The sequence below is a fragment of the Equus quagga genome, chromosome 1, assembly GCF_021613505.1.
Source record: "Equus quagga isolate Etosha38 chromosome 1, UCLA_HA_Equagga_1.0, whole genome shotgun sequence".
NCBI classification, from domain to species: Eukaryota; Metazoa; Chordata; class Mammalia; order Perissodactyla; family Equidae; genus Equus; species Equus quagga.
Genome location: NC_060267.1, coordinates 14,542,759 through 14,603,706, shown reverse-complemented (window position 1 = coordinate 14,603,706; position 60,948 = coordinate 14,542,759). Strand labels below are relative to the sequence as shown.

Below are 60,948 nucleotides of genomic sequence, written 5' to 3'. Positions count from 1 at the left end.
GGAGGGCTAGGGCCCTCAGGTCCCTAAGATAGAGGAGGGATGTGTGATAGAGATTGACCTGGGAAAGGAAGTTTGGGGTTTGGCTAGCAAGCTGAGTGGCTGATGAAGGGAAAGGTGGGATGGAGCTCTAAGCTTTCACCTCTTGGGGATCTGTCCTTCCTTCAGGCCACACCCTCACACCCAGCCTGCCAGGGCTGGCCACACCCCCACAGCTGGCTGGGAGGAGATCTCAATCCTACCCCCCTCCACAGCCGATTGCTTACAGATGTTCTAGGAAAGGGGGGTTGAAAGGAGGGAGGGTGGATAGGAGGTGCAGGGAAGGAAAACTGAAGAAAGGAGGGGTAGATTCATGGAAGGGAGAGAGGCAGAAGTTGTGGTCAGGTGGGAGGGCCTGTGAAGATGAGGAAGAGTCAGAGGGAAAGAGTTGGAGAAGGAGAGAGGAAATTAAAGAGAGGGTCTCATTTCCAAATTAGTCTTCTTAAATCAGGGCTCTGATGATGTTCCTTCTCAGGTCAAAACCTTCCATGGCTCCAACCTGTTAACCAATAAAGATCTGTCTACTCTAAAGTGCCTAGAACTCTGCAAGGCACATGGTGAGTGCCATTGACCCAAGGCAGCATACATTTTTGAGTGCTAACTATGTACAAAGCTCTGTGGGCCATGCTTGGGGGAAGACAGAGGGGGAAGAAGGAGGGGGAATTGAGCTAGGATGGAGCCATAAATAAGGGCAAAGAGGTGGGCAGAGAGAGAGAGGCCTTAAAAAGAGAGAACACGCAGAGTGACTAGGGAGGGAGAGCCAGCAGTGAGGAGTGGAGAGTGAAAGAGAAGGGGGTAGAGGAAGCAGGAAGGGGGTCCTGGGAAGATGGGAGGAGAGAGGGAAGGGGAAAGGAAAGGAAGGAGAGAGAGAGGGAGAGGAATTCAGAGAGAGGGAGGCAGGGAATGGAGTTGCAGAGAGTGGGAGCTGGATGGAAATGGAGGGATGATTCTTTCCTCTTCCTGGGGCAGGAACTCCCCACTGGCCAATGAGAGGCAGTTTGGAGTGGGCAGGAAGCCTGCAGGCCACCTGGTCTGCTCCCCACCCTCTTCTCAGTTAGGAGCCAGCTTTCTACGTCCTCTGCCATTTTGGGGTTCTTGAATTGACTCTATTCCTCTAGTTGCCTGCCCTCCCCACCCTCACTTCTTGAGTACAGGTTTCTGTAGTCAACTTCCTCCCGACCCATCACACTGCAGGCCAGTCTCCTGTGTCCTTCTTCTCTGGGTTTCTGTCCCTGAAGTGGGTGGGCAGGGATGAAACACACTGGAGGTGCTTCCAGCTCTGGTCTGCTCTCTACTCTGTGTCCCCTCTCCTCTGCCAAACCAATCCAGGGCTAAGATGTTTGCGTCAGAAGTCCCTTTGGCCCCTTTCCGGCTCCTGAATCCCTGGGGTGGTATTTGGGGGTGGAAGGAGGGGTAAGGTCCGAGGTGGAAAGTCTGACGCTGAGTCCAGGCCCCCAGCCCCACTCAGACTGGCTGAGCTCATCTCTCCAAGCAACCACAGCTGGACATTTTCCATGTGATCACCTCAGGGAGGGGGGGCTGGTTCCAGAAACCCAGACAGAGTGACTGAGTTTTACAAGCAGCAGGCTTGGGGATGGAGCACCCTCAGGTACCCCCTTCCCACCTCTGCGGTGCTATGCAGGGAAAGCCCTGGGGGAAGAGCAGGGCAGAGGAGAACCAGGCCTGGAGAAGAGCCAAAGCTGGAATAGATTCTGGGCCCATGTTGGCCCAGGTTTCTTTATCCCTGCACGTGAATGTTCACCATTTGTGTTGGCCAGGCTGGAAAAAGATCCTCTGTGATGTGAATGTTTATGTGAGGTGAACACTTGTGTGTATGTGTATATGTGTGTGTGTGTGTGTGTATCAGTGTGCATGTATGCAGGGGTGGGGCATCTATGTCCTGAGTGGTCAGTAGGCCAAAGCTGGGAGGTGTGTGTGTGTGTGTGTGTGTGTGTGAGGCTGTGCCAACACCATCCCTTTTCTAACCCACGGTCTTCTCTTTCAGTCACAGATAACTGGAGGCCAGAGTAAGCAAGCCATAGAACAGAGAGAGAAAGGGGTCACTTTCCTCCCCAGTGGAAGAAATTGGGGTGAGGGGCTTCTGGGACTGGCTGGAGTGGGGTGATCACCCAGCAATGGATGCAGGGCTGCTGTCAGAGTAGCCCCTGGTCTGCTGCCATGAAGGCTGCTGAGCTGGAAGCCTTAGAGAGTGTCCAGTGTGGGTCTCCACACCCCTTTCCTCCCTCTGCCCCCTCCACCTCCCTGAGGCTGGGGCAGGCTGGAGGAGGTTGGTGGGGAGTGTTAGTGGGGAGCCAGGGAAGGGGGTGGGCAGGAAGCACTTGGCTGTTTGTTCCCTCTCTTTCCTGACTCCTTTGTGGCGGCAGACTGGCTTCCTTCCTCTCCTCAGCACCTTGGCTCCCAGCTCATTTCCGCTCTTATGCCCTAAGCGCAGCTCTCAGCCTGGCACAGTGAGTTTTTCCAAGCTGGGTCTTCTGGGAATGGGGACCCCTGGATGAGTGGGAATACGGGCTGAGGGATGCAGATAAGATGCCAGCATGTCCCTCCCTTAACCTGGTCATGGTCAGTAGCCCGGATTTGAGCGAACTGTGGGAGGGGCTCATTGGCTAGCCCATGGGAAGTCTTCTGAACAAAGCAGGGACCCAGGTGTTCAGTTACCTGGGGCCTGCCTCTCCTTCAGCCTGGGATATGGAAAGGGCAGGGCTGAAGAGACACCCCACCCCCACCCAGCCTAGCTTCCTTCTCTGTGTCCCTACTTGGCTGTCCTTGCCTCAGTCTGCCCCTGCCCCACCTCCCACCTCCATCCACTGCCCTACAAGTCAAGGAATGTAAGTTTCCTCTCTCACTCTCTCATTGATTAGTCATGGGCACCCCGATCCCCGCGGGAACCGTTACTCACCCTTGGGCCCCCCCTCACCAGCAGTCGTCTCCCCAGAACTGGCTGAATTCCTGTAGGAGGAGCTCACAGTGTTGGACTTGGGAGGGAGGTAGTGGGGGTTGTGGGTGGTGGGCAGTGTCCTAGAGATAGCCAAATCGGGAGCCCTTCCCTCTCCCCAACATGCATACACACATGGGGAGGTTATACTCATGTTCTAGCTACTTTAATGGCCACGGAGGTTTAGGCAGATGGAGTGGGGTTGAGGTAGGGGACTGTGTGCTGTGACTGTGAAGGGTCCAAAGCAACTGAGCATCTAGTCCCTTCACTGGTGCTGGCTTAGGGGCCAGGATGAGGGCCTGGGGCCCGCTCTTTGGACTTGGCTGAGTGCCCAGGCCTGGCCTCTGTCTCGCAGAATCAGACAGGGGCCTTTCCCAATAAGGAGCCTCCCAACTCTGGGTCCACTCTCCTGCTGCCCCCACTCCCTCTCCCCTCTAACAGCTCCTCTGCCCTAAAATGGCCACATTTTCCCTCCCTCCCGCCTTCCCTCCCCACACCCAGGTTTGGGCCCCAGGGGAGAGCAGGGGGCTGGATAAGGGTAAGACTGCACAGGGGCCAGATGGGCAGGTTTGGAGGAAGGTAACAGGATCCAGAAAGAGAAGGGAATCAGGCCACATGACCAGGTATGTATGAGAGTGGGGTGGAGGCACAGCTTCCTGGAGTTATGGTCTTTCCTATAATAATAATAATAATAGCTTATGCTATTATTATACATACTCTATTATATATGTATACATATACACACAATTATATGTATTGTAATTCATACTATGTATTCTAAGAGCTTTACATGTATTAACTCATTTAATTGGCACTCCCACTCTATGAGGGAGGTTCTGTTGACCTCTCCAGTAAGATGAGGAAACTGAGGCACAGAGAGGTTAAGTAACTTGCTCAGGATAAGTGGAAGAGCTGGGATTCAAACCCAAGCAATCTGGCTTCACTTTAGGAGAAACCGGCCCACTCACTTTGTCTATGGAACACTTGAGCCTCAGTGGCAGAGGCATAAGGAATGCCTCAGTGGCTTATGGGTGGTGATGTTCACAGAAGCTGCCCATCAGATGTGACCCACTATAGACTCTTGGGTGTTTACATGGATTCAGACTAAACACTTCTAGAGAGCCACTGATCCATTGTCTTAAAAAACAAAAAAATTTTAAACAATACTATTCTCGAGTGACATGCAAATGATATGCAGGTTAGCACAGAAGCCAAATAAGTGTGACTGGAGAGGGGGAGGGGATGCAAGCAGGGACTGAAATAAAGAGTTGGGTAAGAGCTGGGAGAATGAAGAAGCCACAGGGGGTGTGTGGAGGGACTTCCTTGAGCCCTTTTCCAGCCTCTGCTTATGTTCCAGGCAGTTAAAAATAGTGATTTATTCTACCCACTGAGGGGGAGAAAGGAAGAAGAGGATGAGAATTTTTCTAGCCCCAACAGCAGAAAGGGACCTCCAGGTATTTGCCTTGGAAGTTCCAGCTTGAGCAGGACTGCCCTTTTCTGGCTCTCAATTTCATCTTTCCTAAACCCAGGGAACTGAGTTGGATGATCCCTGAGGTTCCATCTCCAACACATTCAGATTCCTACATGGGAACTCAGTGGGGAAAACCAGCGTGGGGGCTGGAGTCCTTCGTGTGGGGGCCAGGACTAAACAAACACTTGGTAACTAGGATGAGCTCAGGGCTCTGGGGAGAGGCTCTGCAGGGGGTGATGGGAAGGAAGCCAGGCCAGGCAAGGCCAGACCCCAGAAAAGCGAACAGAGGACGGACTCATTCATTCATCTTACTGTATGCCTTCAGAAATTAAAACCCAGGAATCTGAGCTTCCCATCCACGGAGGCTGCAATGATAGCATGGGCTCTAGATGTCTAGGTAGGACAAACTCTCAGGTCCCTCCTCAGTTTTTTTTTTTTTTTTGAGGTATTATGGGAAAAATTAGCTAATAGTTACAGATCTAAGCATTTTACATATATTACCTCATTTAACCTCAAATAATCCTATATAGCAGCATTTTATATCTTTCAAATTGATTTCCCAACAAGCCTCTAAAGTTAACAAGGCCACTTGATTGATGAAGAACCTGAAAAAGTAGGAAAGGGGAAATTAGATTTCTAACAAGACTTTCTAACTGGTAAAGGTGAGACACCCTGGAAGGAGTTGGGGGAGCCTCACTTTCTAGGAAGATTTTTTCTGGCTCTGAGTTTCAGGATTGGCTTAACTGGAGGGAGGGTGAGGTGCACTTTCCAGCCCTTGGCAAATGGGGGAGGAAGATATGCACCAACTTCACCTGATGTGTTCCTGATTAGGAGGGAGAAAATGGCACCCTGATATCTGTGAGAATGTTTCCGAGCTGTCTTTAGAGTCAGAAACAATCATAGGGTTGGGATTACCTTAAATCTGCAAAAGGAACTTGAGAGGCCAGAGGCAGAATTCTGCCTGAACTAGCTGCCCTTTGTTTCCAACAAGTACTGGTCTAACAGCAGGAGAGAAGGGAATTAGATATATAGAGGGACTTCCCTATTGTTTGGGGCTGATAGGGGAATCTCGCCTCCTGCGGGTGATTGTAAAGTTAACACGTTCTTCCATCACCAGTCGGCAGGAGGTGGCGGTATGAATCCTGGTGGTGGAGAGGGGGGATGGTAGTGGAGATGGGATGGTTCGCTTGCATGACCTCTGACCAGCTAGAAGAGCCTGAGATTTCAGAGGAGGAGGAGGAAATTTGCCAGAAGGGCACTAGCGGGGAGGGTCCATGTTTTTGGGCTCCAGCCTGGGGTGAAGTCAGAGACATAAATCACACCTCCCAACTGCCCGTTTCCGTTTTGAGCTCAGTTCCCAGCCAAAAGCTCAGCTATCCTGCCAGAGGAGTGAGTGTGGGGATGGGGGAGGGACCAAAGAGCTGGAAGCCGGTATTTAGAAAGGAGAATTAGTTGGGAATGCGAATCTGGACTCATCAGGGTCATGAAATGGGCTCAGGGTCAGGGCTGGTTGGGCTGGGAGCCTGGAGATTTTCACAGAACTGGGTTGCAGATCTCTCATCCCATTTGGGATACACCCACAGCCACACCCAGTCTGCTGAATTCTCTTCTCCCACAAATAAAACCACTGGGGCATGCCTGGAGGTATAGACACCTGCAAAGACAACCATCCCTGCCCCCCATTCTTCCCTCATCCAGCTGTTGCTCACTTCTGCCAGAAAACCCCAGGTCTTCCGGGGAGCTGCACTAGGACAAAGGAGTGGGGGTTGAGAGAGATAAGAGTATCCCAGATCTTCCTTCAGATCCAGAAACATCCTCTTCTAGTGCTCTCAAAGGCCTGTGCTTTGTCGTCTCTTTTGCCCTTCCCCACTGGGGATAGGTCTGGATGATCTCCCCTCTCACTTTAAGAGAATCTTGGTGGTCTGTTTCTTCTTGGTGTACAGTGCCTTCTAACCACAGCGTTGGAGGAGGTGGAGCAGGAGGCAGCAGATTGAGTATGCATGTTGGGCAGGGTTGGTGTTTGAGGGCAGGAAGTTGAGAAAGCAACTCAGACAATGGCCTTTTCCGCTGGCTTGGGTCCAGGTTGCCCAGGTCCTGTCTGACCCTAAGAGCACCTCCTATTCCCTCCTTTGCTCAGCTTCCCCTCAGTGCTCATTTAGGGGGAAAGATAGGAGAGGCAGTGTCCCTCTGGAGGAAAGGCACCCCTTCCATCAGCCCTTTCCAGGTGACTGTTCTGGATTGACCACAGGGATTTGGGGGCATAAGTAACCTCACTAGCCTGGGACCATCCCTAGTGCTCTATCCCATGCATGGCCCTTCTGTGGTGTAGCTGTAAGCACTTTGACATCTAAGGGGAATCATGATGCTTTTAGTTTGGAAAAATTTTGCCCCATTCTGTTCTCTGAATTGTCTGTTTGCATCCCCATTAGACTGGAAGCTTTTATGGAACAAGGATTGTGTGTTTGTCACTTGGAACAGCCCCTAGACCAGCATTAGGAAAATAGTATATGCTTCCTGATATGCAAAGTGACAATATGATAATACTGGAGGAGAGGAGATCTTGGGGATGCTGGAATATATTTTTTCCAAGAAAAGGGGAGGGGGTAGGGCCACAGCTACCAGGGCCACTTAAATGGGGGAACATTGACATGGAGGCCTTCCCCCTTTCCCACCCATGAGAACCAGAAAAAGCATCCTTCCAATACATTCTCCATTCCAGTCACTGGGGTCTCAGTGATGCGGTACTGTCTCACTGACGTGCCCAGTTTATCTCTAGCTCGACTCCTGTGATTCCAGTGACTGGAACACATTGGCCTCTGTATCATTCATCAAGGCCCCCCCAGGCCCTGCGTAAGCTTCCCAGCTCATTCTAACTCTCAGTAATGTCCCACTCTTCTGAATTCCTCCTCTCATGGTCTGGACTACACAGTCTAGCACTTAATTATACGTATTTATAAAGTCCTTGTGCAACTTAGAAGTTGAATACATTTGGATGTACGTATGATAGAAGCAACTGTAAATATTTTATGAAAGCATATTCCATAGAATTTTTAATGCTAACGTTCATTCTTTGTTAATGTGCTTTTAATTTGCACAGGAAAGCGTATGTTATACTGCAAAGAAGACCTAGGTTTGAATGGTGCCTCTCTCACTTAATAGATATGTGACCTTGGCAAGTTACTAACTGTCCCTGAGTCTCAGTATCTTCATCTGTAAAATGCAGACAATACCTTCCTCATAGATTTGTTGGGAGAATTAAACTAATCTACTATGTGAACAAACACCTACCCCAGCGCTTGACTGCCAATCTGAGAGCCTTATTCATTCTGTCTGATGCATCTGAAATCTATTCCAAGGCTGATGTGCCCTCTGAATGAAATGTATTTTATAGATCAGGTCTCAGCACAGACACTACTTCCCCCACCCACTACCCCAGATTTCACTAGTCATAGCACTTACCACACTTATTCTATCTCCTTGTTTAATTGTCTCCCCCACTGGATTCAGTTCTGTGAGGTAAGGATCTTGTTTACTTCTGTTTTTCCATTTCCTAGCACATTGCCTAGATCAGTAAATATTTGAATAAAATGACCCTTTTAAAAAAGCAATGGTAAACATAACACAGTGATATTACAAAACTAATTTCTGAACTGCATGACAAATAATTTAAGATATTTTTCATAAGATAGTTTTCTAGCAAGATAGCACTTCTTGCTATCATGGTTTTTAATGTGCATCCAATTCCTGAAATGTATCTGCAGATGTGGTCCAATTACCTGTTAACCTCGGTCACCTGACCTGTCCCTACAGAACTTTATTTTGTAGGTGTGGCAGAGACCACTGTCTCCTAGCATCCAGCTCCCTCTTCCTTTTAGTACTATGACCCCTCCACCCTGCCACCCAAACACTGAGTTTTAGCGTGGTACATGGCTTCCAGCTAGATGCTCCTCTGCCCAGCGCCTCTGGTAGTAGGGGGTGGCCACATAACTAACTTCTGGTTAAGAGATTGTGAGTGAAGCAATGTGTGTAACTTCTAGGTCATGTCCTTAAAAACGTCCTTAAAAACGAAAGCTGATTGCCCTCCACTTCCTCTTTCTTCCTTCTGCTTGCTAGGAACTAGGCAGCTACTTTGGACCATTTCATGCAAGCCTTCTCTACCAGTCAAGGACTATCTACCCCATCTACCTCTATTAATTTATTTTAACCACTCTCTTTGTGGGTCTCTTTGATACAGCAGCACAGCCTACATTCTTTGAATAAAGATTAATATCACCAGGCAATCATGAAATCTCTTAGCCTACCCTGAAGAATGTTTTCAAGGAGTTCAAAAATAGAATTGAATGAAGTTTCAATGAAAATAGAAACTGCTGAAGTCTAGTTTATTTAATGGTTTTTTGAGAAAAACTAGGAAATTTGCTCTATTATGAGCATATTCAAATTTCTTACAGGTTTGTAAACATCCTACCTCTTCTATTTAGCCTAATATATTATTTATGATAACCTTGAAATCCCAGATGTATTATGTGGTAGCCAGCTTCCAAGATGGGCCAGTGATCCTCATCCCCTGGTATTCATGCCCTTTCTGTGTTCCCTTCCTACACTGAATCATGGCTGGCCTGTGTGAACAACACAATACCATGGAAGTGACATGTGTAACTTGCAAAGCTGAGTGATAAAGGACATTGCAGTTTCCACCTTGGTCTCGCTCTTGAATCACCTGCTCTGAGGGAAGCTAGCTGCTATTGTCATGGGGACACTCAAGTAACCCTATGGAGAGGCCCATGCGGAGAGGAACAGATGTCTTTCACCAAAAGCCAGCATGAACTTCCCGGAATTTTAGTTCACCCATGTGAGTGAGTCACCTTGCAGTACAACCCCAGTCAAGCTTTCAGATAATTGCAGCCCCCGTTGACATCTTAATGGCAACCTCATGAAGAGATACCAAGCCAGAGCCACCTTGCTAAGCTGCTTCTGAGTTCCTGACCCACAGAAGCTGTGCGAGAGCATAAATGTTTATTGTTGTTTTCAGTCACTACATTTTGGGGGTAATTTGTTACGCATCAATAGATAACTAATATAGACTATTAATTCCTTGAAAGTAGGATTCATGTCTTATACTTATTTTACTTCAAGTTACTGTACCAACCACCTCTCTGCCCCCTGCATACTAAAATATCCGGTGGAATATGAAAGGTGAAATGACATTCCCCTTGAAATTCAGCATAATGCAAGTGGATGAGGAAAAACAAGATGTTAATCAGTCTGACTAGTCTGACCATTCTTTCTTCCCTGATGGTATTTAAGATTCCCCAGAGTGAAGGTGAGGACAAGGGAGTAGAACTCAGGACTCTGGTGAGTATTGTCATTCTGGAATTTCCTAAAACTCTGTTCTCAATTCTTAAGTGGGATATTTGCTTAAGCCTGAGTCTACAGGGAAGCTTTAATAAATGGGGAGTTTCCAATATTCTGTGGAAACTCACCTGGGCAAAGGAAGTGAGACAATGCCTGGAGGGGGGAAGTAAAGGGACGCTTCTCTTCACAGAGTAAGGTCAGGCACAGGTCCTTTCCCAGGGACCAGGTGAACGCTGCACAGGCAGCCAGAACCAACAGTCAGCCCACTGAGAATCTGAACGGTCAGGAAGGGACCTGAAGGAAGAAGGGCAGCTCTGGGGGCATCAGAGATTAGAGACAGACCTGTGTTAGACCCAAACTCAATAGACAGCAATACAATGGATGTTACCCAAATGAGCATCACTCTCTTTTTGACACAGTAGCTGTAGATTCTCTTAGCAACAAGGTCGACTAGAGCCTCCAGCCTTATCAGTATACAGATAAGGAGGTCTGGATCTCTGACCTTCAAATCCCTGTGGTGGTGGGTGCCTAGTGTGGGAACAGAGGTAGTGGGGGTAGGGACATTGGGAACTCAGAACTTTCACTTCCCTCACTCCTCTAGTACATGGTTCCCTGAGCTTAGACATAGCTTATGCCTGGGGTCACGTCACGTGGGGTTCTGTGGGTGCAGGAGTGGTCACTTTTAACAAGGGAAAGTCAATCACTTCTCAAAATTGAATAGCACATGTTGCAGGAGGAAGATATTCAAGATACCATCCAGCCCAATGTCCTCGTCTTACAGATAAGGAAACTGAGGCCCAGGGAACAGAAATGACTTGCCCAAGGTCATATAGCTAAGGTGGGAGGGAAGCCAGTGTCCTTCTTCCAAGTCAGCATTTTCCACCATGCCATAGTGCCTTCACTCTACTCCTATCACATATTCCATTTTACCCTACTAACTCCCAACTTCAAGTTCTGAGTCATCTTCAGAAAGGTCCAAAGACTTCTTTTCCAATGGAAAGATGAAGAGCCTCTGCCACCGTTTTTAGGTAAAGTAGGGCATTACCTCCTTTCCCTGCCTCCCTTTCTCCTGTTGCTCTGGTGAGGAACTGAGTCTATTTCTCCATATGCAGGAGGGCTCTCAGAAGTCCCAGGCTCCTCTCAGTTTGTGGCAGAGGACACTGATGGGCACAACACCTTGGGATGCCCTCCACTTTGGCACGCTGATTGTACCCAACTGGTGGTCATGGCCTAGTGCCTATTGATGGGCAGGGTACCCACCCATACATGTCAGACAGCTGGCTGGGTACCTATGCTGCATCTTGCCTGGTCTGCTGGTCCTAGTTTGTGTCACTTTTAGATGTGTACACGTGTGGGAGCTTTAGGAGGGTGGTCCCTCCATGGATTTAAGATACTGGCATTTCCAGATGGGCAAGAAGGACACCTCACTGCTAACCTAGAATCTGTGTTCAACAGCACAGGACCTGGACTTCAGGAAAGTCATTCAGTGTCTCTGACATCCCCCTCGTCCCATCTTTCCCCAACCATAGAGTTCTTAAATTTTTTTTTTTTTATTGTGGTAACATTGGTCTATAACATTATGTAAATTTCAGGTGTATATCACTATGTTTCAATTTCTATGTCCCCCCACCATAGAGTTCTTTGTACCACCCCTTCCTAGCCTGACACCAGAAGCTGACATGTCAGTCTCAGGCCAAAGTTTCTAAGAAAGGGAAGGAAGAGAAACGGGGTGTATGTGGGTCAGGAGGAGTGGGGACTGGAAAGCAGCAAAGGCACCCTGCTCACTTTCTCCCACAGGCTTCAAAGCTACCTATTGCCCGATCATTTCCACTGCAGTCCCAGGCAGCCTTAGACTGCATCTCCACCTGCTGGACACCAAGGAGATTGACAGCTCCGTCTCAGCTCTTCTTTAGAACATAGAGACTAAAACTTCACTAATGGTCCATCTTTATTCCAAGGTTAAATTCTTCCTTTTCAGAATCTGTTGAGCCTACAATTTTCTCTCTTGGAAGATTGCCTTTTCAGGAGACTGGATTCTAGGGAGACCTGGCTACAATTTCCCCCACCTGCTGTCCTTTCCCTATCAAAAAATCTCTCAGGGGGCCAGCCAGGAGCATAGTGGTTAAGTTCATGCACTCTGCTTCAGTGGCCCAGGGTTCATGGGTTCAGATCCTGGGTGTGGACCTACACACTGCTCCTCAAGCTATGCTGTGGCAGCGTCCCACGTAAAGTAGAGCAAGATTAGCACAGAGGTTAGCCCAGGGCCAACCTTCCCCACCAAAAAAAAAAAAAAAAAAAACCCCACCAAAAAACCCCCCCAAAAACTTACACAAATCTCTCAGAGGCTGAATATGGAGCTTCGTCTCCTTGCTTCAGTTGCCCTACGTATAGTGTGGTTGAAATCCAGGCCCCTCCTCACAGCGGTTAACTGTGTCCACAGACAGAAAGCAGCAGGTAGGTGCAGTTATACTTGGGCATAGATCACAGCGTTCCTGTTAGCCTTAGGGGCAGGGAGAAGGAAATCCTAGATAAAGAATTGCCCTTATTTATCTCTCTGCTGCTTACCTGATTCAGATGTGGGAGAGATTGGGGTGTCCTCTACTGTTCTGTTCTCTCCATACTCACCTGCTGTTCTCCTCTTCCCATGCCCACCAGCAAAGACAACGCCATTAGGACCCATTAGCAATCAATCAGTCCATGTTGAAACTATAGGTGAGCTAACCCCTAGAGTCCCCAGGTTACACCTTCAGAAGTGAAGGTCATTTATAAGTAGAGACAGCTCTCAAACGAATCCTTTATTGGTGAAATGGGACAATGTCAATAAATACCCTCAAAATTGATCAGGATGTACAATAATATACATCCATAAAAGTTACAGGGCTAGGAAAACACCACAGCAGATCCAGAAATCGACTCTCCTTTCCCATCTGATATTGTGATCTACCCAGTTTAAGTAAAAAGCAGTCATTTTTAAATTTTTTTATCTTTTGGATGCCTGACTTTGACTTAAAAGATACCGTTTAAGTGTCTCTCAAATTTTTGTTTTAAAAGAAGAAATCAAGGAGTTAAGACAACGTATGGGGATAATGTTGTGTTGCATGTACTTCCTGTCATCAGGTATCCTCAGCTGGCTCATTACAGCTAAGATGCATTGAGTGCCTCACTGTTAACTCTTAAAAACTTTAGGGGCCGGCCCGGTGGCACAGCGGTTAAGTGCACACATTCTGCTTTGGTGGCCCAGGGTTTGGGGGTTCGGATCCCCGGGTGTGGACATGGCACCGCTTGGCAAGCCATGCTGTGGCAGGCGTCCCACATATCAAGTAGAGGAAGATGGGCACGGATGTTAGCTCAGGGCCAGTCTTCCTCAGCAAAAAGAGGAGGATTGGTGGCAGATGTTAGCTCAGGGCTAATCTTCCTCAAAAAAAAAAAAAAACAAAACTTTAAGGCATTTTCCCTTATTTATACCTTTCAATGATCTTATGATTCGATACCTTTATTATTCTCATGTTCTTAATCACTACCATGCTATACTCTTTACTTTGTAATCAGTGTGTGGATTTTTTTTAAGGACCTGGGTCCTTAAAAACTCAAATAGTGTAATTATCTTCCTTGTAAATTCTTAAAAAGCCTTTATTCAAAGTAATATGTGGTTTCAGGAACTTTATTGTACATAAGAATTACATGAGGTGTATTGTGAAAAATAGATTCCTGTATGCTGCTTCCAGATATTCTGATTCAGGAAATCTGGACCAAAGCCCAGGAATCTGCATTTTAAAATAATCACTCAAGTAATTATGATGTAGGTGATGTTTGGATTATGCTTTGAGAAACACTGCCTTTGACTATAAATGGCCTGAGGGTAGGGTTGTCATTAGAATATATCTTCATGTGTACGTCCTATTTCATTTGGCTGCATGTAGTGAGAGATGTGACATTGGGGTTTGTATCATCTTTGGCTAAGGGCTAAAACCCTGCTGATTCACTCTTCTCTTTTTTTCTGCACCAAGGAGAGGCAATCCTGGGGCCACCGTCTGTCTGTCAGAAGCCCTTGGAGAAGAGGCTGTGTTATATGTTAAGTGGCTTTTTCTTTTGCTAACCTGAAATATCTCTGTGCAGAGGTTTGGTGAAGGCTATACAATTTGACATATTGGCCCTGGTGAGTCTGCAGTCTTCGCTGGAGAGGGCTGCGAAGAAGCTCTTATTTTTCTCTACCTTTTGAAATGCACAGCACAGGGGGCGGGGTGAAGGGAGGAGAGCCGAGGGACTAAGCTGGAATCGGTAAACAAGCTTTGAAGCAAATGAAGAAAGCATATTAGCAGGGGAGGAATGAAGGGCTCCTGTAACACCACAGCGTTCTCTGAAGACGGCACCAGTCACTGCCGGGTGTCTCCTATTTTGAGGGAAACAACAAAAAAAACAGTATAGGCAAACTGACCCTTGGCTAACATCTGAAGGTTTGTCTGGAAATAGTGTTCTGAAAAGCAGTTTACATCAGAGAGGCAAGAGAATGAAGCACAAGTCTTGAAGGGAAAAAAAATAGGCCAAAAAATACAGCAAGCACCTCAAACAGCCCAGAGGAGGTTGCAGGGACCTGGGGAATCTCTGTTTAATCTCTGGCCCAGAGGACGCTTTTAATGCATTTTTATCACAAGCCTGGCTTTTGAGGTTGTGATGGGCCCTTCTAGCTCCTAGAATCAGTGATGGCTCTTTGAAGAACTTCTTTCCCCCTTAACTCCTGGGGACAGATTAACCAAAACCTCAAATTGGGAAATAAGGGAACTCCGAGGCTGCTCTGTGTGTTTTAAAAGACATTTGCTTCAATATGGTGAAGGCCAAACCCCTCCACTTTCTAGGTTACTTTCTTCCCCCACAGCTTCTCTTACCTCATCTGAATGGCCTCAGAGAATATTTTAAGGTTGACAGGAAAATTTTACAGAATGATCAAAAGTAAAGCAAGCCCTAGAAATGGTTGCGCAATCTTCCTCCTCTTTGCTTTAATAAATGCTTTTTTTCAACTGAAACTAAAAAACCAAAATTTTAGGGTTGGACCGAAGCTTGAAGGTCATCTAGTTCAATCTCCTCACTTCATAGCAGAGAGGAATGAGGCACAGAAAGTTGAACTGATGTTTCCAAGGTCACAGGGCTGGTCTTGGACTCAAGATAAGTCTGTACTGACTCCAAGTTCAACGTCACCTCTCTCAACTGCTTTCATAACCACTTTTCTCAAGTAGTTGTTGCCTGCCCCTGCCCACTTAGTACTCAAGTACTGTACCAACAAACTTTTGGCTTTTTTTTAAGGAGCAGGGGGAGGTTGGCATGTGGTACCTTTTTCTGTGAATTTTGAAAGTAACTCATTTCCTTAAAAAAAAAAAACTGACCTCAATCTTATAAAAGCAAACATTCAAAAACCCCAATATACCCTAGGGCAAACTCTCAATGCTCCAGGTCCTGATTACCCAGTTTCCTTTTTCCTTCCCCTGCTGACTATGCATTTGGATGTTTACATTAGTCAGTAGCTCTGCAAAAAGTCTGATACTCTCTATGTTGCGGAGATTGTGGCAGCTTCCGGATCCCTGCACTGTAGGCCTGGTGCTATGTTCCTAAACTCAGCATGCCAGTCGTCCTCAGAGGCTGTAGCTCCCTTGGTGGGTTAGCTTGGTAGTGTTCTGGGAGTCATTCCTAGAGGCCCCAGCTTTAGCCTGCTCTTCAAGCTATTCAAATGATTCTGTAAGCACTTGATAATTCTCTGTATTAAATTTTTTTCTTAAAATATTGAGATATCAAGAGCGGTTTCTGTTCCTGTTCTAAACCCTGATACGGGCATTTAGAAGATAATTACAACACAACTCAATAAATGCCATTAAAAATAGCATGAACAGAGGACAGTAGGAGCCTAAAGCAGAGAGCCTGGAAAAGTTACCCAATGAGATAACATTTGAGTTGCAACTTGAGGGTGGAATATGCTAAGCAGAAAAGCCTTGGGAAGGGGAGGGAACAAGTGCACTTTAGGAAACAAGATGTGCCAAGGTATGGTCGTTAAAGAGCACAATGTGTTAGAGAGATGGTGAGTTCACCATGGCTAGACTATGAACAGGGTGGGGAAAGAGGGGGCTGGAGCAATTGTAAAATACAGCGGGATTAAGAATACTGCCTTTGGGGGTAGCAGACCTGACTCGTTCTGGTTCCTCCATATAGTAACTAAGTAACTCTGGTCCAGATCTTGTACATTCTATAATCTTCAGTTTCCTTATCTACGAAATGGGGACCTAATATCTACTTACATGAAATTACATGTGATAATGCATATAAAGTACTTGGCACATACCAAGTGCTCAAAAAGCCTTTGCTATTACTATTCGGTAAACTGGGAACAGGTTACTAAATATCCTGAATGCTGTGCTAAGGGAGGTGGGGGATAAACTGAAATGGGGAAAACCTGGTGGCTGAAAGACTGCTTAGGAGGTTGCTGGAATCGTCTAGGCAGGGATGACTATCTGAAATAAGACAGTGGCAGCGGAGATAAAAAGAACTGGTTAGCTTCAGAAGTCATCTCAGGTATTGAAATGCCAGGACGTGGTGACTGAGGGTGAAGAATTCTGACAAGACAGACTGAAAAGCGACATCAGTAACCTAGGTTATGTATGAGGAAGAGCAGGCCTAGGTGAACCTACCGAAGCTCAAGGTTCTAAGCACCTCCAAGGCCTGTTTGAGGAAAGTGGCCTGGAGAAATTCTTTTGTGCCTAACATTGATATGGCTCCTACCACAAGCACAAGAAATAACCTGCTTCTCCTCGAAGGCCCAAGGGAGTAGGACTAAGATTGCTGGTCCTGCAAATGAGGAGGTTGAGTGGAGACAGAACCGAGTGGGCAGGCTGCGATGGATTGAGGAGGAAGCAGGAACTGGAGACCAAATATAGACAATTCTGACAAGAAATCTGGCACTGAAGGGAAGCAGCAAGCACGCAATAGCTCGAGAGGGAGTGTGGAGTGTTCTACGTATTGGTTTGCTCTATGTGTACACTCTTCGAGCACGCAGAAGCTGAAAGCTAAGACTACATTTCCCACATTCCCTTGCAGCTAGGGTTCAGATGTGATTTAATTGCTGTCAACCAGATGCACTACTCTATCACTTCGATTCTAAAGCCAGCAGGGATTACGACAGGTGCAGCGCATGCATTTAGGGATGCTGACGGTGGCAGAGGAGTGTGCTTCTTGAAGTGGCAGTGGCAGCTTCGTAACTGCAGTAGCAGCAGCAGCTCCCTGAGCAGTCTTTGGGAGTTATTTCTGTACATCCAGCCTAGTTTGTATCTTCAGCCTTCCCAACAATTCTGTGATTCATTTAATGCCCTATAACAAAGTCCCCACCTGTTTAGACTAGCTCAAATGGATGTTTTCTGCAACCAAATCCTGATCAATGTGGGGGACAGAGTACATGCTTTTTTAAATAATGAAAGGAACCTTAGCATTTTTGTAGCTTAAAGAGTTAAAGATTAAAGACAACCTATTGGGGCAGGCCGAATGATTTAAGTTTGCGTGCTCTGCTTCAGCGGCCCAGGGTTTCGCCAGTTGCGATCCTGGGTGCGGACATGGCACCAATCGTCAAGCCACACTGAGGTGGCATCCCACATAGCATAGCCAGAGGCACTCACAACTAGAATATACAACTACATACTAGGGGGCTTTGGGGAGAAGAAGAGAAAAAAATAAAGACAACCTATTTACTAAAGAAAAATATAAAGAAAAAAAGAATTAAAGACAAATAGAATTAAGGTAAAGAGAAAAGAGGGAATAACTTACAGAGGATATCGGAGGACAGAAGTTGGGTGTGTAGCCAGCCTTCAAAATGGACCCCAATGATTCTTGCCTCCTGGTATTCATGCTCCTAAGAAGTCCCCTCCCACGACGAAAAGGGCTCACCAGTATGTAAGCAAAAGCATACTGTGGAAATGATGGAGTGTGACTTCTGAAGCTAGATCACAAAAGAATTTACAGCCTCTACCTTGCTCTCAACTTACTCTGGGGAAAGGCAGTTTCATATTGTGAGGACACTCAAACAGGCTGTGGAGAATCCCATACGGGGAGGGACTGAGGCCTTCTGCTAACACCCAACACTGACTTGCCAAACATGTAAATGAGCCACCTTAGAAGCAAATCCTCCAGCCTCACTCAAGTCTTCAGAAAACTGCAGCCCTGGCTGACATCTTGACTGCAACCACGTGAAAGACCTCAAGCCAGGATTACCCAGTTGAGCCACTTCTGAATTCCTTACCCATAGAAACTGTGAGGGTAATAAATGCTTATTATTGTTTTAATTCACTATGCTTTGGGGAAATTTATTATGCATTGATAACACACTGGGATATAGTACAAGGATAAGGTTAGCCTTGGAGAGGAAGTATACCTCTGTGATAAAGGGAAACACATATGCCATAAGAGTTAAGTCCAGAGATGGAAAAAAGAGGAAGTTTGATGACAAATATTTTCTCTAGAGAGTAAGAGGCAAAGCCATCTGCTGAAAGTAGGGGTGTGAAGGAGGGACTATAAAGTTGAGGAGAACAATAAAAACGAGTGTAAAGGTCACCAGGTAAATCTGAAAAAGCGAAACAGGAATGAATGCCTGAGTTTAGAAATCATACATCTTCAGTGGAGTCAGCTGGCATATTTATAGAATTTTTCTATCATTCTGCTGAATAACCCAGAAGAAAGTGTGTAAGAGATGGTGGGTTTCACTCGACTTGCGAATTGGTGAAGCAGAAACAGTAGAACGACTGAGTTCAGTACTCAGAGAGGGGCCCCTCCGTGGCTGAGTGGTTAAGTTCACGCGCTCTGCTTCAGTGGCCCAGGTTTTCGCTGGTTCGGATCCTGGGCATGGACATGGCACTGCTTATCAAGCTATGCTGAGGTGGCATTCCCACATAGCACAACCAGAAGGACCTACAACTATGTACTGGGTGGCTTTGGGGAGAAGAAGAAAAGAAAAAAAAACATTGGCAACAGATGTCAGCTCAGGTGCCAATCTTAAAAAAAAAAATAATTCTCAGGGTGCTGGTTTAGGCCACCGAAGTGACTGACCATGAAGTCCAAGCTGGCAGACGTGGAAATGAGTTCAGGAGGAAACTCACATGCTGGGAGAAAGAGAGGTTGAGTACAAAATCAATATTTAAGGAAGTAGAATGTTTACAGAAGCCAAAAGCAGTAAATCAGAAACCGGAAGTCCCAGATTATGGTCACAGCTCACTACTAACAAGCTGTGTATCCCTGGCAAAGATAAAATTTTCAGGGCCTGTTCTCCCCCTACCCTGGGTTAAAATATGTAAAATGCTAAGTAAGAACAGTGGCTTGCCTACAGTAAGCACTCTGCAATGATTTTAGCAATTATTCTCAAGTGTTTTAAAATTATATAGTATTTAAAAGACATATATGAAAAACACCAGGAAACCCCCACCCAATTTATTCAACAGACTACTACTAATACACTGTGTTTTTTCCTGATCCCACCGCCCCCTCACCCCCGCTTTTCCCTAGAGGTAACCACTATCTTGAATATTGTGTTTATCATTCTCTTTCCTTTAAAAAAAAAAAGTCATATTCCATGCTTGTATAGGGCCTCTTTCTTCATATGTAAGATGAAGCTTTGGATTAGGTGTTCTCCGAGCTCCTTTCCAGCTCTAAAAGTAGATGAGATCTGATAGCTGAATATCAAAGTTACATCCCTAACGGAACCATATCAACGCTTATTTTTCAAGGGTTTTATAAAGCTAACACACTGACTCTTCCATCGAAATCTCCAACCCAACACAAGGATATCTCAATGGAGCTTCTAATCTCAAGATCAAGACTTTCCATTACTTTCAATTTGCACCTGTTACAAAGTTCTACTCTAGAGAAAACCAACACAAGGAGCTAAATAATCTAATTCCTGACCTTGTCCAATGAAAACCTGAAATCCAAGCCTCAGAAAATAGAACTGAAACAGATAAACTGGGAAAGCATACTTTATTTCAGTGACAATTATTTTAATACTAATTAAGAGGCATGGTTGGGTTCATATGCAGTTTTTCATACAATCTGGAATTATTTCTTCCATATACACATATGTAAAATAAAACAACTAAACTTGTCTTTATGTTTCCTCAAAGGCTCTTAGACTATTTTATTTTCATATAAAACAGTCTTCAAATAAGGCAAACACAAGTGCAAATCTGCTGACCATACGGTTGTTCTCTAGGGTGACTGTCCGGCTTAGGATGCTGTTCTTCCTAGCTATAAACAGTCTTAGATTTTATATTTGTCTCAACGCTCACTACCAGTTATAGGAGTTAAGAGAATTCGACATGCAGTGGGAGTGCTGTATAAAAGGTGAATGCCCTGTGCATACACAGGCTGCATTTATCAGATCTCAGTATGGCTGGAAAAGAAAGTCAGCTGAGACTGTTGGTGTGAGGTCACAGGTTGACGTGTCTTCAATGGCCTTGAAGAAGCCATGACTGTAAAGTAGGATGGGGATATGTTCTGAACCTTAGCAGTCCTAGGAAGACAGTGATCAAGAGAATGAGTGGTCACTGCAGTGTTTTCCTCATGGAATGTAGGGTTTTCCTTATTCTACCCATTGAATTGGCACAAGAAAATGAATATTTTCTTAAAGGTCTCTTCTTCGCAAGGTCAGTCCTGTTGCTATCATTTAAAATGTAGTAAGCAAGTCACCTTGATTTTTATAACCTGCCTCTGTGAAAATGGTAATAGTAAGCATAACGTTATCTCCTGTTTCTGCCTACTTTGGAGCTTGATAAGAATCGTGAAGAGTACAACTAAAGGACTTTAAGAATGCCAGTATAGCTATCTACATGTTATCTAAGAGACTAATGCAAGCAGGTACTGTTTTGCCTCACCAAGAAAGGGTATTGCAGCACATTATTTGAAATTACATCCAGAGACTCTCCTGGTTTAGCTCAGGTACAGCTACCAGGAGAGCTAAGCATCATTAATTACCTACATTTGTTTATTCCTGGTAAGAACATTTGCAAATCATAACGGCACTTCTAGAACTCCTACAGAGAAAGACAATCTTCCAAAAAAAATCCTTTCCTTGGGGTAGAGTATGGAAACCCTGGATAAGAGCAAAATGCAGGACTCAAAGACTGTCTGGGCTAAGTGTTTGGAACACTTCTGCATTTAACCTTTAACTATAACACTTGACTAACTGAAATTAAGGTAGAATATTCAACTGTTTACATTCCAAAGAGAGGGTATCCTCTGAAAAATAAGCTCTCAAAGAGAAGTAAGCTTCTCCTCCCAACTTCTGACAGAAGTAGTAGAGTTAAATAGTCACTTCTTTGTTCTAGTTTTTGGCAATCTCCAAAAATCTCCAGCAAACTAAATCCAGTCTAGTGAATCCCAGGCCCAATTAAAATCCTAAACAGTCTCTGAAAGCTCCTGGACCAAACTAGCTGCCTTAATCACTAGTTTCCTAAAGAAACAACAGGATTGTCTATTTTGTGAGCTAACGAAATTAACACAGGTTGGCATTCTCCTATAAGTGAGTGCTAGTCACACGCCAAAGGTCAGATGTTTTGTGATTAAGTTCTTATAGTTGTGAGCAAAGAAGCAGCCCCCTAAGGTGATAAAATAAGGTTTTTCAAGAATGATAGATGTTAGCCTATCTCATCCCTTTAGCTATTTTAAAAACACAAAGTAACTACTTTCTATTTTATTCTCTTGTTGAGCTGTATTCAAGCAGCTAATTCTTTGCAATGAGACTCACATTCTCGCTTGTTTTTCCTAAACTAGGTAGGAATTGTGGGTTACGAGCACAGACAGTTTTACTCTGTCATCACCCAAACAAATGAAATCAAAAGGGTTTTATACGTTCCAGTAATAAGACTATTTTTAAATTAAGTTGTTGTGAAGTGTTGATTGATAAACATAAGTGACCAGAATTACAAGCATAATGCATGTTTTTTCCCCTCCTTAATATATTACCACCCTCTCCAAAAGAAATGGTCTTGTTTTTCACTTAAGATCACACAGCTAGAAGCAGAAATACTATTGTACTGTGGCTTATCTTGAACCTGTTTTTAGAGATTGGAACTAAATAAACAGAGAGCTCTGCTTCATTAGGAGAGAATCCTGTTTTGCGTAAAACACTGGAAGGAGGCATTCCACACGAGCCCACTCCCTCTTATCTGCTCCTTACCAACAATGCTAGAGAGATCATTTTTGGAATTGTCAGTATGCTTCATCCAAGTCCCTATCTATACCAGATCCCAAATCCCACCCAATGCCAGACAGTTTTAAAACCAAACCAAACCTGAAAATAACGAAACAAAAAAGAAAACAAAAATAATCCAAACAAACAAAACACTGGTCTGGGGAGATTAAGAAGCCTCCTTGTAAGGGGCGACGAACTGTTAGGATAGTCAGAGACTGGGGTGTTTCAGAAATCTATCTTGTTATATACACATTCCAGGGCAGTCAACAGAGCCCTCACACATTCAAGCTTTGCAGTTTAATCAAATTTCACACACAAGTGGAAAATCGCTCTCTTCTCCACAGGTACACTGGTTCCTCCCCTCCATCCAACCTTCACTCCAACCTAGTCTGACAGTAGTACAATTTCTAGCTGGGATGTGGGAGAGAGAAAAGAAGCAAAGGAAACCTACCCTAGGTTGGAAACATTCAGGGAGCAAGATGTACTAAAGATTCTAAACAAGAATGGGGTATTTTGCTATGTAAATGCTATCAACATCTTGGAGATTCTGGATAAACAGATGCACTGATCAGAAAAGGCCATTCCTATAAATGCTAAAAAGAATTTGGTCCATGTGTGTCAGAGAACACAAATACACAGTTTCTTTTTCCAACCCAAGTTTCTAGCCTGCTTCAGTTGGATCCTTTAGGATAACTTTAAATGATGATGTTTCACTAATGTGGAATGGGATGTGATTTCTGATCTTGGGGCTGCAAGTATTTAACCAAACTATCAAGCTATCTACATCAATGGTTTATTTGAAACAGTTCTTCTGAGTATGAAGGTTCTTTCTTGCATCAAATGAGTGAGGACTCTAAGGGGGGGAGAAAAAAAGGTACTTGTCAGTTTGAAAGTCACAGGCAGTTTATCTTTCTATAATTAGATTAGGAGGAAAAAAAATGAAGAACTCACTGGTAGCAGGAAGAAGCAAGAGTCTTCCAGGGTCTGGCATCTGCAAGGAAACAGGGAAAAAAAAAAAAAAAAAAAAGAGTTCTTAGTTCCTTTCAATGACAAAAGCACCAACTACAACTGACAAAGGGCCACACGACCACAAGTCAATTAAAACCTCTCGGTCCGCTGGAGAAATCTGCTGCTGTTAGTGGCAGAACACCACGTGACTTCTGGCCTTTGGCTCTTCAGTGCCACTCAGCACACAGAAACTGATTAATTGAATTAAAAACATTCTACCGAGAGATCAATGTACATTTCTTGTGTCAACAGTTTCACAAGTGAGGAGAAAATCAGAATTGACTATCCAGGTAATTGACTCCTCCAGACAATTCTGGATAAATTCCAATTAACTTACATTGATCTTTTTCTCTTCTTATATACTCTACCTCATTAATTCAAGATTTTTGGAGCTGTTATAATGTATGCTAGGGGAACAAAAATATGATATTATCTGCTTTTGAGACACCTATCCAGTAAAAACTGAGCTGTTGATAAAAACAAATGGTATAAAGCATATTAAGAGAAAGGTGAACAAATTCTTTTCATGTATGTGCATTCAAAAAAATCTCCACCCACCCTTAAGTCCCTTAAGGGAGTAAGTCATGTCTTCTATTTTTTTTGTATCCTTCCAAAGAAACTAGAGAATTCTGCAACAACAGGCATTCAAAAAAATGACGCTTTGTTTTTATTAAGAAGATAAGGAGGTCTGTGGCTGTTTAAGGATTCTTACCTAACCTAGGATCTTTTTCCTGTTCCTCAAGGGTTATACAGAAAAACAAATTTTCAGCGTGTAAAGAATTTAACAGTATTGGGGCTGGCCCCGTGGCATAGTGGTTAAGTTCGCACGCTCTGCTTCGGCAGCCCAGGGTTTCACCGGTTTGGATCCTGGGCGCAGACCTGGCACTGCTCGTCAGGCCGTGTTGAGGCATCATCCCACGTGCCACAACTACAAAGACCCACAACTAAAATATACAACTATGTGCTGGGGGGATTTGGGGAGAAAAAGCAATTAAAAAAAAAAAAAGCTTGGCAACAGTTGTTACCTCAGGTGCCAATCTTAAAAAAAAAAAAGAATTTAACAGCAAAGAGTTAAGCTCCAAAGGAGAGAAGTGTCTAGTCTTAAGTGCAGAGAACTAAGTTTCTCCTAGACTTTCACCTTAGAGTAGCCATTTTCACTAGGTAGCTATCTATACTGTATGAGCACCAAGCATGCTGTGCAGTGTGTCAGAGAAGGATTCAAAGTTCACCATTTATCCAGGTCTGTGTGTACTTTCCTGACACACCCCAGTGCCGTTGCCTCTCTTTCCCTTCTGGGGCAAAATCCAATTTTCTGGCTTCCAGATTTATTTAACAATTTGATGTCAGAACCTACTAAGAAAAATGGCAGTATCTAGAAGCAACTGATAAATATTATGGTCCATAGCTAAGGAGTGTTTACTTTTAGAATCTCCTTTCTGCTTTTCACCAGAAGAAACATGTTTTGGTACAAAATGAACCCTAAGTCACAGAAGATCCATCTGCTTCACTGTCCAGAGAAAGTGAATGGACCGGAAGGCAACAGGGCAATTACTCATTCATTCAATAAACATTCACTGCAGGCCTACTATCTGCAAGGCAGTGCGGATATAATCCCAGTCCCAGCCTAATAATATCCCTTTTTCCAGGAGCAATGTGGCTGGGACACCACAGCCAACACAGCATTTGAAGCATCAAACTTGGCTCTGCTATGGGTACATATGGTAAACCTTAAGGAAGGGCTTCACCTGTGAAAAGTAAAAGATTTTGGTCTCTTCATATGGCTTGTGTGAGGTTCTGCTAAATCAAATATTCAGATAAGATCAACAGTACAAGGCTCTTAGAGACCCAAAACTTTTTAAGTGCTCATTAAAAAGAGGATGAAGTTTTTGATGAGTGTTAAACTGTACTGAATTGCAGAGCAGTGAAGCACAGCTGTCTGATTAATCTCAGTCCATTAAAGAGGCGTGAGAGATCTAGAATGCAACTTTGATAAAAAAAAAAAAAAAAAAGGAAAAAGGCAATGTGCACTAATGCTAGGGAAAGCAACTTGGCATCTTAACAGAATTCTAATTTAACCAGTAAATGCCTAGTCATTAGCTTGTGAAGCCATAAAAGAGGCTATATACTTAAAAAACACAGGCACACACAAAGCTTTAATTTGGTACCATAATCTAAAAGAAAATTGGACCCAAATTGCTTTATGTCCAGTTAAATCTTGCTACCATCTGAAGAGACAGTGAAATAAAACTGAAACACTTACTTGATGAGATAGATATTCAGTTACTGTGCATTTCCATCTATGGAGTAGAAATATTTCAAAATAAATACACCATGTCAATTGAAATTCACTCCATCCTCTATTCTTACTAAACACAAAGGAGTTATTCCTGGGGTATACTAAATTACAACATAAAAGTAGAATTTAAAATTAGTATTGAATTCTACTCAAGAGCATGGGAAAAGAAAACAGTCCTTTACCTATCAAGCCTTTTGGCATACGATTTGGTGATCTCATTTTTTGGGAAATGCAAGTATCCAAAAGGAAATGTTTTAAAGGGAATCCTCTAGCCACCTAAAAATTAGCTCAAACAGTAGCAAAGAGAGAAATCAAGGTAATTTGAATTTGGGGGTGACATTAGGAAAAGAAAGTTTGTATTAAATAAAAATCACAATATCTTGAGTATTTCCTATATGAGAATTCCTTTACCAGGGCGGTATGATATGAATTTAGTAGCTGTTCACTCAGCATGGCCTCTGATATCTAGGGAAGATATGTGAATACCATTCTTATGCTGGATCTTATGACTTATTAATTTCATTTTGTCTCTATCCATTTCCTTTTAGGTCCCTGAAATCCAACTTCTAATCCCAATTCCTTATTGATATTATGCTTTGAAAGTCAGGGATGACTTTCTTCTAGTCAAAAGCAATAGCCTTTTTATTAGTCCCTAAATTTCCCGATGGTATTTCATGTCAGTGGTCAACCATCTTGAAAATATTCTTTTGGCTTCTGTGATCCTGAACTTTCCTGTTCATAATTTCCTGCTACTAACCAGAGCCAGGACTAGGGTGAAGTGAGTGAGGTGCTTAGGGTGCAAAACTTCAGGAGACACTCACTCTCAGGGTTACATGAGTGCAAGGTGTTCAGATTGAACATGGTGTTGAATCATCAAAATCAATGGTATTTAGCACAATGAAAAGAGTAAAAGCACTTTGCCTCTATTTCACTTACTGTTTTTCCATGGCAGAACATATGGCAGAGACTTGGGAACGCGCATGCCTGAAGCCAGGTTGCTCTTATGTTCCATAACTATGTTGCTTGCAGGGCTGCAAAAAGAAAGACAGATTGACTATGTCAGCATATCTGTATTCTTCAGGCAGGCACATATAAGACAATCAAAATGTGTTTTTCCTAATTTGGAGGAAAACAACAACCTACATTCTGAAATGTAAACACATTTCCATCAAAACAGTCTTGCAATCAGAATGATTACCACTTCTCTGGAAAGCTCTCTGTTCAGTACAGGCATTATGATGGGTCTAACCATTTTCATTTTCCAGAAATTGAGATAAACAGCAATGCCATCTACTGTTCAGTTGTATGACAGGCTCATCAACTCACTCAATAAATGTAAGAGACAAAATAAAATGCCAAGACAACCAAACCAAAGGTAACAAATCTTATAGAACTGAGGTAAAATTACAATTGTGCGAATGCAATTCATCGTTAAGGATTTCTATCTCAGTGCACACACAAAATAAGGTACATTTACTAACTGACTTCAGGAACTAAGACATAAAAATTGATAAGCATTCTATCTGGGGAAAAAAATAAAGTCTAGCATTTCATTCCTTCATTTTCTAACCCAGAAATATTCTCGTTTGGGTTTGAAACTTGATCTTCTAAGGTGTGAAGATTTCTCATCTTCAAAGATGAGAGAAATCTTATAGATTTAAACTAGATACAAAATCAGTAGGAAGAAGATGTACATTTTTTTCCCTACCCAACAGGTACTCTGGATTGCCCACTATCAAATCAAGAACCTTTTTTTTTTAGAGAAAGATTAGCCCTGAGCCAACATCTGTTGCCAATCCTCCTCTTTTTGCTGAGGAAGACTGGCCCTGAGCTAACATCCGTGCCCATCTTCCTCTACTTTATACGTGGGACGCCTACAACAGTATGGTGCCATGTCTGCACCCGGGATCTGAACCAGCGAACCCCGGGCTGCTAAAGTGGAACGTGCGCACTTAACCGCTGCGCCACTGGGCTGGCCCCCAAATCAAGAACTTTTTTTTTTTTTTTAAAGATTTTATTTTTTTCCTTTTTCTCCCCAAAGCCCCCCGGTACATAGTTCTATATTCTTTGCTGTGGGTCCTTCTAGTTGTGGCATGTGGGACGCTGCCTCAGCGTGGTTTGATGAGCAGTGCCATGTCCGCGCCCAGGATTCGAACCAACAAAACACTGGGCCGCTTGCAGCGGAGCACGCGAACTTAACCACTTGGCCACGGGGCCAGCCCCATCAAATCAAGAACTTTTAAGATTACTTTTACCTTAGACACTAGATACCTAGAGTAAAAATCATCCATGTGGTATAGCTGGAGAATTTTTTCAAAGCATTAAAATAATGTGAACCTAACAAAAAACCCAACTAAGACATAAGAATGCCTGGCGCCACTGTCTCCCTTCTAGACTATAAGCTAGCATTTTTGTGTTCCCACAGTGGTTAACACAAAGCATGTGATCTTTTTATGAATCAAGGAATAAATAAGGAAAAAAACCCACCAAAACAATATCTAGACTAAGTTACCACCAAGTAACATCATCAAGAAAAGAGGCCAATTCATGCTTTGCTGGCTTCTTTTGGTAACACAGCACTTTGATTTTGGGAGGCGGTGCTGGGAACGAGACCTGTTCCTTTACCTGTTGTTGCCACAGTAGTTGGTTGTACCCCAGACAAATGGGGTGCTGGTCTGTTCCCACAAATCTGCCAAAGCAAAACATAGTTTGTGTTACTACTAGGTAAGACACTTGTTCGTGCTAGTTGAATTTGTAAGACAGGAAGTAATACATCCAAGTTTAGAGAAGTAAAAATTGATCAAGTACCTGCCTAAGTGACACAGTAGCAGGAATTTAATTGAAGGATATAAACACAAGCAACATAAATAATAATAAACATGTCTAGTAACAACCGAACACAGATGGTCCAACACAATTTATGGAAAAAAACAGATATAAGAAGTGCTTTTACCAATCAAGAGAGATAGGTTGTTCCATGTGTCTGCACAACAATACAAATGTGCTCATTTTGGGGCCCAATAAAAATAAGGCGTTTTGAACAATGTATTTGTTCATAGAAAAGGAAAATCTTCCTTTTGTCTAAAGCAAATGACTTGAGATTTAGACATTGTGAGGAAAAAGATGTAGAGGCCCTTCACCTTTATCCCAGTCTTCATCACAAGGAGGGCACTGCCATGTACTCTCAGCCAGAGTCTCTTGTCCAAGGTTCCTGGTTTGGTTGACTACAAGAGAGATTCTGACGTAAGAAGGGGACATTGCCGAGTTACATTTAAAGGGGTTAGTGGCTTAAAAGTTTGCACGGTAGCCTAATGGGTCTTTGTTTCTGAAAAATGGATGGTATGAAAGCTAAACAGAGAGGTCTTATCTCCTTGCTGACAGAAGACAAGAAATAGAAGCAGAAATAAAGATGTTTACCACGTCTATGGCAATAAAAGGATTTTTATTGTTGATGAATTATTAGTAAAATGAATCAGGTTGTTCAGAAGAGAAAGTAGTCTGACAAACACAACCTGACAACATCTGCCGGTGAGATAAAAATCTGAGAGGCCGGCCCCAAGGCTGACTGGTTAAGTTCATGTGCTCCGCTTCCGCAGCCCAGGGTTCCCTGGTTTGGATCCTGGGCGTGGACCTACGCATCACTCATCAAGCCATGCTGTGGCGGCATCCTACACAGAACTAGAATGACCTACAACTAGGATATACAACTACATACTTGGGCTTTGGGGACAAAACAAAAGAGGAAGATCGGCAACAGATGTTAGCTTAGGGCCAATCTTTCTCACCAAAAAGTGAAAAAAAAACCCAACCCCAAAAACCCACAAAACTCAAAGGCAGAAAAATATTGTTCTTCTGAAATGATGAAAGTCAAAAATCAAGGTGACAATGTAGCATAATGCAAATGTGAAGGAGCTAAACCTTAGGACTGAAACATTTTAGCTAGTCAGTCAGTCATACCAACATCTTGCTCAATACAACTTTTGTCATCACAGCTCGAGATATGATGACTGATTTCGGCCCGAGGAACCTGGTGGCGAGCATTGAAGGGACAAGTAGCCAATTTGTTTGCAACATCAGGATGATTCTGTGGAACGAAAATTAAGAAGTCTGTCAGTTCTTTGGATCTCTTAAAGTCCAAAGGAGGCAGCTCAGCCTTACTCTATAAATGGCTTCTCTAAAATCTCTTAATAACTTGTGGCTTCACTATAGTAGGTAAACTCATAGTAGAAAATTAAGAGGGATTATTTATCACTCATACAGACCATATAGACATTACTTCAAAATCATCAAAATGTTAAGTCTGTTTATTGTGACTGTAGAGACTGACAACAGATATTTTGGTGACATTGGCTTATATGGAAGTAAACAGTGAATTTAGGATTGGGTATTGGAACCATATCTTCTCCCCCCGTTTATTTCTCAGGGTTATAAGACTCAGGTAATGGTAGAGCTCTCTGGATGTCTTTGAAAGCTGGTATTCAGGATGAACAGTAACATTAAAGCCCACTCTTAGTCTGCACTGCAGTAGTGGCCCTGCTATTGTAAAACAATGAGTGCTAGAAAATAGCTGTGGGAAGGGAGCCTCAGAAGAGGCAAACCAATGATTTTTCAGATTAACACAGGAATGTTTATTTACAGTAATGATGCCTGAAATGAGGCTCTGAACAATTTGACCTTTATTTCACTAAGGAAAAGCCAAAATGATAGAGTCTACTTTGCTGACCAAGATCGTATTTTAAAACAAAACAAGAAAACAAAGTGTTGAATATCACCTACACCCTATGGTAAATATACCTGTAGTTAAGAAATTTATTTATTAGAAGAAGCAACAGATATATCACAAATGATACCCAAATAAAAACAATGTGAAGTGGGGAGAAGGCTGGAAAGAAATAGAGGATGGAGAAAATTGGGAGGGCAGTCATCTCCACAATTTTCATAAGGGATGTCAGGCATTCCAACGCAAAAATTTTGTGGCCCAAGATTGAGAGCATTAAAACAGGGGAGTCATGACAATGTCTTTCTACTGCCTGGCTCCTTTCCCAACCTTTATCCTTGGATATTTGAGAGGCTAGGGGAGAAAGTTGTGGTGGCATCTGCTGGTCCGTACTGTCCAGGTTCAACCTTAAGGGATCCTTGCTCTAGGGATTACAGAGAGCTAGAGAAATAATCAACAATGGCATTATAATTGTGTCTCCAGGACTGCAAAAGAAACACCCGTTAAAGGACGTTAATGCATACATGAATTGTATGCAGTTTGGATTAAATACCAAAATTGTTCTCCAAGCATAAATCCTGGCAGAACTCTGACCTCTGTATCTGACGTGTATTCTAACAAACCTTTCAAAGCACCTCAATGAATATACCGGCATTAAAGGAGTTTACATCAGCAAAGTGTAGAGAGTGATCAGAGAAAAAAACTCTGATGAGTTGTTTTTTTTCCCCCAAAGATGCTGTTGAAACCTGGAGAAAGTTACTTCTAGGAATAATCTTTTCTTGGGCTAACTGTTCAACTTCTCTAAAATTTATAAACAAAAAAATCAGAAGTGTACCATAGCACTCAATCCTTAATAGGATAATAAAAACAGCAAATTCACAAGTCAAGAGGGATTTCTCATTGCTAGCAAAAATTAGTGTTTCCTTTGTTTTATGAAGGGTGGGAAGACTCCAGAGAAGCTGTTTATAAAGTGCCAAAACAAGAAAAAACTTATTTACCCAAGAAATAAACTCCTTTCTATAAATGTTATTATTTAACACAAAGATAGAGTCCCAAAACAATTCTGGCATTCAATTAAAACATTTATGCTGAAATTATTTGATATTTACAAAATTTAGCTTTTTAAAAGAACTCAGGAGGGCATTACAGGGCAAATTGTGAAAATAATACCCTACCTTTCTGCACTTGACAAGATGATAAGGAAATCTGCAGGCCCTGATCTGGTGGTTTTTATCATAGGGGCATTGCAATAGCTTTTCAGGGTCCAGGGAATCGACTGAAAGAGAGAAAAACAGGATAACTATAAAGCTTAACAGGCCAAGGTAAAATTACAGTATTCCAGGTACACTGGAATTTTCAACAGAATCTATAAGAATAGAACAAGGCAATTTAACAACTTGGAATTTTTTAAAAAGGGTGACCAAACATTTGAAAATGAAAATGTAACTCTGAAAAGACAAAACTGTGCTATTATTGAACCTTAATAAGTCCAGCAAAACCAGCAATCATGGGATGGGGTCTTAGTTCATATTTGGTCGTACACGAACATTGTTTTTTTTTTTAAGATTTTATTTTTTTCCTTTTTCTCCCCAAAGCCCCCCAGTACATAGTTGTATATTCTTCGTTGTGGGTCCTTCTAGCTGTGGCATGTGGGATGCTGCCTCAGCGTGGTTTGATGAGCAGTGCCATGTCCGCGCCCAGGATTCGAACCAACGAAACACTGGGCCGCTTGCAGTGGAGCGTGCGAACTTAACCACTCAGCCACGGGGCCAGCCCCACGTTGTTCTTTTTATTGTTGGTTATACTTACTATAAAACAAAAAGTTAAATGAAGTGACAGCCTCTTTCTCTTTTGTAAAAGTGATAATTCAGGGTCATTCCAATCTCTAGCTGGTCCAACCAGAGATTCCCAATCAGTATGCTGAAGTCTGGAATGGATGGTGTGCCAATAAACTGATATGAGGGTCCACTGCACTCATGTGCTCCCTATCCTCTACTAGTCCTAGAGAAAGTTGAGGGTAGTTAATCCTCTTCACCAATATCCCTGTCTACTAGTATGCCATGACATGAAAAAAGTTGGTAAGTACTGCTCTATACCACTATATGTTCTATGAAAGCTTGAGAAACATTAGTTGATAGATGATTTCTTTCTCATCTGTCTGCTTTAACTTACTACTGTTAAGTAGTTCCTGATCTTGGTTACTCTAGGCACCTCTCAAATGAAACCAATTATCTTTGTCAGATAGGTGGTTTTACTTTCCATATTTTGGAACACAGATGAGAAAAAGGAGAACTCTTTAATCTAGTGATCAAATCAGCCAGATTAAAAAATAGAATAATCTGCAAAAACAGAACCTCCTAAGATTAAGACAACTACAGGCACATGGAGCTGCTATGTGAAAGAAAGCCCTAACCTATATCATGCTACTTAAAACTACTCTTAGAAGACTATACTTTCAGGGATCATTTCCATAGTTCGCTACTAGAGGAGTTTCTCTGAACATGTAAAACTACCCTTAGGCTTTACAAGATGCCCAGGCTGAGCCCCAAATTTTAACAAGCCTGGTTAAGCAAGGGAAATTAAACAGTTAAGCACATTCTGAGTATATTATGAGGACAAGAGGTAACCTAATAAAATGCTGTTGCCACCGCTGAAGGCTATGACGAAAGTGAAATAAGATAAACAATTCACATTTGATAAGAAGCTTATAAACCAAGAGACTGCTATGAAAATCAGAAGCCAGTGGGAAATTGAAACAGACAGTTTCACTGAAAGAGCGGTAAACATGGAATAAATTGCTAACCACGATCGTGATGCAAATGAGCCAGAAAGGTGACTTGAAGGACAGAATGACTAGGAAGGAGAAAAGTCCTAGAGGACAGGCAGGCTTGTTATGCCAACCAGGCTCATCCTGATCAGCAATTTTTTCACACTCCTAAAGCTTCAGGACATGCAGACGGAGTTTACAGATGAAATTCTTATTAGTTTCCCTGCATTTAATCCATCTCATCACTAACAAATGTTAGGCCATGTCAGCAGCTGACAGACTGGACGTATCTTATGATTCATACACATTATACTGCCCGTACAGTGGCATACATCAGAGTTGATAATGGTAGCTTCCTACCAGAATGCTTCATTTCTTGGTCTCTGGTAACACAGGTCAGCTCTAAAGTGACTTTCTCGATTTAAAAAATTTTACTTTATTTTTAATTAAAAAATTAATGGCGACAAAATATCTAACAAAATCTACCATCTTAACCATTTTTAAATGTATAGTTCAGTAGTGTTAAGTATATTCACATTGTTGTGCAGCCAATCTCCAGAACTTTTTCACCTTGCAAAACTGAAACTCTATACCCATAAAACAACTCCTCTGCCTAACCCACGGCAAGCACTACTCTAGTTTTCATTTCTATGAGTTTGACTATTCTAGAGATGGGACTTCATGTAAGCGAAATCATCCAGCATTTGTCTGTGAGGGACTTATTTCACTCAGCATAACGTCCTCAGGCTTCATCCATATCGTAGCATGTGACAGGATCTGCTGTATCTGTTTTGCTATTTGCTTTTTGTTTCCTTAACACATCTTGGAGCTCCTTCTATGTCAGTACACACAAGGAATATTTAATTGCTGCATATGGATGTACCATCGATTCTTAATCAGTCCCGTTGCTGATGGACAGTTAGGTTGTTTCCAGTGTTTTACTACTATACACAATGCCCTGACTACCAACCTCATGTATACTGCTCTGTGCACTGTATCAGTATTTCTCTCGGGCAGATGCTTAAGAGTGCTGCACTGAAGTATATGTGCATTTAAAGTTGTAATAATTACTATCAAATTACTCAGCAAAAATGCTGTCTGGCTTTCTGGGAATACAACTTAATTTGGAAAACAAAGCAGCCCGTTGACACGCTTCCTCCCGAATAGACTCAGTTATTCCTCACACTCAGATGGGGCCTAGAAGCCATGGTGCAAAATGGAGGAAACTTCATGAAAATAAGGAACTAGACTTGACAAAAGTGTGATCAGCTAAGAGGTAGAGCCCAAAGACAGAAGCTGGAGACCTCGAGGAATCTCTCAGATTAAGGTTAGAGTGTTAGGTCAATTTGGGAAAAAGGTCAAGTATTTTCTAAAGCAGAGTTTCTCAAACTTTACCATGATCCCCAGGTGTTAAATCACTTGGGGAATGTGTTAAAATGCAGATTCTGATTCAGTAGGTCTGAGATGGGGCCTGAGAGTGTGCATTTCTAACACACTCCCAGGTGATATTTTCCTAAGAAAAAAATTATAGCTGAAAAAAGTAACTAAAGAATGAGGGACATAAAGGGGACACGTTACTTTCCAATTTAATAGAGCGTAGTAAGTTTTCAAGAATAAATATAAATCTGTCTCACATGGGAATTTCAGATTTTAATAAAAATATTTTTTAAAAATTAAACAAATAGGGGAGGGAGCCCTAAAGAAGATCAAGGAAGCATCAGCCTTCAAGATCAATGATTCTCAAGCGTGGTCCTCAGATCAGCAGCATCACCTGGGGACATGTTAGAAATGCACATTCTTGGGTCCCAGACCTCCTAATCAGAAATTCTGCAGGTGGGGTCTAGCAACCTGTGTTTTAACAAGCCCCCCAGGTGATTCTGGTGCATACTAAAGTTTGAAAACCTCTGTTGGAGATATTTAATAAAAACTACTTCCATGTAGTTTCTACATGTTGGTGATAAAGATTCTGTTGGACTCTTCCTTGAAGGTAGAATGGGACTAAAATATCCTTTAGTTGGAACTTTTTATTTTTAGATTGGCAACAGCTGTTAGCTCAGGTGCCAATCTTTTTTTTTTTCTCTTCTTCTTATCCTCCTCCCCAAATCCCCCCAGTACATAGCTGTATATTCTAGTTGTGAGTGCCTCTGGCTATGCTATGTAGGACGCTGTCTCAGCATGGCCTGATGAGTGATGCCATGTCCGTGCCCAGGATCCGAACCAGCAAAACTCTGGGCTGCCAAAGCAGAATGTGTGAACTTAACCACTCGGTCACGGGGCCAGAACTTATCAAGCATAAAGAGATTCTGAACAAGACAGCAAAGTGGGAAACAAAGCAGACCCTGTCGACAAGTTTCATCCACTCATTGACTCAGATGTTCCTCAAACTTGATCAGGGCCTTGTGGTATCAAGTAGGGCACAACATATAAACAACATATAAGACTCCGGTTCTGACTCTGTCCCTAACTATGTAACCTTCTATTTTCTCAGTTGTAAAATCTGAGTGTTAAATGAAATGATTTTTCAGGTCTCTCTTGGTTCTACACTTGTATGATTCTAGGTGCTGGCTCCCTTTTGACTTCTTGGGCCATCTAAGGTTCCTGGATCACTTGAGAAATAAGAATCCTTCCCGGGACTTCTTTAATCCTAAAAACTCAACGTGCATCACCATCATTATGTATTCCATATTATCCCTCAAAAGAGAAAGAAAACAGAGGTTACTATCTCTGTGTCATTAACAGGAGATAGTGAAGTCCTGAAGAACTAAAAAGGCTTCATTAAAAAAAATATAGTTTAACACAGGTGTTCCAACTGCTTTTTCAAAGTTTGATGACTTCTCATACCTATTACATTTCAAGAGTCTTATTTCAAATTTGGGCACTTCTATACATTACTATCACATCGATCTTCTCAGCAGTTTAGGGAGAGATGTGAATCTTTCCCAACACACTAAAAGTCTTGTCAGACATATAAAACTATATTAAGTAATTTAACTTATTTTTTAAAAGCAACAAGAAGCACATACTGTAAGTTTTTTCCATGTTGGAAATGAAGAAGCTGAATCCAAGTGCTGGAAAAAAACAAACAAACAGTGGTTCAGGGAATCGGAAACAAAATGTACCAAAAAGTAGCCCTAAGAAGTGGAGTCAAACTGGAATTGACGCTAACCAAGTTAAATACAAGAAACACTTAGCCTCTCCTCCCCCAAATATTTCCTCCCCTTTAAAGCATTCTTCACTACTTCGAAGCATTTTAACATCATTGCCTAATTCACAGTCTTGGAATAAATTCTAGGGCTCACAAATAGTTAAGAAAAACCAAATATGACTACTAATTTAAACCGCATTCAAGGGACAAGATGTCAGTCTATTTTAAGCGCCATTACAACAGCCTGTTTACCATCTATTAGGGTGTGATGCTAATTAACGTTAGTGGGGGCAAGACCACAACAATACTGTTATTTACACTTCAGGATAAACACAGGAATAGGGCACTATTTTAAAGCTCTCCTCTCAAGTTCTGAAAAATACAGGACAGGCAGGCTGCCAGCCTTACTCTCCCCTGGGATCTGGAAATGCTGGAAGCCTATGTCAGACAGTATACACTTAATCCGTTCAATAAGCCCAGAGACATTCTAGTTTACCATGACTTTTCTTCAACATAATCAGGAAGTTCCAGTGATGCTTCACCTCCCCTCTCCCTCCAACCTCCTTTGCTAAAATAGGGAGAGTTGGTTATTTAAGTGTCTCCAGTTAATACTCATTCCCTCTATGCATTGAGGGAAAACTTCCGAATGTTAGGATTTAAGAAACTGTCCATTTTACGGATAAAACAGTCGTGAAAGAACAAGTCTGTACCAGATACGTGGACGATTAAAAGACAAGAAAAGTTTTTGTAGTTTGAATCCTCTTCTCCTAGAGATCCCGCCTATTGAACACTGTGATTAAACAAACTTGTCATTATGGGAAAGAATTAAAATTTATATAAAACCATCCCCATAGGAAATTTCTGAAAATTGGCTAGATTTACAGCTCTTGTCTCTAGAGCAAGCTCTCCTTTGGCCCCTCATACAATTCCACAGTCCTTCCCCCCATTCTATGACATAAGCAGCCTTGGAACCTATGATAGGAAATCAGTGATCAGCCGGAACTCCACTTTGGCAATTTGCTGCAGAGCCCACTTGTTAACAACGATCTTTAGTGAAACTGTCATAAAAAACATTTTCCACGTCTGGATTAAGAAAGTCTGATCTTCCTTTTGACGTGTTTTACTTATACCCAGTTACTTGATACTTTTTCAATAAAAAGAAAAGAGGTTTGGAGGGAGGAACCAAGTATTATGTCCCTTGATTTTAAGGCATTTAGAGGAGTGATCAGCGCCAGATTCAGCATCTTGTACGAAGCCGCCTTATCCTTTGGGGCCAAAAAGATTAATTACGGTAGATTAGGCGCGTTGGAATCCAGAGCCTCATCCCTCAGCCGTGTCCATTTAAGGGTCTTCCACAGCAACCTGTCAGCAGGTGATTCTTTACCTTTTCCCTAGTACCGGGGCGCGGTGAGACGGACAAACTACACGAAGCGGTCAAGTCTGGGGGCTAGACGTAGTCTGAAGCAACTGGTTAAACTCTTAACAGAGCTGGGGGCTCAGTAAAACAATCGTTTTTCTTCCTTTAAACAAAACAATCAGAGTAGATTTCAGCAAAGGGACTAAACAGGAGAGGATGGGAAGGTGGCTAATTTAACAGTACGTAGACAAAGGGGGCAGGGAGGCCCTCGCGGGGACGAAGCGGTGGCGGAACCACCGGTAGGCAAACAAGAGGCGCTGGGAACTCACGAGGCCGAAGGCCATCAGCAGAGAAGGGAAAAGAGAAGATACTAGGTGGTGAAGGTACCCCAGGGCACTAAACGGGGGCTGTTGGGAGGCCCCAACCCATGGCCGGTCCCCTCTCCTACCTCAGTCAGACGAGCTCTCCCGGCGGCAGCCTTCGCCCGACATCCGGGCCCTAGCAACGCTCACTTCCGGCCCCCGACGCGCGAGGGGGCGGGGCCCCCACTTCCTGTCACGGAGGTCCAGCTTCTGGCCAGAACGTGGGGTTGGGGCTTCGCCGTGCGTCTTCTGGGCTCTCCCTTCTCGGATCTTCGTCGTCCCTGAGCCCGTCTTCTTTTAGCCCGTCCTCCTCTGGCTCCCAGAACGCTAGTGGCCGCCTTGCGTGGGTGGAACTCGCTGTGCATTCCCTGGGCTTTGTGGCGGCCATGTTAGGGAAGGAGAACGGTTGCTCAGAAATGGGCCCTCGAGCGGGGAATGGGGCTGGATAGAGAGCCGGTGCTGGTTGGAAGGAAACCTTGTTTGTGGAAGTTGTCCACGTCGAAGGGTCTTCTGGATTTTGAGGGGAGGGAGGAGGAAAATTGTAAAGGAGATTGGGCAGAACAGTGAAAAAAAAAAAAAAACCCCAAAACATCAAGGACAGGAATGTGGTTGGTTTTGTGTAGCACACGTTGTAGAATCTCAAAACTCGAAAGTCAGTAATAGTACCTGAGAACGCGTGGTGGAATGGATGCCCTAGCTGGAGTAAAGGGAGTTTTAGAGTTGAGGTGAGATCTCAACATAAAGAGTTGGAGCGATAAAGAGGGCCTGAAAGTTACACCTTGATAGTGGAAAAACAAACATATATTGTTAGCCCTTGTTCTGGGAACTGTGAGACCAAAAAAAAAAAAGTGTAAGCAGTGGTTCTTGTCCTCAAGGTGCTTAGGAAAACAGGTCCCAAAGTGGATGAAAGGTTAAGTGGAAGTACGTCAGGTGCCAAAACGTGGTGGAGACTGTAAATTCATATAAGGAAGAAATCAGTGGGGCCCAAAGTGACCTGGGAAGGCTTTATGGAGAAAAGGGACTTGTGGCCTTTGAAGGTTAGACAGAAAAAAAGGAAGGTGTTGACACTACAGGTACATCTGGCAATACTATTTTTCAGAACCAAGAAGTAAAAGATGTGATATGACAAGTTTTTGTATTGTCTAAGGTGCAGGAGGCAGTCTGGGAGATCAGTCTGGGTGCTGAGATATTGGGGTTTTTAGAAGATATCAGTGGTTTATAGAGCCTAAATATGATTTCGGAGAACTTATCCTGACAGCAAGAATTGAATGTGGCTTAATGAAGAGGATCATGGGAGTGGGACATTTTATTTTTATGTGAATAATTTGTAAACATAAATTGTTCTCAGGTTGTTTTTTTTAAAAAAATTATCAGCCCTTGGGCTGAAGAGAATGTGCTTCACAGCTTTTGGTTCATATTAAGACCCTAAAAAGAAATGTGTTGATGGAAGCCGGGCCCAAGCCATTCTTGTTGTAGGCTAATGGTTCTTACTCTTGTCTGCACGTTAGAATCATCTGGGGAGCTTTTAAGGCATACTTTGCCAAATTCCCATCCCAGACCAATTAATCAGAAAGGGCTGGGCATAGTTATTTTTAAAAAGCTACCCAGATCATTTTAATGTGCAGTCAGGGTTGAGAGCCACTGACCTAGGCACTGTTTTGAATTTACAAGAGCTATTTTTTCACCTGGGTGGCCTGGATGATTCCTCTGAAGGGGGAGCAAGCTGTTAAAGGGCTTCTTGAAAGATAATTGCTAGGAATGAAAGCTTCATTGCAAGTTTAGCACAAAGCGTTTTAGAAAAAGCTGCTGTTTTGGCAAATCAGTTTCAGATTGTTGGGAATATCTTACACAAAGTAATCTTTATGAAATCCTAAACCTCTGAATTTATCACAACATCATTCTTGCAGATTGGTGGAGCCAGTGTGATTTGAAGCGAAATGTAATTTTTCATGTTTTAAATTGCAGTAATCTGGTGAAATTGTTGACACTGTGACTGTGACCCTTAAGTACTTTTCAGTCAGATACCTGCAGATTGAAATTTCTGAGGGAGAAACAGCTAAGGGCTTGAGAGGATGGGGAGTGGGTACCAAACCAGAATCCAAAATCAGGCTTCACTGCATTCAGTAATACCTTGTCAGGGTGACAGGAGCCCCAGCTGATAAAGCTATTCCATTTAGCATCAGTGAACAAGCCTACCAACTTTCAAAAAAAACAAACAAAAAATCTAACCTGTCTTTCAGTGGAGATTTTAAAATAAAAATGCACCACACATCTACTCTTTTTATTCTTAAATGCTTTTTTCATTTCTTTCCAACCCAGAAAGTTCTGCTTTATCTGAGATCCCTGCTGAGCTTTCTTTCAGACTGGTTTCTCAGCCAGGTGGAATGTATTTGAAAAGGAAAAAAAAAAACAATAAGAGACCAAGGCCTTTACACAGGGTCATTCTAGGAGCTAGCTGGGATTAATGCCCTAACCTAAATCTGATCCTTGCTGCTTGTATGTGTGGATTTGCTAGCATTTATCCCTAAATTATGGATTATATATTTAAAGTTAATAATTATTAGTTAAAAATACAGTCTGTGGACTAATGAGTAAAAAGACAAATCTGTGCTCTAGTGATTGAAAAAAAGATCTGTTAGTAAATGGGTTTTTATCAGCTTTTAGGATTGAAGGAAATCCAGTAGTCCTTGAGATTCTTTAAAGACTTTTAAGTGTTTCAGAAAGCTCATAAAACAAACTTTTGCCCATCAGAAGACTAAAATATTAAATTTCTTTGTTTTTGGCTTGAATTTTGTCAACTGAGTCCTGGTTCTCTCATCTAATTATGATTTCTGATTGGTAGTTAAGTGTATACTTAAAAATAGGAAAATTATTTGATAAATGCAGTTGCAAAATATTTCAAAATTAGAGATCTATGGGGAAACATAATAGATGTGCTTGTTGGTGAGGATAGATTGGGAATTAGGGCTTTACAGGAGGCTGATAACTTGGGGCTGGTTACAATTTTACAGGCGAAGTAGCAGAGAGAGGTGCTCCCACCAGGAGGCCAATGAAAATACATTTATGTTTAAAGAGGAGTCTAATGGGAGTTGGCCAAAAATAGCCAACATCCAGCTACAGGATGAATAAAAAAAATCAGTGGTGATTTTTTTTGGTCTATACTTTAAATTCATTCTGTGTCCTGATATGTAGATGTTGTATATCCATGTAATCCACATTGTGTGTAATAGTTACCAGTGTACTTGAGAAATCTATTCTCTATCTTTTTCCTTGACTTCTAGGTAGTTTCTTTCCCCAGGACTCAGCAACAAAAAGCCCCTCACACCCTTTCTGGTGCTGGCATCTAAGACGTAAATTTTAAGTCAAAGTTTGTAAACCATTTTTAGTATTACTTTGGTAAGGCGTAATGAACAGATAGGTAAGGAAATGGAAACTTCTTAAAAGTTTGTCAAAAAGACGGTAGAATGGCAGAATTATGCTAAGGAAATTTTACCTACTAAAAACTGTGTAAAGGACTAGTTTTGCACAGAACAGTTCTAAAATTCCAGTACTGCCATTCTTCTGATCTGTTATTTTGAGGAATGTCAAATATTTAAACCCAAGCGTTCTTTTCTCTGTGAAGCCTTCTTCTAACCTCTGCTAGGGATTAAGTTGTTACATCTTCTTGTGGCCTCCTCCCAGCCCCCTTCCCTCCCAGCGTTTAAACAGTGTGTCACACTAGTGGTTCTCAAAGTGTGGTCCCCAGTCCATCAGCATCACTTGGGTACTTGAGAAAATGCAAATTCTTGGGCCTACCACAGACCTACTGAATCAGAAACTCAGGGGTGAGATGCCCTACAATCTGTGTTTTAACAAACTCTCGAAGTGATTTGGATACCCACTAAAGTTTGAGACCTGTTGCCTTAACACTACAGTTGTCAACATTGTTCTCTTATGATGGACTATCGCCACTATAGTTCCTTACATGGTGCTGCAAATGTTATAGATACTTATTTGATTTGAGAGCACAGGTATATTTTGTCAGAAGCTGCAGCAACTGTGAGACATCATCTATCTTGTGAGAAAATATGTGAGAAGAGACTAAAATATTTGAGGTTTTTTTCTTTCCCTTTTTTATACCGCAGCTGCTTGGAAAGCCTGCGCAAAAAGGCCCATAAAGTATGGACCAACAATAGGATAAAGATGTGGAAGCAATGAGATACAGTTTGGTACGTATCTAGGACATGAGTAATGGACCTTAGCAATTTTTTCCCCCCACGGTTCATACTGTCAGTGTAAGGGTGGAAACCCTAAAACATGATTTTAGGAAAGAAACTTTACAGCTGAGAAGTCTTATTACTGTTACATAAATAAAATTGCTTTGATAGGACTTTTTGGTGAAAATGAGTGAACCTGGCTACCAAGGTTTATGAAAGGTTGACTTATTCAATATAAATATTTAGCCCAGACTACTGAGTCTCTTTTTACTCCATCATGTCTATTAAGTACAGATTATCCACATTCCACAACTTTGATTTTCTTTGTGCGCACAGGACTAGTACATAGTCAATATCATGCTTCTGCTAAAGCATCTTATAATTTAATAATAAATCAGAGTGAAAGGGGAGTAAATGGAGACGTAAGCCACCTGTTATGGCAGCATGGGGGAATAGTTAGGACTTGGGGAATGTAGGCAGGCTTTGAGGCAATTACTTTTAAACTTTCCTTTTTTTTGTTTTTAAAGAGTGGCACCTGAGCAGACAGCTGCTGCCAATCTTTTAATTTTCCTTCTTCTCCCCAAAGCTCCCCAGTACATAGTTGTATATTCTAGTTGTAGGTCCTTCTGGTTGTGCTGTGTGGGACGCCGCCTCAGCATGGCCTGATGAGCAGTGCCATGTCCACGCCCAGGATCCGAACCAGTGAAACCCTAGGCCACCAAAGCGGAGCATGAGGACTTAACCACTTGGCCACAGGGCCTGCTCCAAACTTTCCTTTTTTTTTTTTAAAGTATTTTCCCATAAATTTGGTCTTTTTGAAGCTTTGACCAAATGTTGTGTTAGAAGGCAAGAAAGTGATGTTTTAGTTTCCATTGTGCCTTCTTCCAAGGGGCTCAAAACTTCTTAAATCGAGATTTGAGTAGATCTGGCTCCCATATTTGGAATGACACAACTGCGAAATAAGTGATGTTTTATCCCTTAAGATTTGAGTGGCCGACTTGGTTTGTCTGGTTGTCCCAGGATAATTATTGTTCTCCCTTTCATGCTCAAGTGTTTCCTGGTTTGGAGGAAAAATTATATGGTCCCTAATTAAGACTGCATGGCCTTTTAGGGGAAGATTCTATATATCTTAAAACACGATAAAGGAATATATCTTTATTTTGGGGGGCCATTTTTCCTAGGAAACATTGTTTTCATATAGTCTGGTGTTATACCAAAGTGTAATTTAAAAAATTCAAAATATGTGTAAGGCCTTAGTCCAGAGATATAAGTAAATCTTGTTTATATTATGTAAATCTAGAGAAAGTCAACAGCCCCCTTTGTACAAAGTATACTAGAATGGGCTAGATACTAAATGTCTAGTGTTCCTCCCTTCTATTTTCTGTTTTAACTGAAGAACAAAGGTCATTTAAAAAGGATCTAGAAAATACTTAGGTAGGGATAAGACTCCTAAGAGCAGAAAATGTTCATCTAACTACAACTTCTACTTTTAATTGTAAGTCTAAATATACCTGAACTACTCAGTTAGCTAGCAAAACCCAAAGTCTTTTTTTTAAAAGGGTTAGCTAGCTGCAATAAAAAAAATTACAGCTGAAGAGGAACTAACTTTGGCCTGCTATAAATTGGGTCATAGTTCATTTTAAGCACCAAATATTTGCACATCTACTAGATACACAGCACCAGGCTGGTGCTGTAGCAAACATGGAGCAGCACGTGATTCTGACTTGTCTCATGAAGGGGTGTGGTTGAGGTTGGAGACAGGGTTGATTTAAATGAGGTGAGGATTAAGAATTGGACTTAGAAAAAAGCTTTGAATGGTTGAAGGGTAGGGGGTGACATTTTAAAATGAACAGAGTGAAAAAGAATAAGGCATGTTTAAAATGGGAGTAAACCGACTTGTACATAGTTAGGAAGGTAGGTTTGGAGCCATGTTTCAAACTCAGCTTGTCATAAGAACTATATCCTTTAAGCATGGAAGATTTGTGCTGAGAATTAACTGAAGAAGGTTAATATGGTCAGATAGTAAATGACTTGGAGATAGGAGAAAAGAATAAGATAAAGAACCTAGTTAAGGAACAACATTTTAGTCCACATGGTGACTATATTTCCCCTACTAAGGGGAATAAGCAAATAAGCCCTCCAACCTTTTGGTTGACAAATGAGGATATAAAAACAAGGAAGAATAAAAAGCCAAACGAAGCTTGTCATAGGAAAAATATTCTTTATTTAAATAAGTACAAACATTTCAAGATGCCAACAATGACAAGAGTTGTTACCTAAAACTTGACAGTTAAGATTTTCCCAAAGTTTTAGAAAAGACTTAGTAATAAATCTTCCATCTTCTGGCTCTTTAATCCACAACTTCTCTATCAGGTTTTCTGACCTACCGGTAGAAAGAGAACATTGAGATAGTGTCATTTTGATAGCAAGTATTTTTATGGAAGACTTAAGCTTGATGTGTTAGTGGCATTTCAAATAGAATTCTAGACAGCTCTTTCTCCAAAGTCTGATTTAAAGCCATCAGGAATTTCCTTGCATTCTGCTGTTGGGGGAGGAGGACTTAGAATAGAAAATATGTTTATTTTTTAAAGAAAGCTTATATAAGGATCTTTGAAGATTTAGAATACAAGATTAGTGATATTAGTTAAAACTATGTTAATACATTAAAAACTATGTTAATATATGTTAAAACTATGATATTAGTTTAAAAAGTTACTCTACCCTTTCTCCTGGACTTATGGTTGTTAGGAGGTTTATCATCCAAAGTCTCTTTTTTTATGTCTCTTGAGTCACTGTAGGACATGACCAAAAGAGGAATTTTAGTTGAAAACCAGAACTAGAGAATTAGTCTAGATAACTAGTTCTAGGAGATTAAAGTTACTTTATCAAAAATAGTTGATGTAACTAAATGTCAGAATAGGAATTATGGATTTTTTTGCCAGCTTCAGTTTTATGTAGCTCCTTTGCCCCCTCCCTTCCCCGGTGTATGTGGTGGGTAGCTTCATTGATGGCTCCTCTAACTCCTGGATGTGCCCTTCAAGTCTGTTTGGTTGGAGATCCTGATCCGATTGATGTAGGGTATACTAATTCTTTCCCCTTCATAGTTTTAGGAATTGGTTTTTTATTCCTTGAAACTCTTACATGGAATCGAGAACCCTGTGTAATTAAGTCCTTGATGGATTAAAGTCCTAAGTGGAGCCTTAGAGAAGGAATGGAAGTACTGAGAGCCCACGAATACAGCTCTTTTAAAATTTGTAACGGAAACTTAGGCATTTGCCATGCCTAGGAGTTTGTGGCCATTTCACTTTAAGAGTCCAACTTAAAGGTATTCTGCTCTCTATTCCAATAACTTCTATAAGATGACTTATCTTACCTTTCACAAGCCAGCAGCTTTGGAGTAAATATCTTAAGAACAAATGAAGAATGAAATGTATCATCTAGAAAGAAGGAAAGGAGGAAGAAGTAACAAGTACTAAGCATTTTTTTTTAAAAAGATTTTATTTTTTCCTTTTTCTCCCCAAAGCCCCCTGGTACATAGTTGTATATTCTTCATTGTGGGTCCTTCTAGTTGTGGCATGTGGGGCGCTGCCTCAGCGTGGTTTGATGAGTAGTGCCATGTCCGCACCCAGGATTTGAACCAACGAAACACTGGGCTGCCTGCAGTGGAGCACGCGAACTTAACCACTCGGCCACAGAGCCAGCCCCTAAGCATTTTTATATTGTTGCAGAGAAGCCCAGATGGGAGCAGAGATTTGAGTCTCCCTTCCATAGTTGTTGCTGGGAGGTGGCTGCTCTGCCAGGGACTACATTCCCACCTTCTTACATTTAGGTATGGTCATGTGACTAGTTTTTGCCAATGGAATGTGAGTGGAAGTATTCTCTTCTGGGCTGAGGTGGTTCAGAGGCAGCTGTGCCTTCTCCATTCTTTTTGTGGCAGTTTGGGAAGCCAACTGTGGAAGGTGACTGTCACAAGATGAAAAGAGCCTGTGTTCGTGAATCACCACCTCCGCTGAATACATGTGTTGGGATTATGTACAAGGAAAACTTTTGTTGTATTAAACCATGATATTAACACAGTTTGGACTTAACCTGTTAAAGGAGCTTGCATTGCTCTAAAACATACCTTTTTATTTAATATTAATCTACCTTATAAGATAAATATTCCTTTTATAGATGAGGAAGATGTGTTTGAGAAGTAACTTTCTCTTAAGGCCAGAGCGTATGGTTGAAGCTAGATCTGACTGAATAGCTGGTGAATTCTCTATTGTAACATGTTGCATCCTAGAGAAAGGATGTCACCTGAGATAGGATGAATCCCAACATTTCAGATCACAAGATTCAGTTTGTACCAGTAATTTTTCCTATGGAAAGTGACCAGATATTTGTAAGATAAGAAAAATCTTTTAACTGTTGTAAGTGAATTTAGACTTTTAATTAGACTCCTTTTTACTGGCTTGCCTCTGCAGAGACAGATGAAATTTTCAGATTTACTGTTTTGATTGTTTTGGTGAAGGATTTTGTGGGAGGAGTATGAAGACAATTCTTATTAGCTGTGAAGGATGTAGGGTCCAAGCCTTCATTTAGGACTGTGTTCACTGTTTCGTCATTGCTCACCTACATTCCAGATGTCAGGGTCGGGAATCTGATTGGCAGCATTAGAAGGTTTTTCATTTGGTTCCAAACTTGGAGAAATAACCTTTGGAAGATTAAATGGCTCTGAAATAAAGCAGCCCGGAAGTTATAGAAACAGGGTAGAAACTTCCTTTTGTTTTTTATTCCCCTCATTTGGCTAAGACTTCCATAGCTGTAAAACATGGAGGTCAGAGGACAATAGAACTTGACACCACTTATCCACCGGCCCCCCCCCCCCCAACAAAACTTCACCCCCCTCCCCCCCCCCCCCCCCCCCCCCCAAATAAAAAACTCACCATCATCTATAGCAGTTCTGTTAACACAGGTAGCCTCATGTTCCTTGAGCCTTTTGATTGGGACCACATGACAGGCATTATATTTGCAGTTAGCCATCTTTTTAACTCTCTTTGGATTTTTCTAAAAGGAAAAAGTTCTTGTTAAATGGCTGTTAGGTTTTTCATGTATTCCACCCTCCATTCCTTTCTGGATGTGCTGTGACATACCATGTTCCAACATTAAGAACTGAAAGCTGCTATGTATGGTCAGAAACTTATTCTTTTTAAAAAAGTCTTTAACGTTTTTATAGTCGGAGCTTACTTTTCTCCCTCCAGTGACTTAGTTCTTATCAGGAAAACTTACCTTTCTACATGCTGCCAGATGGTACTGTAACCTGCTGGCTGGCATTCTGTGGTTTGGGTCATAAGGACATATTTCTAAGGCTTCTGGCTCCATAAGGCCTAAATAGCAGGAAACATGGGTTGGCAAAGATGTTTAAGACCAGTAGTCTTGACATAGGCCTATTTTCTGTTCTCAAAAGAAAGTCGTATGAAAGATATAGGTATCTTGAATCTTACCCGTGAAAGTTTTGGATCACTAAAGCAATGGCCTAGCCAGTTAGATAATAGGAGAAATTCACTGCTTATATGCCTTGGAGGACCAAAAATTAACATTTGTACATATTTTTTGGTCTTACAGGTTGTTTTTAATAGAGTGCTTTGCCCCTGGAGCATTAAACAGGTAGGGTTCCTTGGAAAACTCACAGCACCCGGGTAAGATGAAGTTTAACACTATAAGCTTGAGTGCTGGAGAAAGCGAGGCTGGGGCAGCTGGTTCCTTCACTGTTCAGCATTGCTCCCTTCCATCTCTTCACCAAATCTGAGTTAAGCTCTTTGCCAGATGAGGGTGCTACTTGCCAGATAGGTCAGCATAGCCACTTTTGGGGAGAGGGGATTGGAAGAGTGAACAGTACTATGTTCAGGTTCAGGCTACTTTATAATTCTCTGAGAAGGCCAGCCTGAAATCTCTCAAGTTGTAGGTATTAACATATGAAGACTCTAGAAGTGAACTAAGAATACACCATCTCAAATCTGCCGCATTTACTGCCAATAGGAGACCTACTTCCCCTTATGGCTAGCTGTCTTTAGCTACCCCAGCAGACGTTCGCTTCAAGGCTCCCAAGTTTCCGGGCAACAGCTACAGCTAAGATTTTTGCAAAGCAGGGACAGCATAGTCTGACAGGGGGAGAAAAGATCAAGGCAGACTGGCATAAGCAGTAGGGATAGAAAGTGCCTAGAATAGCCCATTTCCATTCTGCTTTGCATCATGCCTAGGGCATAGACGAAGGGCACAGAGCTAGATGGTTAAATGTCAGCTTTTCCTGAGGGCATGTAGGTGATTAAACCCAGGGATTTAGACTCAGATACGTTTCAGGAATACAGGCCACGGTGGTTCTTTAAAGCTTACACTGCATATTAATGATTATGTTAGAGCCATGAACACTTATTATGAAGTGAATTGGCTCTGTGGAAAGTAGAAGGCTGTGTATAATCCAATATCATATAGTTATTTTTAGATGTAAAGATAATGGAAAAAGAGCTTTAATACCTAAATGTAGCCTTTAGATAACTCCAAACCCTTCTTTTAGCCAGCAGCTTAGAAAAGTATGAAGTTTGACCAGATTCATAAGGCTGGTTTTAATAAACAGAATGCTTCAGAATAGTCAGTGAGAATTGGTGACCTTGGATCCTTCACCTAATTATTAATAGCTGAATATCCTGTGTAGGAAGGCCATGACTATAATGTGGTTTAATGTGTGTTAGACTTGGCAAGAATGTTCCAACCTTGATGCTACCTTGACACTTGAATCTAGTCTAAGGCTCTTGAGACCTACCTTATTCTTGAAGCAGTGTCTCTCAAGAATCCAAAGGGAAGGGTCTCTTGAAGAGGAAGACAATCCTGTAAGGCAAAACAAGGCAAATAGCTGAGCTCTGAGGAGTGGGAAAGCACGGTGCCTTTCTGTCCAGTGATGTGAGTCAGCTTTCTGTTCCAGCCACTCACTTCCTCTTCTCCCACCATATGTTCTATGGTTTCTCAGGGGTTTGGAAATTTTCAATGTTATAGTTAAGTCTTGGAGAAGAGCTTCTCAAGCCTGGTTGTGCATGAGAATCACTGAGTAGTTTTAAAGTGAGAAATCCTTTGGCCCCACTCCAGAACTATTGGATTAGAACCTTCATGAATGGGGTCTGGCTAACTGTGGCTTTAAAAGAGTTCCATGGGGGATTCTGATTTGTAGTCAGTGTTACTAGACCCTGCTCTGGGGTAATTAAACTACCCTTAGAAGGGTTCCTCCAGTTTCCAGGAGGAACTGCCACATATCTTTCCAATGAAGTTTCTCTCAACAATACCAGTTGGCATCATTAGTCCCATCGTTAAACCTGGCCTTTTTCTTCATGAGGTGCCAAATGGAATTCCACAGAAAGCAACATAAGCTCACTACATACTAAAAAAAAATCAAAGTTTTCTTTGTCTTTGGCATTCCTAATCTAGAGTACCAGGTCTTGAACCAAATGTTTACATATACATTTCATATAGTAATCATTTCCACAGTTGTATGAGGGATTACCAGCATTTTATAGATTAGGAAACCAACTCAGTGGTGAGAGCCTAAAGTTTCAAAGCTGGTAAGTGTTTGAGTACCATTATCAACATTATTTGAGGTAATAAATATAGAACACTTAAAGTATCTGGTATATCATAAATAACTAGGTCATCACTTTACATCTAGTAACTTATTTAATACACAAAATATCCTTATGAGACCGGAACTATTATCAATATCTCCATTTTACAGACAGGGAAACTGAGTCAGAGCTGCTAAGTGATAGAGTTGGGATGTGAGCTCAAGCTATCTGGTTCCAGAACCTGGCCTCTTAGCCTCTAAGTCATAAGGCTCACCCCACTGTACTCAACTACACTTAAGCCCCAAATTCTGTCTGATGCCAAAAATGTAGGCTTTTCCTTTATACCAAGTACATGCAAATAAGTGTTCCCAGGCTCCAGCAATCTTACAGTTCAGCATAATATGAAATGGGCAATTAAAGGTGGAACCCTATTTAGAATTAAAATATGTGGTATAGACCAAACTGTAGGAGTTCAGCGAGGCCTGGACTTGGGACTGTTTTGAGCTAGATCCAGAAAATTGTCTAGGATTTGGGTCAGCAAGAGGCAAAGCATATCTACGTGAGAAAGGCAGAAATGAACGTGGCACATTCACGTGGTCCCCACTAGCTTGGGGAGTGCCTATGAGGGGACAGCAGAAAATAAGATAGGCTTGGTATGGAGGGTCTTCAACAAAATTTTTAGCATGAAGATAAAAACGCAAGTGAGAAAGACCCAGTAGAACTATACAAACCTGTAAGAAGGCTGCTGTATTGCGGCTCAGCTTCCTGGATGTTGGCGTCTTACTGCTTGCTCTTTATTCTCCCCCATTAAGGTAAAAGACCAATAGAAATCCCACAAATCTTGTTAGTGGAACCTGGGTTTCTTTGGTCACAGCAGATGATTCATATCTTCATGACCGATATCACCTTACGCTAGGCCCATAGCTTGCTAGGGACACAATCCAGTCAATGGCAGATTCTATTTTCCAAAAAGTGCAGTCTCCCTTAGAGACATTTGAAATTTCGTGTGTTAAGCATTTCCATCTTCTTGTTTCTTTAAAAAATACGTTCTCTTGGGAGCAAACATATTAAGTTCCTTAAATAATAATGCTAATCAGCTTCCCCCGGCTCTGTCCCAGGATTTATTGTGAGATGTGGGTATGGAAAGTGGGAATGGTTGAAAAGCGGGGAAAGGGTATTGGAAAGGAGGTCAATATGAAGACTTAGAATGTGAAGATTTAGAATTTTTCTGAAGATCTTCTGCTTTTTGCCTAGGAAGAAACTTGAAAGTGAGTTGGTTTTCTTGAGTTAGGGAGTTAAGTCCTGATTGGAATGGCAGGAATATTTTAGTGCTAAAATTCATCCAGCCTTCTCAGATTTAAAGTCTATTGTTAATTTCTCCTTGTTAATCTCAGTTAATTTGGTTTTTCTTCATGGGGCCTATTTCCCAATTTAGTCTTGATAATTCAACAAGTAAATCGGTGTATTTATTGAGTGGCTACTCTGTCCAAGAGGTGGTGTTCTAGATGAGTGTTTCTCAACATGTGTCTTATGGAACATTTGCACCAAAACCTCCGAGGGTGCTTGTAAATGCAGACTGCTAGGCCCCACTGCAGACCTAGCAATCCTGAATCTCAGGGGATAGAATTGATCTCAGTTTCCTAAGCATCTTTAAGAATTATTGCACTAGAGCGTTGGTTCTCAAACTTGAGAGTACTTTGGAATCACCTGGAGGACTTGGTGGAACGCAGAGTGCTAGACCCTAGCCCAGGGTTTTGGATTCAGTAGGTCTGGGGTGGGGCCTGAGAATTTGCATGTCTAACTAGTTTCCAGGTGATGCTAATGTGACCTCACTTTGAGAATCACTGATCTACAGCATTTTGAGGGATATAAAGAAATATTAGATACAATTCCTGTCATTAAGGAGCTAATGACCTAGTTGGGGAAGATAAGACATATGCTTAAAAATATAACAAGGAATACAATGTTAAAGATAATATTTGACATTGGGTGGGGTAATTAGGAGGAGTTAAGATTTGATCTGGGCCCTAAATGTAGATGGGCCTAAAGTTCAGTAGAGGGTAACATAGGCATTCTGTGTTTTGTTTTTGTTTTTAAAAGGTTGGCACCTGAGCTAACATCTGTTGATAATCATTTTTTTTCTTCTCCTCCCCAAAGCCCCCCAGTACATAGCTGTATATTCTAGTTGCAGGTCCTTCTAGTTGTGCTGTGTGGGACACTGCCTCAGCATGGCCTGATGAGTGGTGCCATGTCCGTGCCCACGATCCAAATCAGCAAAACCCTGGGCCGCCGAAGCAGAGCAGAGCGCGAGAACTTAAACACCCAGCCACGGGGCCGGCCCTGACATAGGTATTCTTGATGGTGATATAAAAGAGGGAAAGTGTAAAGGTATATGGGAGTGGGGTGGTGGATGCTTGTTTGTCTGGTGTAGATCTTTGTATAGGACACTGGTGGAGGGGTGAGCCCAAAAAGGTTGGTACCAGATGGTGAAGAGCCTTGAAAGCCTGTCCCTCTCCACCTCCGCCCATTTCACAGTCTTACCAAAAATGCTGCACAGCTAGAAAGAGGAAGTCTCGCCTGCCGAGTGTGCAAGAGGAAGCACAAGAAGATTCTGAGGGCCTGTGAGCTGTGATGACTGCTTTTGCCCATGAGCCAATTGCAGAGGCAACAGGAAGACCAGCGCACCAACCAGGCTGGGTCCCTCTGCCCAGAGGGTGTCACCACCCAAGCTGAAAGTGTTTGGGGAGATCAGGCATTGCTGTCCGGGTGCTCCTGTCTCTCGGTGGCCATCATGTCTTTGACCTCTGCCTACCAGCATAAGTTAGCAGAGAAGCTCACCATCCTGAACGATCGAGGTCAGGGGGTTCTCATCCGTATGTATAACATCAAGAAGGTAAGTGTGAGCAGCTAGACTAGGACTGATTATTCCAGCAATCGTACGGTGGGGACCCCTGAGGCCTCCTTTGTCCCACTGGTTTAACTGGCCTTCAGTCACTCGATTATACAGGCCAGCCGGTGCTGGGGGGCGGAAGAGGCGGCTTTCTTTCAGGGGCTCCCCTTTCTAGGTGTGATTCTTGCCCCAATGAGAATGTCTGCTTTCTGCTGAGTCTAGGGGTAGAGCTGGGGTGGGAAATAATTGTGTTTTGAGTCACTTGGATAAAGGTCTGGGGTCTAGGATTCTGGGTCTCATTGTTTATTGCTGATCCCCCATACTCTAAAGATATCCAAAGTTTGGTCTCTGGCAAAAACTTTTCTGTGGAAGTACTCCCCTAAAAGGAAAAAATAGATATGATATTTAGATAAAAAAAGGGTAGGTGCCTTCTGAGGTGCTTCTGGGACAGTTCATGCTGTGGTTGTGTATGTGTGTGTTTAGGTTGGGAACTGTGGGAATGGGAGAAGCTGGTGGCAAGAGGTCACTGGGGCTGGGCCTAGGGAAGTAAAGAGAAAATAGGGGACTTGAGAGCAGACTTCTGTGTATTTTGTAATAAAACGAATCACCAGATTTTTCTGGCCCCATGTCTCCTGTAAATGCCCTCTGGGGTGAGATACTAATGGACATAAAGGTGACACTGAGTCCCCCATAAAGTCAAACTCCTGAGCAGCTGCTGGCCTCACTCCTTCCGGCTTCAGCGGAGGGTGGGGAGCGAGCTTCCTCTTTGTGCTGGGGCCGAGCAGACATTAAGCTTTACCCGGCAAGCAAGATGCCCGGGTTATTCAGCTCTTCTGATAGTTGGCTTCATGTCCTGGAGCTTGTTCCTGACCTATCTTATGCGTTTATAATTGATTCCCAGATTCCCTCTTTCCCTTTGAGAGATTGTGTGGGAATGAATAATGCAGGAAGAGGTGTGTTTCTGAGGGGCAGGAGAAAGGGTTGAACTATAGTGTGGTTTATCTGTGCAGACTTGTTCGGACCCCAAATCCAAGCCACCTTTCTTACTGGAAAAGTCCATGGAATCATCTCTCAAGTACATCAACAAGAAATTTCCCAACATAGATGTCCGAAACAGCACGGTGAGGATGCAATCCCTCTTCTCTCCTTTCTCTGAAATAACTCTATGCTTGGATGGCTCAAACTCTCCTCTTTTGACTGCCTCTCTTTGAACTTGGCAGAGGATGGTGTAGCCTTCTTTTAGTTTTCCTAGGTTCAACCACAGGGCTTCACTTTGTTGTAGTCTCAAGAATTCTGAGATAAAATGGGATTCTCCCAGGGTAAACTAGAGCACAGCATTGCCCCTTTCTCCATTGCAAGATTCGTGAGAACACTGTTTTCATGGAGGAAGACAGCTCTATCAACCCAGCAGAGCGCATAGATTTTATTGTTCTTCCTGTTTTCCGCCCAGTGTTTCCTTGTTATTGTTTTAGGATTATGCATCTAGTGGGATATCCCCTACTTCTCCCTTGTTAAATTTTAGCCCTAGATTTCTTACCGTCTTATCTGTACCATCTTCTCATTCTGCTTCTTTTGACTTTGATGTAAATAGTAAACCTCTTTGGCTGAAAGGGACCTTGAAATTTCCTCTCATTTAGCACTCTATACCTAGTCAGGATCACTTGCAACCATCCTACGTAGACAATCTTGTCTCTTTAAAGACCTTCAGAGTACTGGAGATTTTCCAACTTCCTCTGTCAGTATATTTCAAGCTTCTTTAAGAATGTTTTAGTTATAACCCCTATTCTTCTTGGGTAACTTTGATCAGCTGTCTTCTTATTTTGTGTTTTTTAAAAAATCTCATTTTGTTTTGTGTTTCTCTTAGCAACATTTAGGACCGGTACATCGGGAAAAAGCTGAGATAATTAGATTTCTCACCAACTACTACCAGTCGTTTGTGGATGTCATGGAATTTCGGGTGAGCTCTCTCTAGCTCAGGTCCCCAGTGTAGGCATTATCCTTCAGCGGCTACTCCTGCTTCAGTAAATGTTCATTTATGTTGCTTAATACTGTTTCTTGAAAAAGTAAGATGTACTGATGTGGAAGGATACCTAAGTTGTATTGTTAAATGAAAGCAAGTTGCAGAATAGTGCATGATACAATTGTATTTTTATTTTAAAAGATACATAAGCTTATATATATATAATGTTAGTATATACATAAGAAAGATTTGGAATATTATACACTAAACCATTCAAAATAACTACCTTTGGGGGTAGATTATGATTGGCTTTATTAAATTGTACATTTTTGTAATATTTGAGTTAAAAAATTTTAAGTATTATTCCCCAATATTTTATTATGAATCTACTGAAAAATGCCAAGAGTAGCACAATGAATATTGTTTTCTTCTTCTTCTGAATCTCCTTATTGTTGCTATTTTGCCATGTTTGCTTATCTCTAATGTTTTTCCCGAACCATTAGAGTTAGCTGCAGATGTCATGACATTTCCTTCCCTAAATACTTTAGTATACATCTGCTAAGAACATTTTCTTACGTAACTCTAAAACAGTGATCATACTCAGGAAATGTAACGCTGCTGTAATATCATTAGTTAATATGTAGCCCATATTCACATTCCTCTAGTTGTCTCAAGGAGCGTACATTGAATTTAGTTGTCGAGTCTCTTTAGTCTTTAATCTAGAATATCTCCCAGCCTTTTTTTGGTCTTTCCTGATGCTGACCTTTTGGAAGAGGCCAGGCTAGTTATTTTTCAGAATATCCCTCAGTTTGGATTGGTCTGATTGTTAACAGTGTTTGGTAGTGATGCTACATGGATGATATTTTATTTGCATGTTAAACAGTGAGCATGTACTATTTTTGTAAATGTAAGCAAACTGTAAAAAATTATTTAGTACAATGTTTTGGAAGGGCAAATTGATAATGTGTTTCAAAAAGTATTAAAAATACATACTTTTTAATGTAGCAATTCTACTTCTAGAAATTTGCCTTAAGGAAACAATCAGATAGAAGGGCAAAGATATATGTACAAGAATGTACTCTATTTCATTACTTATGATCGTGACAACCTGATAATTGGTGTATCTAATAAATAGAGATTTGGTTAAAAGGTTAGAGTATATGTCTATAAATGAATATAATGCAGCTGTTAAAGATGAGAATATATATTTATGGCATGGAAAAATATTCTTCACATGTCCTTTTTTTTTTTTTTTTTTTTTTGAGGAACATTAGCCCTGAGCTAACTGCCGCCAATCCTCCTGTTTTTGCGGAGGAAGACTGGTCCTGAGCTAACATCCATGCCTATCTTCCTCTGCTGTATATGTGGGATGCCTACCACAGCATGGCTTGCCAAGCAGTGCCATGTCCGCATCTGGGATCCGAATCGGCAAACCCCAGGCCACTGAAGCGAAACGTGCAAACTTAACTGCTGCACCACCGGGCCGGCCCCTTCACATGTTCTTTACTATAAAAGCAAATTACAATACAGCTTAAGACATAAGGTGTCCCTGAAATTGTCTGAGCAATCCAAGTTTGTGATGGTATTATAGTATTTCTTCAGATGATAGAAGACTATGGGACTCTGCCTTGGGTGCCATGTGTCTACTGTAGAGAGCTAATCCAGGCCATTCATCAGATCCACAATGAAGAGAGAAAAGGAGGCATGGAAGACTGTAAGGTCTGAAGGAGGGTCAGGTCAGAGGTTGTTAATCTTGGAATTGAGAGTAGAGTTTAGGAAGAAGGTAGGCACTTGTGGAGGTAGTGAAAAGAACGCTGGAAGCATATAAAAAAGCCTCTTACTAGGAAAAGTTGGAGTCCAAAGGAGATTTTAGAGCAGCTTCAGGTTGCTGCAGTGGTAAAGTTCTGAGCGCAAGGCATTTGGTATGACTTGTTTAGGGCACGGGGATGAAATGCAGACACTGCAGTAGTGTGCATGTCGAGTAGCAGGGCTCTGAATCAGGCAGGCCTGGTTTCAACTCTCAGCTCTACTGCGTACGAGATGTATGACTTTAGACAAGAAACTCCCTGAATCCCAGTTTTGTTGTCTATAAAATGAGGAAATAAGATTTGCTACATGAGGGCCAGCTGGGTGGTGTAGTGGTTAAGTTCACGCTCTTTGCTTTGGCGGTCCAGGGTTCACAGGCTTGGATCCTGAGTGTGGACCTACGCGCCATTTGTCAAGCCATGCTGTGACGGTGTCCTGCATACAAGGTGGAGGAAGATTGGCAACAGATGTTAGCTCAGGGCCAATGTTATTCACCAAAAAAAAAAAAAAAACCCCAACAAAAACAAACAAACAAAAAAGCAACAAGATTTACTACATGGGGTATTTGTGAGAATTAAATGAGATAATGCATGGGAAACGTCTAGCTCAGTGTTTAGAATATAGTAAAGTAATAGGCCAACAAACATTAATTCCATTCCCTTCTGATTCTTGTCTTTAGAATATAAGACCTGCATAGTGACATGGGTTGTGTGAGTGGCTGAAAGTGAACCTCACCTGTATCCCGTGGGAAGTGGGTTGCAGCAAGGAGTTGTAGAAAGTCCCTTCTAGCAAATGAGGCAGCACAGACCTAGTCAGAGGATTAGATGTCCTGTAGTGTAGAGGGAAGATTATGGGCTCTGGGCTCTAATTCTGGTACTGTCCCTTACTAGCTTTGAGATCTCGGGCAAGTTTCTTAACTGCTCTTAGCCTCGGTTTCTCCATATGTTAATTTAGATACAGACTTTTTGGAAAGAACACTTGAAAACATTTTTTCTTGTACATTTTAATAAGTTTGACAAATATTTACACTCGTGTAACAACCACCACAAAGTATAGAAAGCTTTTACCTCCCTAGATGTTCCCTGTGTCTTTTTTTCCCCATCAATCCCTAACATCCTCAACTCCTGGCCCCAGGCAAATGCTCATCTGCTTTTCCGATTAGATTTTCCTTTTCTAGAGGTCCACATATTTAGAATCTCTACACTGTGTATTCTTTTGCGTCTGGCTTCTTTCACTCTGCACAATGTTTTTGAGATTTATCTATGTTGTTTCATGTATCTATGACTCATTTCCTATTTTTGCTGAGGATTATTCCATTGTATGGATACAACTTGTTTATCCATTTACCTGTTGATGGACATTTCGGTCGTGTCCAGTTTTTGGCCATTATGCCTAAATCGCTATAAATAATTGTGGAGACATATTTTTCATTTCACTTGGGTAGCTAATCCAGAAGTTGAATTGCTAAATCATATGGTAAGTGTGTGTTTAATTTTATAAGAAACTGCTAAGTTTTTCCAAAGTCATCGTTTCATTTTCCCCTCCCATCAGAAATATATTAGTGTTTCAGTTGCTCCACATTCTTGTCAATACTTGCTGTTATCAGACTTAAATTTTAGCCATTCTAATGGGTATGTAGTGGTATCTTATTGTGGTTTTAATTTGTGTTACCCTGATGACTTATATTGCTGAGCATCTTTTCATGTGTTTATTGGCCATTTTATTGTAAAGTTCTTGTTCAAATCTTTTGGCAACATAGTTTAAAAATGGAAATATATATGCTCTTTGATCTAGCAGTTCCATTTTTGTAGAAATGAAAGTACCAATATACAGTGGATAGGCCAGGAATTGGGAACAAAGTAAATGCCCCTCAGCAGGAAAAAGGCTGAATGAATTGGCCATACCATGAGCATACCATGGGCTGTCATGCGGCCATTGAAAAGAAGAGCATTAGTGCCCTACCAGATGACTTTGAGGACTGCAGCAGGTAAAGCTGAGTGAGAAAAGCAAAATGACAAGAAGGGTGTAATATTATCTCCATTTTGTAACACAAATGATGATCAAAAAAATGGTCTCTCTCTCTCTCTTTCTCCCTCTCCCTGAATAGAATTATATAAATAGGGAGAAAATTAATATGATATACCAGGTGCTTAAACTGGTTTACCTGGGGGTTGGGGCAGGATGGAGGGTGGGTACTGATGTAGGGGGAGGGAAGTGTCCACAATAAAAATACATATTTATTTAGGGAAAATTATATATGAAAAGAAAAAGAATCCCTATCATACTAGAATGAGGGTTAGATAAAGTATGTGCAAATTACCTTGTAAGTACTTCACACATAGTAGATGGTCAGTAAATAGAAACACATGGAAAGTTGGGTTATATTACCATTTGTTAATGATTAACTTCTGAGAACAGGAGATGGAATCCAAGAACAGACTGACTGGGTGGGATTCATCAATAAAAATGAGTCTGATTTTTGGCATTAAGAAGCAGCCTATCAGGGCCGGCCCAGTGGTGCAGCAGTTAAATTCACACATTCCGCTTCCCGGTGGCCCGGGGTTGGCCTATTTGGATCCTGGGTGTGGGCATGGCACCGCTTGGCAAAAGCCGTGCTGTGGCAGGCGTCCCACGTATAATTTAGAGGAAGATGGGCATGGATGTTAGCTCAGGGCCAGTCTTCCTCAGCAAAAAGAGGAGGATTGGCAGTAGTTAGCTCAGAGCTAATCTTCCTCAAAAAAAAAAAAAAATCAGCCTATCAGATAATCTGCATTTTGTAAGCTTTTGTGTGGAGGATGAAGGCATTGGGTTGATAAGATCAGGGAGAGTGTGCATAGTACAGTAGTGACTTGTGCCTGTGGAAACATGAGCACTTGGCAGTGTCAGCCTGATAAGGGCCCACTGACAGCTTCCTGAGGAGGAATTCCCTCTATTCAGCAATGCCTCCCTTATGTTACTCGGTGGCTCTCTAGGACCTATGGGGAAGAGAACCCTTTCCTTCAAATTCTGGTAGCATATGTCATCTTCTCTTTATTCTTTATTTGTTCTCATCTCCAATTCTATCCCCAGGATCACGTATATGAACTTCTCAACACCATTGATGCCTGCCAGTGCCATTTTGATATTGTAAGACTCTTCGTAATTCTCTTCTATCCTAGAGTCACAGAAAAGGTCTTGGCTGGAATTGTGTGGGGTGGGGTGGGACTGGAGGAATGGTTTTATAGATATAGATATAGATATAAAATATATAATATATTAAAAATAGATACTATACTATATAATGAATGAATGGCTATTCATTCCAGGACTATAATTCTTTTGTAAAAAATGCTGACGTTAAGGTGTATTTATTAATTTATTTCCTTTAGCCGAAGCTAAAGTTATATTAAGCATATCAGCAATGTGACTTATTTAATACAAAAATTACATTAAAATGTTCTCATTCCACCTCCTCCAACCCCAAATGCTTCCTTATTTCCTGGCCTCCTTGTATCTTGAGCTCACTTTTAGCCCCTGACTTTTGTTCCAAATTTCTCCTTCTGAAAATTTGATCCTGTCAGTTCCTCCTTCTAAATAGACCCTTTCCGAGTCTGTTTAGCGCTGTTCAGAATGGCTGGGGTAGCAGGGATCAACTGGCCTTGCTGTTCTTGTGTTCCTGCACTTCCCTTGTAGAGCCTCAACTTTGACTTCACTCGGAGTTACCTGGACTTGATCGTGACTTACACCTCAGTTATTTTACTTCTGTCACGGATTGAGGATCGACGGATACTCATTGGCATGTACAACTGTGCGCATGAGATGCTGCATGGGCATAGGTGAGTTAGGGGGTGTGGGGGATGAAGAATCTCAGACATGGTGCTGTGAGATGGGGGTGGGCACAGGGAATAAATGCCATGCGTTCTCGTATGAGAACCTGTAATCTACATGATGACGCAGGCAAAATCAAACAACGTAGAATGCTTCTAAGAGGGCATACACCAACAAGTGCCTCTTTACACACAGTTAACTCTTCAGTATCTGCTCGTGGATCATCCAGTTTGCATTGTCTCCAATCAGGTTTTAATCCTGGGCTGGCTTCTACTCTGCTTTTCATGTTGTTGCAAAAGGCAAAGAAAATTTTAGTATTGGTAGAAATAATATTAGCAAGGTGAAGCCATTAGAGGTAAATAATATATGATAGGACATTTGAAGGCAAATATAGATGGATTTTGGATTATATGCAATTCTGTGCCCCTCCATTAGTGCAAATAAAAGTATTTAAGGGCTGAAAATATGAAGACCAGAGGGATCAGAGTAGGCTGTGGCACATTGTTCCACGCATGATGTGTATTCTCATGTGTCTACATAAATACCTAGGTACATGCCTTAGCCATTGGTTTTGAATGTGTATATATCCTTTTGGGTTGTATACAGATTTGGGTCCAGGCATATTACTTGATTTACAACTAATCAACATGAATTTATAGAGTTCTGTCATGTGTCCAACCCTATTTTGGGTATTTTTAAGGAAGGAACTTTCATTGACCTGCCTAAAATTATGTGGTTCTATCTAACCATAGCTTAATATACCAGTGCCTAGAATTGGTTACCTATATATATAATTCACAGTTTAGTATGTATGTCTTTGGAGGTGGTGGAGAAGTCAGCCAATGCACACATCTTTATCCTGTATGCAAACATGAGAGTTTGCATCACGGTTAGGGGTGCCTGCAACTCCTCTTTCCTATGCTTTCTTCCAGTGACCCCAGTTTTGCCCGTCTGGGTCAGATGGTCTTGGAATATGACCACCCTCTGAAGAAGCTGACAGAGGAGTTTGGGCCTCACACAAAGGC

At 42.0% G+C, this 60,948-nt stretch overlaps 2 protein-coding genes and 1 pseudogene across 3 annotated transcripts in view; 2 read left to right on the top strand and 1 right to left on the bottom strand.

The window, feature by feature from the left end:
- Positions 1–22,739: 22,739 nt before the first annotated feature.
- On the bottom strand, positions 22,740–35,870 carry GTSF1 (gametocyte specific factor 1). The gene is made up of 9 exons (XM_046647686.1): positions 35,832–35,870; positions 31,217–31,317; positions 29,282–29,408; positions 28,465–28,548; positions 27,950–28,013; positions 26,261–26,355; positions 25,289–25,325; positions 22,972–23,011; positions 22,740–22,873 (listed from the first exon to the last, which is right to left on the bottom strand). Exons 1-7 carry the CDS (start codon positions 35,845–35,847, stop codon positions 25,309–25,311), a joined length of 504 nt encoding a protein of 167 aa, XP_046503642.1. The 5' UTR covers positions 35,848–35,870; the 3' UTR covers positions 22,740–22,873; positions 22,972–23,011; positions 25,289–25,308.
- On the top strand, positions 32,485–32,586 carry LOC124231430 (uncharacterized; annotated as a pseudogene).
- Positions 35,871–52,220: 16,350 nt separating the features above from the next.
- Positions 52,221–60,948, top strand: part of NCKAP1L (NCK associated protein 1 like) — a 40,498-nt gene continuing 31,770 nt past the window's right edge. For both annotated transcript variants that reach the window (XM_046644965.1, XM_046644956.1), the window contains exons 1-6: positions 52,221–52,353; positions 53,361–53,471; positions 54,215–54,307; positions 59,186–59,242; positions 59,789–59,931; positions 60,856–60,946. In XM_046644965.1, the coding sequence (XP_046500921.1) occupies positions 52,252–52,353; positions 53,361–53,471; positions 54,215–54,307; positions 59,186–59,242; positions 59,789–59,931; positions 60,856–60,946 (597 nt within the window). In that variant the 5' untranslated portion in view covers positions 52,221–52,251. The remainder of the gene's footprint in view (positions 52,354–53,360; positions 53,472–54,214; positions 54,308–59,185; positions 59,243–59,788; positions 59,932–60,855; positions 60,947–60,948) is intronic.

What these genes read in the sequence shown, in the direction of transcription:
- GTSF1 (XM_046647686.1), bottom strand. An exon ending in ATCTTGTCAAGTGCAGAAAG is followed by an intron (nt 29,409 to 31,216) that starts GTAGGGTATTAT and finishes TTCGTTCCACAG; the next exon opens with AATCATCCTGATGTTGCAAA. An exon ending in TTGTATTGAGCAAGATGTTG is followed by an intron (nt 28,549 to 29,281) that starts GTATGACTGACT and finishes TCTCTCTTGTAG; the next exon opens with TCAACCAAACCAGGAACCTT.